Source organism: Cupressus sempervirens, chromosome 6, assembly GCF_028749045.1.
Source record: "Cupressus sempervirens isolate cs-2001-9-10 chromosome 6, ASM2874904v1, whole genome shotgun sequence".
NCBI lineage: Eukaryota > Viridiplantae > Streptophyta > Pinopsida > Cupressales > Cupressaceae > Cupressus > Cupressus sempervirens.
In genome coordinates this window covers 662,276,309-662,348,397 of record NC_143123.1, presented here as the reverse complement: position 1 = coordinate 662,348,397, position 72,089 = coordinate 662,276,309, and the positions used below count along the sequence as shown (strand labels likewise).

At 36.1% G+C, this 72,089-nt stretch overlaps 1 long non-coding RNA gene and 1 pseudogene across 1 annotated transcript; one reads left to right on the top strand and one right to left on the bottom strand.

The window, feature by feature from the left end:
• Positions 1–39,231: 39,231 nt before the first annotated feature.
• LOC149553924 (uncharacterized) lies at positions 39,232–39,947 on the bottom strand. Its single transcript, XR_016353494.1, has 4 exons — positions 39,877–39,947; positions 39,697–39,774; positions 39,414–39,495; positions 39,232–39,308 (listed from the first exon to the last, which is right to left on the bottom strand). It is a non-coding gene; the product is annotated as an uncharacterized LOC149553924 (long non-coding RNA).
• A 13-nt stretch (positions 39,948–39,960) lies between these two features.
• Positions 39,961–44,010, top strand: LOC149553923 (DNA replication licensing factor MCM7-like; annotated as a pseudogene).
• Positions 44,011–72,089: the final 28,079 nt, after the last annotated feature.

The following is a 72,089-nucleotide window of genomic DNA, read 5'->3' as shown; positions in this document are numbered from 1 at the left end:
TGTGTTCATGTTATTTCTTTTGTGCTTGCAAGTAAATTATTGATAATATCTTAAGATCTGCTAAGTAATACACACTCTACATTTACCGAGTTACAATAATTTTTGAATGATTAACGAGTATCAACAATAATCAATTTTATTAGTCTAAATTTTATTTGACATCTAAGGGATCTAGGATTTATTTTAGTAGTAATTGATTCACCCGTCCCCTCTCAGCTACTCCTCTTATATTTCCAACAAAAGTCTCTTATGCCATAACCAAACATCTTCAACTTTAGCAAACATGCATGTACTTATAGTAGGATCTAGGTAATATAAGTTACATCTTATTTATTCTCTAGTTCCAATTAAGTCTCCATCAACATCATAGATTTTCCCCTTTCCATTCTGAAACTCTAACTAGTGATCTATTTTATTCATCTATGCAACACTCAAAATATTTTATTTTAGACCTTGAACCCAATAAGCATCATCACATCTGATCTTATCTTTGAACATCAGTGAACCTCTACCTTTCACAAGACATGGAACTGTTAGCATAAATGTTGATGGTATTCCTATGGGGGAGTATCCTAGCAGTGTTGAAGACATGATTTAGTGATTATATGTTGCATTCATGACCAAGTTTTTCATTGATGTCATCATACTGGTTATTCTATGAAGACTGGCAAAACAACATATAGAGATTGGCTTCAAACGGTTCAAGGATTAAAGATCATCTTATGTGCACTTGGTACTATGCTTTAGAGTATGTCTAGATGCTACAACTAAGAGTTTGTACAAAAATATGAAGTCTGGACAGAGTTATGAGGAATTTGATGAAGTTAACTATCATACAACGTTTCTAAAAAGTAGGTATTGTTGTTTAGATTTGATCTCCTAAAAAAGAGGGAATTTGGTTGAGCGAGCTGTGATAGAGGTTGAAGACATGTTGAACATGCTTTTGTTAAACATAGATAATCAAATAATCAATGAATATGAAGTTATGAAGATTATGAGTAGACATATTTCTTGTAATTATGAAAATATGTAATGTTGTAATGTAACGTGTAATGTAATGTCTTAAGTTGATCCAATAATATTATTGTCAATTGGGAAAGAACCAAGGCTGACTCAATGATTTGTTTTAGGACTTGATATAAAGGAAAAGTCATTTCCTTGGATGAAAAGTGTGATATGGGGTTATATCTATGTTGTGTATTGTGTGAGCTTGAATGCAGATATTTTTTCGATAAGATTAGAGATTGGTGCAGTTGAGGCACAAAAAGCTTACAAGGAAATGTACTTGGAAAGATAAGTTTTTGTTGGATAGTTATTGATGTACATTTTTATTATTTAGTGATGATATTATAGAAGCTATTTGCATAGTGGGTCATTCTATCTTCCTTTGAACTTCTAATAGGGTTGGCAAAACTCCTAATAGGGTTGGAATCTCCTAACATGGACTCATATGTACTAATTGTATTTCATTGAATCCTAATAGGGTCTATCATTTCATAAGGAGCATTTCTATTAGTACATCATTTTGTGGGTACTATCCCCACTAGGTTTTTTCCCCTTATCAAGGGTTTCCCTAGTTAACAAATCTAGTGCTATTGTGTATGATTATCTTTCTATGGTTGTTGGATATATTGTTTATATGTTTAAGAATTAAAGAAGATATTAAGAGTTATTTTAATTGCAAAGCTAATTCATCCCCCACCCTCACGGTTATCTTGGTAGACTTTATTTTCTAATAATTGGTATTTGAATACCAGGTCCTTGAAAGAAAATCTCAACAACTTAAGGGGATCTATGCTACATTTTAGAAAAGAAAGTCTGAAGTTTGATGGAGTTAACTATGATAGTTGGAAATAAAATATGAAGACACATTTGTTATGCATGGGTTCAAATTACTGGTTGATTACTATGAAGAAAAAGGATGTAATTGAATAAAAATACCTTGAGGGTTGTGAAGAAAAAGAGAAAGATATATTCATGTTCAACATGCTTGCTAGAGAGGCACTATTATTAGCTCTTCTTGAAACTAAATTTCTACCTAGTTCACTCGGGTGTCAAAGAGAAGTTTGTAGAAGTTGAGTGTTAAAAAGGAGAGTTGGATGGAACTAGTTTTAACTGAGCTCACTCAATTACCAAAGGAAGTTTGTAAAGATGTAGTTTTAACCAAGTTCACCTTGTTAACATAGAAAAATTATTTATGAGTTAGTGTCTACCGAGAAGGGTCGACTAATGAAGGATTTTCTTGTTTTGGCATATTGAGTTTAATTATTTTGTTTGTTGGTTCTAGCTGACTGAGGAGATGAATATTAGTTATTCTAATTTGTATTCAAGTCAACTTTATAATTGATATGATATAAGTATAAGTTCAAGTGGAGGATTGAATGTGTGTGAGTGTATGGAAGAATAGAAGATGTTAAGAGGAAGCAAATTAGAAGAATACACATAATATCCTTGAGGAGCTGGAAAGATACATTTGATCAAGAAGGATCAAGTATTCAAGCTAGAATTGAGATTTGAAATCGGCAAAAAAATTCCATCAAAAATTAGGTCATCTCATTGTTACTCTCTAGCCAATGTAGCAATGATCTAAATCTCTTAACAAAGTTGGATTAACAGATATTTGTAAATCCTCTAACAAGGTGACATTTCTAGATTGAAGTGTCTAAAAACCTCTAAAAAGGCCACTCCTAATGGGGTGATTAAATCCTCTAACAAGGTCACACCTAACAGTGTGTTTTGCAATCTTTAACAAGGTTGGCTTCTAATAGGGCTCACTTCAAAAGAGTGAAAATCAGTAGCTAGTTGCAATTGGTGGTTTTTCTCAAATTGGGTTTCCATGTTAAATCTTGGTGTCACTTGTGTTCATGATATTTATTTCATGTGTATGAAATTAAGTTAATTAAGTTTAATCATAGATAATATCCTAAGATTTTCATGTTAAACATTTGTCGAGTTACATTTGTTATTTCAGTGGTCACCGAGTTACAATATATTATCAGTATTAACCGAGTGCCTGTGTGTTTATCGAGCTACACTATTTTATAGTTTATGTTATGTGTTGACATCTAAGGGATCTAGGATTTATTTTAGTGGTAACTGATTCACCCCTCCCCTCTTAGTTACTCCTCTTATATTTTCAACATTAAGATCATCACTATATAAAGATTTTCGTAAAAGATTTTTATAGATGATTCCATGTTTTGCCTCTTCATCTTGATCGTCCAACACACAACATAAGGATTGGTGATCCACAACATGTAAATGTTCTAAAACAACCTCTAATAGTATTAAATTTTCTATAAAAACCTCATTAAAACTTAAATATTCCTTCCAAGTTGGATTCTTAATCATTTTGCCTAAAACTTTGTTCCATTCCTGAATTTTATGTAAACTTTGTGTAGCTTGGCCTTTATTATTTTTTGATGCTCAAAATTGTTTTTGTTTGGCTTTCATTGTGCTTAATACATACTAAGTAACTTGGCACATGTATTCTCAAAACTTGCTTGATCGATGATGAGCTCGACTTGCATACAAAAATACTCTATGACCCAAAAACTTACTCGGCTCCTATAGAGCTAGGTATATACTTATGTACATGACTTGGCCTATATAGAGTAGCTCAATCATAGTGATGACCGTCTAACTCTGTCTTGTAAATAACTAAGTGGTTGATACTAATAAATAACAATGGTTAGAGATACCAATAGAAAAATGTCTCTGATATCATACAATACTAGCCTCCTTTGATGTTCTCTTCTCAACTTGGCTTGCTTATCCTTCCTTGCAAATAGTTCACTTAATATTATCATCTACTCCTCACTCAATTTAGATTTATCCCAATTAGGAATAAAAATTTCTTCATCTAGATTGACTAGTTTACCTCTTATGGCTTAAGGTGAATGTTTCACCTTCTTCTTCAACTTTTTGCTCTTGGAATTTGGTGTGTTGGAGCTCAGCATAGTCAATTGAAAAGGTTGATCTTGAACTCCCAGATTCAAATTTTTTGACTTAGTATTCATGTCTTCTTTCTTTGATTCATCTCCTAGCTTCTTCTCTTCTTGACCTTTGTCTAAATCAGACACATCTTAATTATCTTTGACAAAAATAATTATGAATTTATTGGATGTACTTAGCTTACCTATCTCCTTATTTCCCTCAACTTGAGGTCCTGAGACACTTGATCTTACTCCTTTAGTAGATTGGTCTACTTGATCATCATGACTCTTATCATTTTTCTCATTTCCACCTTTTCCCTTAATGGCTTCATTTTTCTATGTAAGCACTTATGTGATTTCTCTTATATTGACTGGTACACTCTATTGCTTGACATCACCAACTTGTACATTACCTTGGCTATCAACTAGACTTAATGTAGTAATAGGAATAGATGAAGGTTCAACCAGTTGATTAGTCACCTATGTCTCAATATTTTGGTAGTCCTTTACTTGTACAAACACAAGATTAGGGTCCATTTAATTATCATGAGCTGGAAATTTCATAGACTCAGTCTAAACTAGACCTACACTTTGCTGCATTGACTCAATCATGGAATTTTTATTTCTAACAGGACTATTTTTTAGCTCATCATCAATAACCACATTCTTTGTCTTCCCTCCACTTAGTTGTGCCAAAATTTTGAATGTATCAACAAGGTTATCTTGACCATCATTAATATCTTTTGTGTTGTCAGTTCCACGTTTACCTATTCATATTTTTCTTCCTCATTCTTTTGTTCATCATCAAATATTAGACCATAAATCTTTCTCCATATTATTTTGGTCTCTTCAACAATATTTTCTATTTTTTTTTTCAAAATAAAGAATGCTCTCCTCTTAGGTACAAACCTATTAGTATAATCTCTTAAAGCTAAATAAATTTGGCCCCTATCCAATTCTAACATAACTTGAGCTAATGTTGCTTCTCTTATTTTCTTTTCATTGGTCAATGCAAATTTCCACTTTCCATTAATATTTTAATACAATTCCTCAAGAATCATTTTACCTAACTCTATAGGTGTATACTTAAAATTCACCATCATATCAATTACCAAATCTTTTACTTTGTTCTTATCCTCTTTACTTTGTTTATCATATTTTATATATTGGATACTAGATAATCCTACACTACTCCTAATATTCTCACATACCTCGTCAATTTTTTGGGATTCTAAATTGACTTCAATCATTTGACTTGGTCCTTTCTGTTTCATCTTCTTCATCACCCTTCTTAATTATCAACCTTCTCCTCAGTTTCTTCTTAGGTTTTCTTGGCTTGGCTTCCTCAGTGGTGGTATTTCTCTTTGTTGAGCTCTTGATTTGAGCAAGCTTGATTATCTTCACAACACCTTTCTTATGAGCCTCAGCACTATAATAGAATTTTCCCTTGTTCTTTGTCTTGTTACCCTTGGTGGTGTAGGTATAGGTTTGTTAACATCATTCTTAATTATTTTCTTCACATTAGACTTAGAAATGACAATTTTCTTTCCTCTTCTAGTATGTGGCTTAGCAACCACCATCTCCTTATCTTTTTCCTTTGTATTTGTTTCCTCATCTTCATCACTACTTGTTCTATCATCTTCTTTTCCTTCTATAATTTGCAAATGCATCTCTTGCTCAGCTCCTTCACCCAAAAAAAATTCCAAGTTCTCAATCATGGCCTTCCTCTTCTTATTTAGCTTAGGTGCATTGATTTGAACAGTGATCTTCACCTTTATTGACTCATACTTACTTAACGGTTCGGTATCGTTGTCCACTTCCTCTACCAATAAAGCTATGATAGTTGTAGTTACTTTATCAATATTTAACCTCATAATGCAAAGGTCTCAACCATAAAACCCTAGGTAGAACTACTTGTGCATAGGTAAAATGAGTGTCTACCAAGAAACTTATATCATCATAATATTTGTCTACTAGGGATTTTGGTATCCTAGACCTATTCTTCATTTTCCTCTTATTCTTCAAAGAAAACATCCATAACAGTTTTAAAATTATCACCCATCTAACCAATAAATTTGTTAATATGTTGGATAACTGGCTTCATCTTATCCCAGACAACATCACCAATGGTGGGAAACATGTTTTTCACATTAAAAAAATGCAAACAATCAAAGAACCAAATTTGCGCATAATATTCTTTGTTTTCCTTACACCTTCCAAATTCTTTGCTAGTTGTGTAAGCTAGAGGTCTGCAAGGTCATAGCTATGATTTTTCCTAACAATATTCCATGCCAAGTCTACTACAATACATATTAGCATGTTATCTATTCATCTTTACTAATTAAATTTGTGGGCGATGACTCTAATAGCTAATTCAATCTTTGCATCCTCAATGGCAGCCAGACAGGACTGTAAAGTGACGTGAAATATCCTGTTACTAGTAACCAAGGCTTATGAATGAAGGATCGTGATACTACATAAGTAGTAACGAGTGGGCGGATAGAGATCCCTCCTGCCTACTTAATTCTTATCCACAACCATGCCGATTAGCTGGACCTTTTTCTCCATCCATCGTTACCACCCGCCTCCCCGATCGAGGAGTAATGTGCCCTACAATTCTATGGGCCTTAGGGCATGTTACCCCACATTATAGGTGGGGAATCTGGCCGGTCAACTAAATGAATTTCGCAGCAGTTTCAGCCGTGCAGATATTAGCATTCCTCTTTTGTTCCATTTAACTAGTGTGTTGGCTTCAATTGCTTCTCTCCCTTGATAGCGAATGGTTTTAACCCTTTCAATGATAGGGTGTCCTATAACATGATGGATAATCTAATTTTTTATGTTTACTAGTTTAATCTCCAACCATAATTTTATATGATGCACATGGCCCTAAACAACTTTGATCCATTCAACCTTTAAATTCCTTGGAAAGTTTTGGGTAGGTGTCAACCCTTTCTTGGAAATAGTCTTATGCTCATCCTTTAATCTTCCATTATCACATAATTTATCATATGCATTCCTTAACTCAAAATCTCCTACTTCACCTATCTTATTAATATATCATGCTCTTACATCATGAACCATTATAACCTTAGGTTGAATTGATGATAAGGCACCCAAGGAAACATCGTTCATGCCATTCTATAGATTAGAGTTTGCTTCACAAATTTTTTACAACTCTATTTTGATGCAACTTCTCATGATTCACTTCAACAGTCAATGACGCACACCAAATCTTCACAATCCTTGCTCAAATGCTCAAACTCAATGAGCTCTTTAGAAAAATTGAATGCAAGGTACATAAAATGACTTATGAAATTCACTAAATAGCCTAGGAATTTCACTTTTGCGGACTCTTTAATGCTTCTTACATGTAGTAGGTAAAATATAGTTGTCTTGTCCATTATAGGGAAACTTAGAAAACATACATCCAAAATCCATTTACTCGATCAATGGCAAAATTTAGTCATAACTAACATTTTAGCTCAGTTACATAACACTTCCAAGACTCCAATGTTGATAATCGGTCATCCCTAACACTTCAATTCAGCACCAAAATACTTTACTCAATTCAAACCTCTTATCTATCCTTATGCATCTAATATCATGTTGATTTGGACTTTCATGCGTATTATCTTAGGAATTGATGTATGATTTATACATTTAGAATATAGTTGCATACACACCTCTTTACTTAGTTTGTGGTGTGGGAATCACCTAATCCATTGGATTGGGTGATCACAACTTCAACATTTGAATTATTTCCTTCTTCAATTTTCTTTCTCTAGGTATGATTCATCTAGGTTCTCACTTCTTCAGTATTAACCTTTGTTTTCTTCATTATTTGATATTGGTGCTCAGTTTATGCAGTCTCTTCTTAGATGACCAGCCTTCTGACAATTTAAATGTACTAGTTCAAAATTCCTCTAGTTTCTTGATCTTCCTCTAAGATGTGTCCTCGCACAATTTGTTTTAATATGTCCATACTTTCTACATAACTAACAATTGACCCAAGTATTGTAGTCCCAACTTATAGTATTGCCTTTCCTAGTTGTTTTGCTTTGACCTTTAGGTATCCAACTATTATGTGCTTTAGATCTAAAATCTTGTGCTCTATGACTGTACTTTTGACATGTGTAATAATAACCTTGAAATATGAATGTAGCTTATGTCTTGATGGTCTTTGATCTACATTTATGTGCTTTATGTTCATGCTTTTTATAATTGAAATAATTAGAATTGAATTTAGGCTTAAGATTTGACTTACCAGTTTTGCTCCTACAAATATTTGCTATGTGGCCTAATTTTTCGTAGTTGTAGCATGTAGGCTTCTTTTTCTTTGTCTTTGCATTCCTCTATTCATTATTCTTTGATGACTCTCCTTTCTTGGTAGATGAAATGAATTTGGTATAACCAAGTTCAGTAGTATCATGAGGTCTTCTTTGTGCTCTCAGTTGTTCATCAAGTTGTCTCATAGCCTCTTTAGATCTGTTCATTATTTCCATGATTTCTTTCTCATCTCTTAACTCAAATTTCAATTGATTGTTCTCATATCTTAGATTTGAAATCTCTTTCACCTTCCTAGAAATCTCATGATTGGTACTTAGTAACTAATTGACCATGTCAAATTGATTGTGAGCCAGCCTTTGTACCTCATTGATTCTCTCATTAAGACTTGTAGTCATTTGAGTTTTTTCTTCTTTAACCTTTTTCTTTTGTTCAGTCACTTCACATAGCCTTATTAACTATATTTCATGTTCTCTTTTTAGTGCTCTTACTTATTCATTTAGGATGTTGTTCTTCTCCAATAGATATTCTATTGTTGTATTAGTTTCACTGAATCTACCATCATCACATAGGTCTTCAATGCTTTCTTCCTTGTATTGGGTGTAATTTTTTTGAATTGTCATCTCCTTCCTTCTCTTGAGGGATTTCTTTAGTTCCTCTTTTTTAGCCTTGAATTTCTTGAATGAAAACTACAAATAAATCTTTTGATTCTCAATAACCTTTCTCAACTTGTAGGCTTCCATTGCCAAGACCTTAGACTCTCAAGTGGCTAGACTTATGCTTAGAAAACTAGGCATTGATGCCAATTGTTGGAAATATAATAAGGATCTTCAAAACTTTTACTACTTCAATCATAAACCATATTCATATATAATTTACCACACACATATATACCTCAACCTAGAAATTTTGTATGCCACATCATATATCAACATGTAATATCATATATAATATCTAATAATATGAATAAAACATGTGAGAAATAAATTAGTATAGGACACAAAGGTTTGGTAATGTAGAAACCCTCCAAGGTGAAGGTAAAACTACAGTGGGGATGACACCCATAAAATCTTCACTATTGCAACAATAAAGTGTGCATGTTAGGGCTACAAAGTTTGATCACTTCTAATGATCTACCCTTTAAGGGGTCTTCCCTGCTAAAAGCTTACAAGACTTACTAAATCTACCTTGATTAAAGGATTTTTACTATACAATTAAGTGAGCACTTTTTTAAGGAATTTTTTATAGGCCTATTAGGACCACTTTGTTAAGAGAATTACCTTGAAACACCTATTAAAATGTATCAGTACCTTGATCCTTTGATATTCACTTTGAATGTTGATGATAGATCACCTCTATAAAATTTGATATCACCTCTCTATGATAGATCTTCAATAACTACTCTATGTATTGTTTAGTTGCCCTACTACTCCTTGATTAACTCCTCGATCTTAAGAACATTCTTATATCTCAGCAAAAATGGTTTACATAATTTTTGTTCCATTCCAAACATTTATACAAAACTATGTTCCATGGCACATATAAATTTCTAACGCTCAGTGCATACTAGTTCTTCATGCTATTATTTAGCTTCAATCGTTCTCAAATTTCACTGAACCGTCTTGCTTCCATAGCACTCAACTCATATGTTGCCTCATATAAAGCTCAAAAACCACTGGATTATTTAGTGACACTTGGTTTTCTAGACATTCACTTCTCCTCAGCAATAATTGAATATTCATACTTCTCCTTTACACAACTCAACCTGTATAGAGTGGCTCTATTGCAATGATGACTGATCAACTCTACCTTGTAAATGACTAAGTGTTTTGCACTAACTGACAATACTAGATTTCCTTTAGGATGAATACCAAGTCCCCATTAAAGATAATGAGGAATAAAATGTTCCTCTCAAACACTTCACAAAAAACCCATAATCTCACCAAATCTTCAAAGAAGATAATTAGATAGGTTGGCACACAAAGCCCCCAAATGTAAACAAGACCATAGTTATTCCTAAAGGGATAGTGAAGAAAATTTAGATATTGGTCACACTCTTTCTAAATCACCCAATAGTTCCTCAGATAATATTTCTCAACAAAGGTTGGCTATAAGAACCATATCCTCATAAATATGAAAAGCAATAGCAATAAACATAACAACTATATCTACACTTGCATAGAATCTATTAGCACAAGAGATATATTGGTTGCCCAAACTACACAACACCACCCTCCAAGTGACTTTGTTCCTAATAGAAATAATATACCTAATTGTATCTAGAGCTATGGGAGTGTCAAAATCCATCAACCTATTGGGGAAGCTAAGTTTGATAGGGGTATCCATAGCACAAGTGACCATAAAACAAAGGGAAAAACATATATATAAAAGGGGAAATATAACCAAGATGAAATACCTACTTCTTGTTGGAAATAGAGATGGAGTAACTGAAAGGGGAGGGGTGAATCAGTTACCACAAAAATAAATCCACAGATCCTTAGATGTCTTAAAATATAGTTGCCGCTGATACTCGGTAACCACACAAATAAATGCTAAAACTTGATAGATGTTTTGTTAACTTATTAAGAATTTAAAATGATTAACATGCATGCATAAAGGAAATAACATAAACACAAGAGACACCATAATTAATGTGGAAACCCAATTTGGAAAAAACCACCAAGTAACTAGTCACCAATTTTCACTCTTTTGAAGTGAGCCCTGTTAGGAGCCAACCCTATTAAAGGTTACAAAACACACTGTTAGGTGTGACCCTGTTAAAGGATTTAATCACCCTATAAGGAGTGGCCTAGTTGGAGGTCTTAAGAACAATTCAATTGAATTGTCACCTTGTTAGAGGATTTACAAAATGGTTGTTAAACCAACTCTGTTAAGATATTTTGAATCACTGTTACAATGATTAGAAAGCAACAATGAAGTGATTTGAAATATATGCAACTTATCTTTATTGAATACAGATCTCTGTTTTGCTTCACTAGATCCTCACTGATCAAATACAACTTTGCAGCTCCATAAGGATATCTAATCCTTCCACAACATTCGCTCATATATTCAATATTCGCTCATATATTCAATATTCGCTCATTCCATTTACATCCATACATTCACACTCTTCCATATTCATGAATTCGCAACTTGACCTTTCATATATACCTTATAGATTGTCAAGTCAGCTCAATTACAAGTTACAACAACTAAAAAACATTAAATCAGTCGGCTGCAAACATTACACAAAACAATTAAACTTAATTCTTTAGAACAATAAAATTCTTTGCTGCCCGACCCAGCTCGGTGACCACTGCTCCATAATGGTTTCCCCAGTGTTAACCAAGTGAAGCTCGGTAAACACTACAAACCTTGCAACTTCCTTCGAAGATCGAGTTAACTCAGTAAACACTAAACTTCCTTCGCTTGCCGAGTGAGCTCGATAAAAACTAACTTTCTCTTCGATGACCGAGTGAACTCAGTAGTCATTGACTTTCCCTTTGTTAACCTTGGGAGCTCGGTTAACATTAACTTTCTGCTACAAAATCCTTTGATGCCCCGAGTGAGCTCGGTAAGAGTTAACTTACTGTGTAATGTTCAGGAATGCTCGGTAGTCACTACAAATTGCTTTGCTAACCATCTGAGCTTGATAGACTCTGTTTGATGGCTGATATGACATTTGTGTAAAATCAAAGACAATACACAATTAACAATTGTATCCAACAATATCCCTCTTTGGCATTGATGGCAACACAACATGTCATAACATAATGAAATTTGAAAACAAGTCTTTTTCTTATATGGAAACACAACATATCAACATAACAATTCTCCCTCTAAGATAGAAAACTCTCCCTCTTACAGTAATCTCCCTCTGTGAAGGAATTACATAGCAAACTCTTTATCTTAAATTTTTTTTAGATAGATATGACAGTAAAACTCTCCCTCTTTGACAACACATGCCAAAGACAACTCAACTCAAATGAATTTTAGTGTACCTTTAGTACTGATTCATATGCAATATTTATTGATTATACTGCATCAATTGATAGATCTTCAACCTGGTATGAGTTGATGCATCACTAAAACTTCATTTTAGTGAACTTCAGATAGGGGAGTGACCACTACCTTACCTCTTAGATACAAGAATGCATCCTTAGGTAATGGTTTTGTGAATATGTCAACAATTTGTTCCTTTGTATGAACATATTCCAATCTGATCTCCTTATCTTGCACCAATTCTCTAACAAAATGATATTTTTTTGCAATGTGCTTGGTTTTGGAATGCATCACTAGATTCTTAGATATGTTGATTGCATTTGTATTATCACAGAACATAACAACTGGTTCTTTGATTTCCACCTTCATGCCTTCCAACAACTGTTTAAATCAAACAATATTAGAACAATTTACTGCTGCAACTGTAGACACCTAAATTTGATTACACCTCTTTAGTAATCCTATTTAGCTATCCTAAATGCATCATTAATTACATTCCTATTTAATTAAACCTTTTCCATCCCCTAGTTGATTAATTTAATTAATCATCTATAGTCCTAATTGATAAATCAAATAACCTATTATTTGTCAATTAATCCTACTCACCTATCTAATTCCAAAAACCTCATTTATTAAATAAATCTATTTGATAAATAAAGCCCTCAAATCTAATGACCCCTAACCTATCATAAATCCTCCATTTAGCCTAATCCACCCCATCCACCCATACTAACCTAGCTTAGCCACTAACTTACCCACCCTCATGAATGCCATCCACTTGCATCCCTCTAACATCCTTAATCTAATCCTAAAACCAAACCTAATCCCCCCAAAACCTTGTCACATTCCCTAAGTGAGCTTAAAACTTTCCTAATCCAAGCAAACTCAACAATCTCAACTCCCTCCAAAATATCCCAACCATAAGCCTTCAATGCTCTTACAAACCATAAATGGCTCTTACATCCTCAACCACTCTCATCAAGCCTTTGACCAACCCTTATCCTATCCTCTCACACCCATCCTCCTTGTGACAAGTGTCACCTCCCTATTGGTGTTAAACAAGCACAATCCATGTGCTCCCCTTTAAGTGCATCCTAGCCCTCCCTCACCATCTTGCCATCCTTGCATCTTAGCCTTCCATCCCTCAAGCCTCTTACCTATAAATTGAACCCTCTCCCTTCACTAAAATCATCCACCTTCCATGCAAAGTTATAATGCTATTTTGAGAGCTCATAAACTACCAAAATACCATTATAATAGCAAAATCACTTCATGAATCCATTGTTAAAACCTTGTTTCACTCACTCCACCCATCCATTTGAAGTTTGAAGCATAACTTGTGAGCATACATTCCTACAATAAAGGGAAAATCCATTGCATCATTGTGATTATACCATTTGGAGCTTACCATTCTTGGTTTGCCTCCATTTTTGGTGATAACAAATTGGTCCTATCATAAGTGTTTACTTGTTTTTAGTATTGAGAATGCTTTTTATACATTAGTGTTCATGTTACTCTACTAAAATAGGTGATACATTTTGGCATGCCCGGTGAGACCTCACATTTGGGTCAATCTAATCATTTTTTTGTTTTTTTTTGATAAACTAACAAAATTAACATTGTTTGCTTACAATTGTTTGTGTTAGGTTTGCTAATTTTGTTGCAGGTACGCAGGTCACTTTTGAGAAAATGAGCTCCCAACCATCTCATCGTTTTCCATTTTTGAGATCTCAAAAAATCAGCTTTTTTGCGAACCTGTGACCTTAGGAACGCATTCCCACGACATGGGAACAAGGCCATTTGCTGGCGGGAACACGAACCCGTGACAGCGAGTTCACAGTTTTTCAACAGATAGCTGCAATGTGACTTAAAAACTTTCTCTACATCCTTGCCGACGAATCCTCCAGCAGGAATGTAGCTCCGAGAAGTCGGGATCGTCATTCTCGCTTGCAGGAATGCGCCCTTATTTTTTTTTAAATTGTCTAAAATTGTATTAAATTTATCTTTCGCGAGATTGTCATTCTCGCGTCGCGGGAACATTGTAAAACCACAAACCAGTGGGATCGCTCTGTTCAAAATAAGCTCCCTAGTTTTTTTATTTTATCTTTTACCAAATTTTTCTCGCATTCTTGCGTCTTGGTAGGCCTGTGGGAATGCATCCCCATGAAGCAAAACACCAGCAGGATCGCGAACTCGCATTGCAAGAACGCTGCCCTCGTAGGAACGCATTTTTTTTGTATTTTCTCTGCGGGACCGCTGTCAGATTTTGTTGGTCAGGTCTAAGTCATTGTCATTTCCCTTTACAAAATTGGAAAAATGAACTTGTATGTCTAACAACCCCACAAATCAAACATTTTGTTTTGGAGCTTCAAAGGAACAACTACAAACTTTCAATTCCACATGCAACTTAAGCTAATTTAATTTTTGAACACTTAGGAAATTTGTTAAGTTAACATAAATCAACAAAAAATCAAATTAAGTGGTTTTCATTTGGACTCACCATTTTTCTAACCACCCATTATTCTAACCATTGGTTGCAATATCAACGCCATGTATGGGGATGGGTCCACTTGAAAAAGGTGTTAAGTGTTCCAACCTGATTCTACTTAATTAGTTTTTTTTGATGATTTATCTTAACTTATAAAATTTCGTGAATGTCCACAAATCTAGATTAGATCGATCACACTTCAAGTTTGGGCCTTAAAATTGAACAAATCTTGATGTAGAGGGCCTCTGGATGCGCGCTTGAAATCAAATTTCACACATCTTTGTTTTGGGCTTAAAATAAACTCACACTCAATCTTGAATACTTTAAAGAAAAAAACCAATCGACACTTGACGTGGAGGGCCTCCAGGCGTGCGAGTTTACTTTTGTTGACCCTAAATCTTCTTGATGTATTCATTCTTCGATTGATTTTACTTTTGGTAATGCTTCAAGTTGGAATTGAACATTTGCATCCTAAACATGTGTGTTTGCAAGGTCTAGATTAGAAAACTTAAATGTTAGTTGGAAAAGAACTCTGTCCTTTAGCCCAAGATCATCCAAGTCTTCTCTCCCCTTCTCGTCTTTCAAGGCCATCTTGGGTGCATAAGATTAGGATCCAAAATCTTGTTTAAATTTTAGGAGGCCTACTTGGGGATTTTATCACCCCTTGGGATGACCTCAACTCTAGCGTTCCGACGGAGTATAAAGATCGCGAGGTGAATCCAAAGACACCTCTCTTGAGATCAAGATTTTGTCACTCGGGCTAAGCCTCAAGGAACTTTATACCCTTGAGAAGTGAAAGAGGAGAAGTGGGTTACTGCTCCTCTCGGCTGTGTGACATCTTTTTGGTTTCATCTACAAATTTGGGCCTCACATACCTTGGGTATATCGAGGACTCCCTAGCTAAACCAACTGTCAGCCTTGTAGACAACCATCTAGGATGTTAATGTGTTTGAAGTGACTGATTGAAACATCTATAAAACATACACACTCCTTGGCGCAAGTATCACATTCTGGGAATCAAAACTTCTATCTGGATGTTCTTAACTATTGCTTGATCTTTTATTTGTTGAATGAATGTTTGCCAAACTTGGTCAATCATAGCATAGGGCATACTTAGCATAGTCACTACCTCCAAAAGAACCCCATAGTTGTGAGTTGTAATCCTCAAAAATATCTCATGTCAAGCCATCCCAAGACTAAGTTTAAGAAAGCTAAGCTTCCTCAAATACCAGCCTACAAAGAAATTGAAGCAGAGCATAAGAAGCATACCCCCAACCCCAGGATTGCCAAATTGGATCAGATTGAGAAAGACGGAGTTGAAGTAGCATTGCAAATAGAATGGGACTACAAAATCCAAAACCTAACCCTTCGACATGGTGTTAATACGAGCCTTATCGACAACTCTACTGTTACTCATTCTAATTAGGTCCTTCCTTTTTTCACACACACTTACGCACTTGTAGGTTTAGTCTCTCATCTAGGAATTGCACTATCCCATCTAAGCATTTGAAGTTAGACCATCTTCTCTCATCTTAGGCTGTTGAAGAAGAATCCTCCACTTGCATTGTTAAAATCTTAGCATTTTTTCCTCACTCATTTAGAAACATTTTTGTATCACATCTCTCATCATCTTGAGCCTTCTCGAAACACAACACTTTGTGTTAGGAATAGGTTGCTTTTGGTGTCCCACATCACCTTGAGCCAAAGGTTAGGGTCCCACCTTTTGCATCACCATCACATTTCTCGCATTCATATTTCAGGAACACACAAGCTTCTTGCACTTAGCATCATATCATTTGGACACCCTTAATATCATCCCTTGGTACATTTAGGAGAAGCATCCTTTCATGCCACCCACCACACGTTTTGGTAGGCACACATGAAAAAAAGACATGGATCCTAGTCTTAGTAGTAACACATCTTGAGCTCAACCGTACCCCGTGTTATCCATGACACCATCAGACCCACCACCACAACTCCCAGAAGAACCAAGATCCTCCATAGATATTGAGGCTTTCATGAATCAACCTGGTCATGCTACTATCATAAATGCCATCATAGATCGCAACAAGGAAACCATCATGGAAAACTTCTTACGAGACAATGTTGGTGCCTTTGAGTTTGGATGTCCACCACCTATCAACATAGCAGATCCTACTCACCCATTGTTTGGATGGCAACCACCTCAGGTAGAACTAGCAGACCCAAATATCCCCTCGACCCAGGTGCCGGTTCCCATTCCACAAAACACTCATCCCACTCTCACTCAACCATTGGTAAATACTACATCTCAACCAACTTCAAGTATACCATTTGCATCCGCTTCCACCACCCATTTTTTTGCTCCACCTAACCCTCTATTTGCACCTAGTAGCAATACCTTTTCATTTCCACCCCATATCACATCTAGTCCATTTTCCACTCAGATACCACCATCAGGGTCCAATACCTCATCCTCCATCCCACCAAACATTACTATCAACCCCTTTGTAACCAGCCAAAGCTCTTCAGCCGCTTTTCCTTTGGGACCTTGGAATTTTGCTGTGACATAGGCACCTATCATTAGTCTTCCCCCTAGCAATACAGTCGCATTTACACCTTCTGCACTATCATTCACTGCTTCACATAGCTATTCGCTCCCACCCCTCACCAACTATTTCTCCATGCCACCTTTAGGCAATAGCTCAAATCCACCACCATTGCAATTCTCTACAGTAAACCCTTTGCTGCATATTAATTACCTTGCGCCTACTCCAAATCAGTCCTACTCCCAAGTAGGCGCACAACCTACATATATTGGGCATGGTATATATTCCCAGAGCATGGCACAAGCATCATCTGCATTACCACAATTCTAGCCGTAGCCTTCACACCAACAGTATACCCAAGTACCCACACAGAACTACCTCATAGGGCAGCAGCCTCATAGTTACGTACTACACCCACCTCCGCAGATGCAACAATATGCACAACCCACATTCTAGCAACCCATGGCATCCACTCCACCGAGGGCACCTAGATCGGGGGCACCTGCTCCTCCACCTATAAAATCTAAATGGGAAGAAATGAAGAATGCCCTCAAAGCCCTCAAGGATGGGACATACGCCAAGAATTTCAAATTTGAAAATGATTGCCCGTATCCTTTTGACAAGACTATCACGTTGACTCCATTTCCTAAACATTTTGAGATCCCCAAGTTTGACAAATTTAGGGGGAAAAGTGATCCAGTCACACATGTTAAGGAATTCTATATGCATTCTCAAGAGGTATCTTATAGCGATGTGTTCCTCATGTGACTCTTTCCCAAAAGCCTAGTAGGACCAGCCTTGGAGTGGTTCTGTCATATCCCTCAAGGTACTATTAAAACTTTTGCAGAACTTTCTAAGGTGTTTGTTGCTCAGTATACCCATCTTGTTAAGATTGAATTATCTGTGGTGGACCTTGTCCACACCAAACAAAAAGGAGGAGAAAGTCTTACAGAGTACCTACAACATTGGCAGATCCTCACAACAAGGATCTCTTGCACCATCCTTGAGTGCCATCTCGTCAAGATGTTCATAAACAACGCACACCCTAGCCTCGCTCATCACATGGTTATGAACTGTTTGCAAACATACAAGGACATCAAAGAAAAAGGAATGGGTCTCGGACAAGGTCTCATTAAGGACGGTGTCATCAGACTGTACAAGGAAAATACCCAGGACCGTTGGTCAAACAATGACAAAACCCGATATTGGAACAAAAACAAGAATATAGTAATAGATGGCGCCACTGACACTCAACAGGTACATATTGTTGGCTACCAATGTTCCCACCACATTTTTCCAACAACAAACTTATCAATAACAACCTCTTGCGTACCAACAACCACCCGTGCAAACTCATCAGCAAATGCAGGTGCCTCATAATCAAACTAATGTTATCACATTGGCGGCAGGTAGTAAACCCCGTGTTCAGAGGCAACCACAGACATATACCCCATTGGGGGAACCTCTTGATACAATCTTTGAAAAATTGGCCAAAGATAACCTTGTTCGATATCCACAAATGCAACCCTTAGAACCCAATTAGTCTAGAGCATCCTGATACAAAGATAATGAATATTGCAAATTCTATCGTGTCAAAGGGCACACTACCCTTAAATGCATGCAGCTGAAGGATTATGTACAGGACCTCATTGACCAAAAGGAGATCACAGTAGGGGCACAACCCTCACCTAATGCAGGATTAATGATGTATCAAAATGCTTTCCCTCCTCATTACACAAACCTGAGAAAGGCACCTGCAAACCCTCTTGTCAACAAACCTAACAAAGCTCCAAGTAAACAAGGTGACAACCGAGACACGTCTTAAAATTATACCTCAGCATATTTAGACTATGGAAGCTTAATTGGTTGCATATCCCAAGTTGAACCATCTGTTAATGTCATCAATATCAAAGGCCCAAACACTCAGTGTGCAATTACTACCCGTCAGACACGACTCAATATAGCTGGTCCATCTGTATCCACACAAGTCAGGCCACCATCAGCATGACCATCTCCATCTCAAGCATCTCCATCATAATCACCTTCACTAGGGCCACAATATAACATCTTGGAACACCTTGGAAACACGCTAGCCCAGATCTTTATCCTGGATCTCTTACGAACAAGCCGACTTTATCAAGAGATCCTCAACAGTACTCTACGTGAGTCACATGTCCCTTCCGACATAAACGCCACTGAGTTTCACAACTTGTTTGGCCATCTTTCGGCCTCCTGTGCCTTATCTTTCAAAACCACTGATATCCCAACAGTTGAACTCGATCACATCCTCCCACTCCGCATAGCTATCATGGTTTTTGACTTTGCAGTTAAGCGTGTCATGATAGATAATGGATCAGCTCTCAACCTATGTACTCTAAAGTTCATCAAGTAGGCAGGATATACTAAAGCAGATATCATCAATGAGGTGATCACCTCAAGGCATATGACAATTTGGAGCGTACTACTGAAGGAACCATCTTGCTCCCTATCAGGGTCGGCCTAACCACTCAAGAAACACTTTGTCATGTAGTTGATCTTAATCTTCCATATAACATCCTCCTCGGTTGCCCATGGATTTATGCCATGAAGGCTGTTCCATCCACATATCATCAGTGTGTCAAATTTTTGCATAATGGCACTGAGATAACCATCCATGCAGATCTTGAACACTTTGCTTATTGCAATGCGGTTGAAGCTTCGTACACAAATCACTGTCCTGGCATCGAAATTGGCACCACCATGGCCAGTTCCTCTGGCACCTGCCACGATTCAGACACTATTTTAGCCTCCACTCTCTCCATGGTTAAGATCAACTACCAAGGTTGTGGTAAGTATAGTATCAGATGCTTTTGCTGTTGGCGCTCTACCACTTGACCCACATACTCAAGGACACCCAATACATCAAGGGCCTATACCAGAAGCTACCTCTTGACTTCACTAGTTTGGCCCTACCACATTTGTCACCAAAGGTATCCTTGATGGAGCATAAAATACACCAGACATTAACACATGGCTATACAAAGAGCCACCTCCTAAAAGTGAAGCACTTCTTGATCACTTTAAACAGAAATATCCCTGGTCACATCGCTTGGCCACGGAGCAATGGGATTATCAAGGAGGTGGTTTAGGCTACTAGGAATCAGGTATGAGACAGCCTATAGAAGCACACCAAGGGCAGAAAACCAAAGGCTTGGGCTATGGACTCCCCGCAACTGGGGGCACTACAACGAAAGGCCACGCCTTTACGAACATCCAAAACACTGTCGTTGAGGTTGAAGACATCCATGAGGAAGTTGAAAAGAAAGCTTACGATGATATTTTCCTTGATGAAATAATCCTTGGAGCCTCTGTGCTCTACCAGTTATCCTTGAACCTCATAGACCTCCCCCTCGCTCACCCCAAACTCATAGATTGGGACCAACCAAGTTTCATTCATGTTGACGAGTTCTCTACCGAGCACGTGCTCCTTAAATTCATGGGGGTAGAAATGCCACATAAACGGCCACCTCCACCATCGGCATATGTCTACAAGCTGGATCCCACAGGTTACTTCAGGGAGGAGGAAATCTCTAGTCGCAAAAATGAAATTCCAAAAGAAACAAAAAAGCAAAAAGATAAAAGAAAAAAATCCCATGATGAAAACTCATCTGGAGCGCCATTGGGTGACTCAAAAAATGAAACAAAAATAAAGGACGTATCCAATGGTGAAAACCTCTTAGAGGCACCTAAGGATGGAGATTTCATCCTCCCCCCACAGGAGCATCGACCTCCTATATCTTCAGTTTTGACAGAAGAAACTCGACCCATAAATATCAGTCTGACAGAGATACTGCATATCACATACATCGTAGCCTCTTTACCTCTGAACAGGCATAGCTTCTTCTTGAAGTCCTCTATGAAAATATAGGCTGCTTTGCATGGTCATATCAAGATATGCCAGGGTTGGACCCCAAACTAGTTGTACAACATCTGGCAGTGGATTCGGGGGCCAAGCCCGTCAAACAAAAACTTCGAAAAATGCACCCCAAGGTAGCTTTATTAGTCAAAGTAGAGCTAGAGAAGCTGTTGGAGGCCAAAATCATTCACCCAATAGATTATTCTGAATGGATTTCTAACATGGTACCTGTTACCAAGCCCTTTGGTGATATTAGCATTTGCACCGATTTTAGGGATCTTAATAAAGCCTGTCCAAAGGATGACTTTCCATTGCCCAATATTGGCATGATTGTGGATCTCACCACAGGTCATGAACTCTTGTCACTAATGGATGGTTTCTTTGGATATAATTAGATTCGTATAATAGAAGAAGATCAACATAAAACAACATTCACTACACCTTGGGGCACATTCTGCTACAATATGATGCCATTTGGGTTAAAGAACGCTGGGGCAACTTATCAACGTGCAATGACGGTCATCTTCCATGACCTAATACATAAGATACTGGAGGATTACGTAGATGACATTCTAGTCAAATCTCTCAATGCTCTGGGTCACTTATCTCACCTCTAGGAAGTGTTTAATTGACTGGCAGAATATCATACCATGCTAAATCCAAGGAAATGTGTCTTCGGTGTTACTTCAGGAAAGCTCATGGGCTTCATTGTGTCACAACATAGTATTGAGATTGACCCTAAGAAGGTCAAAGCCATTATAGATATGGCTCCTCGTAAGACACTCAAGCACCTTCGTTCTTTGCAAGGAAAACTCCAATCGGTCCAATGCTTCATTTCTCAGCTTGCTGATAAGTGTCAACCTTTCAGTCACTTGCTTAAGAAAGATCAGAATTTCAAATGGGACCTAGCTTGCCAATGCAATTTTGAGCTCATCAAGCAATACTTAGCTAATCCACCTATTTTGGTTCCTCCAATTGTAGGGTGCCTGCTCATCCTATACATCATAGCTACTCTCACAGCGTTAGGTGCTCTTGTAGCACAACTTGATGATGCAAGAAAGGAAAGAGCTATTTATTACATCAATCAAACATTAGTAGGCTATGAGCTCAACTACATGCCAATGGAGAAGGCATGCTTAGCAATGGTATTTTCCACCCAAAAGCTGCATCATTACATGTTGAGTCATACTGTGCAACTCATATCAAAGATTGACCCATTGAAATATATGCTCTCTCGCACAGTACTCATCAGATGCCTAGAAAAATGGGTTATGCTTCTCAGTGAGTTTGACATTCAATATATTGACAGAAAGGCCATCAAAGGCCAAGCTATTGTAGATCACTTGGCTGATGCACCCCTAATTGTAGATTACCCACTCATCATGGAATTCCTCGACGAACACCTCTGTTTGATAGAGACACCATCACTCTAGAAGCTATATTTTGATGGCTCCTATACCTCTCATGGCTCCAGCGCGGGCATACTCTTGGTGACACCTCAAGGTGATTATATCCCTAAATCTTTCAAACTACAATTTTGGTGTACCAATAACATTGTAGAGTATGAGGCCCTTGTGGTAGGACTCAAGATCGCCATTGAATGGAATATCACAGAGCTTCAAGTCTATGGTGACTCTTAGCTTATCATCAAACAAGCATTAAATGAATATCAGACAAAGGACGACAAGCTGCTACCCTACAAAGACCTAGTTGACCGACTAAAGGAGCATTTCACTCAGATCCAGTTCATACAGATACCTCGACTCCAGAATAAGGTAGCTGATGCTATGGCCACTATTGGTTCCCTATTAGAAATGCCGCACAAAGCTACACAATATGAATTCTTGGTTGAGCAGCTACATGAACCTGCATATGAGAATGATGAATCAACACGGGTATGTATCTTGGTTGGTCCCCAATCTCCATGGTACCACGAAATTCACACTTACCTACTAAATGGTATCATATCTCCTCACCTCACATGAACCCAGCACCAAAACCTTATTCGTAGAGCTTCCCATTACACTATCATCGCCCAAACCCTATATCGTCGTGGTTATCATGATGCTCTCTCTCGATGTTTAGATCAAAATGAGGCTGCAATGGCTCTCAAAGAGGTACATGCTAGACTTTGTGGTGCTCACACGAGTGGGCTGGTGCTAGCAAAGTAGATCCTTCGAGCTGGATATTATTGGCCTACTCTAGAATAGGATGCATGTGAATTTGTGAAACAATGTTTACCTTGTCAACAACATGCTAATTTAATCTGGGCTCCAGCACAGGACTTACAACCCATTGCACCACCATGGCCTTTTGCCTGCTGGGGATTCGATCTTTTTGGTCTTATTGCGCCACTTTCTTCAGAAGGGCACAAGTGGATAATCACCGCCACTGATTATTTCACTAAGTGGGTCGAAGCAGTTCCCCTTGTTACTACCACGGGAGTTCAGGTGTCCAAGTTTATATTGTATAATATTATATGTCACTTTGGCATCCTTGCTACCATTTTTACAGACCACAGAGGTAATTTTGAAAACCTAAATATGGAGGAATTGTGCACCTCCCTCCGCATACATCACCACTTTTCTAGCCCATATTTCCCACAAGGTAATGGTTAGGCTGAGGCAACTAATAAAACCCTCCTCAGACTCCTCAAAAAAGTTGTCAATGACTCTGGCCGTGATTGGCATTTGGAAATTAATCCTGCCCTATGGGCATATCGCACTTCATTTCGTACAGCCATTGGTACAACTCCATACTCCTTGGTCTATGGTGCTGAAGTAGTCTTGCCTATTGAGGTTGAACTCCCATCACTCTGCATTTCTCTCTGAGGACAGATATCTGATGAGGAATATAGAGTGGCTTGACTTACTCAACTTGATCTACTTGATGAAAGAAGGCAATAGGCCTACGACCATCTCATGGTCTATCAAAGTTTCCTCAAGCACAATTTCAACAGGAAAGTCCATCCGCACAATTTTCAAGGTGTCATGGTCCTTAAAGAGAATATGAAGGTTCAGGCCGATAGAGAAAAGAAGGGCAAGTTCGAGCCCACCTGGCTTGGTCCTTATGTGGTCATGACATCCTTCAACTTAGGAGCCTACCAATTATCTACCCTTGAAGGTGAAGTCCTAAATGATCCTACCAACATTATTCACCTCAAGAAATTCTATGCCTAAGGATAAAATTTGCAAATCAAGGAAAGGAAAAAGGCATAAAATCAAGCGTCCAATGGTGAAAACTTGGCAATTCAAGTACCTTGGATAGGTCCTTGGTGAAAACCTAGTAAATAGGCACCAAGTGTACTACAACTTTTCCATTATCTATTATCGACACACACCCCTTTTACTCACCCTCCATATCCTACCACTCACCCACTTTTCCAAAGGTGTTCCCTATCATTATTCGCCATACTTCGCAAACATCATCCTCTAGCACTTTACATTGTGTAAAAACCCCATCTCATTTATAGTATCCCATGTACCCTACCATTATACTCTCCTAGATCTACCCTATCACATGCCTTTTATCCTTACCATTTGTAGCATTACTACCCATGTAACATGTGTCTCATACCCCCTGCACTAGCCCTTATCTCCCATATACTGTACTTATATGAATATAGTAGTATCCGAACCCCTGTACATAAATTGCGCTTTACATAAACCCACCTCAACAAAACCATGTATTCTGACAACGCTATCTCCTCATCCTGAGCTTTCCCCCATCATGCATTTACCTACTATATTTTGATATCTAGTCTTGAGTTCCCATGTCCTTAACTAGTTTCACTTGAACATGCTATCCAAGTCTTGTTTGCAACCCGTTAGTAGCTTGTCAGTTGATCTCTTTGGCAAATGTTTCCTCTTTCACTTTGTGGAATCTTTTTGTTTCTCCTTTTGGTTGATTGTTTCCACGTACTTTTTGTTGTTTCCTCCTCAAGATCGCCATGATCATTTCATATCATGGTGTGTTTTGACTAGAGCACCTAAGGAGGTTGGTTTCAATCATAGTCTTTCACTGATTGAGAGTCAGTTGATATTATCCTTGCATATTTCAAACATGTTTTTGTCTTTCGATAAAACATGATGCACTTGGGTAATCTTGTTTGTTTGTGGATCATCCAGCATCATTCCAACACTGATCTCTTTGAGACTCACGTGTCACTAATAGATTTGGCATCAATTTGCGACGGCTATGTGTCGCAATTACGACAACAATGTGTCGCCACTACGACAAACATAGACGTCATAGTTATTTAGTCGCAATTTATGACGTCTACCTTTGCCGTCACATTTGTGACGCCTATCCGTCGCTATGCAACCACCTTGTTGTCCCGTCATCCTCGTCACAATTCTTGTGCTTTCCGTCGTAATTGCGACAGGGTTGCCGTCGCACCTATAGCAACCCCATCGCAATTGGAGGGTAGGTGTGATGGCAACCGTGTCACAATTCTTGTGTTTTCTGTCGCAATTGTGACACCAACCCCTCCAATTGCGTCGAGGTTACTGTAGGTGCGACGACAACACTGTTGCAATTGCAACGGTCGAAGGATTAAAACAAAAAAAATATATTTCGTGCTTTAAGCTGTCCTTAAATTGATATTTGGATGCCTTTATTAAGGGTTTATCCAGTAGGACTAGTGCTGCTTCCATAGGCAAGCCATGCATTATGCTAGAAAGGGCTGAGAGTACTTTGTCTCAAAATGAAGCTCTCTTTAGCCTGGAATTGGGTTGCTCAAACTATCTACCAGTGCCATGTTTTGCCTGTGATAGGAAAATGTACAAGATAGAAAATAAAATGTAAAATCCATTGGAACAGGCTGAAGAGATCAATAAGGCAAACTAACTTACCTATACAATTCTGATGATTTATAGATTTTGCTAAAGTTGACACCTAGACGACGCTCTTCTGACATAGAAGTTACTTCCAACATCCACGTAGTTGGATTATAACCTTCCTTGATCTGTGGAACCCCCTCAATGGCCTACATGAATCATTTTCAATTAGCTAAAACATATATGATGATTGCAGCTAGTGCTTGACTCTTAAGCTCAACGTATTGAGAATGTTTGCTAAAAGCTTAGTGGTCAACACTATCCGGCATGACCAATTCCTTGTATATAAAATCAACTTCCTATTGGTTCTAGTACAATAAACTATGACTACTTACAACTCCAAAATTCAAACTGCTCATCAAAAGGTACCAGATTCAGATCTAAATCTCTCAACAGAATAAAATCGTAGTGGATGGCATCTTACCGAAAAATATTTTATAAGTTTGTTAGAATTGTGACCAAGTGGACCTGCATAGATAAGCTGACCTCCTCGCTTCATTAAGAATAGCTGCAACATATTTCATTTAGCTTTAAGAAGATGCCAATTTCAAATGCTTCACAAAGCTATTTTAAGAAAACCAAATCTTTACCTCGTCAAATACCTCGAAGATATCAATACTAGGCTGATGGATTATGCAAAAAATAGTTCTCCCCGTGTCAACTAGATTTATCTTGTTAAAGTCTTTTTATGTAACCTGCAATAGTTATATATTCTACAAGAAAAGTGTGCAAGATATAGTGCAATAATTATATGTTTACTACATTGAAATGTTTGTAAATAATGAGAAAAAAATTGTCATGTGTGAAAGTTATGATGGTGTTACGATGATATTTTTTTTGGAGGATGGGTGTGTTTTCACAAAAAAAATCAAACATGTATTTATGATATGCAGTATTTCAAAATTATGCATGAGGGCAAAGAAATACATTGCATTAGCTCAGAACTAGAATGTATTTAACTTCTAAGTCAAACCCTCAAAATCAATCAAAAACTACAAAAGGTAAATGCCAAGCAACAAAGAAACACTTATCAGATGAGCCAGTAAGGCTGGCTGCTATGATGTACGATCCATGAGGGGGTTGTAGTTTTTAATGAAAAAGTCTAGCTTTGTTTTAACTCCTAATTTGGTTCAGTTGTTCCACATCAAATACATCAGCCATTACAAAGACTCTCAATTAATTATTTTAGCATTAATTGGTGCCATAGAATTATGAGACTGCTAATGTCCCAAAAAATTTCAACCAATTTGTTTTTAGTACAATTTTCCCTATAAAAGCCATGGGACTAGCTGATTTATGAGTCTCCTGAACTTCTTAGTAGTTTAAGTGGCTCCCCTCTCTTCATGGGACTATACCCTAAGTAGTTGCGATTTCTGCATAGGGGTATAAAAACTTGTTTTTGTTTGTTTTTTACAGTATTCACTAAGATGATTTGCCTACAAATGACACAGGAAGCTACAAAAATGATGTTACTTCTATTTTTGAAATGAAAATTGTGTGTGAAAGATCTGCATAGCTTTTTGACAGTTTGTGGTAATTTTTCTCATATATTTGAGTACCTCAAGGAGGCACAAAATGCTCATTAGGCTTCACAAGTTTTTTTTACCATCTTTTATGATTCAGAAGAACCAGTGTTGTGCAATTTGAAAGCTAAATTCATAATAAAGTGCTCTCGATTGATCCATTTCTACTCAGCTTATATAGGCAATGGTGATGTAATAGCAATCACAAACAGTGACATGGAAAGGAGAAATGTTGTGCTTATTGTGACGAGCCAAACAAAATGAATTTCTAGTGATGTATTTGCGTTTGAAAAGAATCACTGTGTTTTTAGATGAAGAGCTTGTGGAGTTCTTGTCAGATTTGGAGGCAAGAAGTCAACAAGTTTGATTTTCCTCCTTACTAGCATAGGGCCTCTTAGAGCACTCTACGATTACAGATCATAATTGCAATTTGTCTATGTTGATGGAGAATTTTATTTTGGTGAAGACAAAGACAATATTCAAGCATTGTTGGTACCAGATGATCGACCTCATACTTAAAACAATAACAGCCACAAAATTGTATATTGGGATGACACATAATGAAATATTCTGGATTTATTTTGTTCTTAGCTCCTCATCTCAAGTCGTAATTTTTGGAGGACATATCGACTTTTATATATCCAATGACTTATATGAATAAAACAAAAATTATATATCTCACAAAGGTAGAAGTATAATGAAGTGTGATACTAATAAGGCACTGAGACTGAAAAGTTAATTATTTTGGGTGACCCATCTGCTAGGTGAACCAAATAAAGGAGCTGTGTGGTGGGACAAATGCCACAAATAAGACCTCATTCAATTAAGAGGACAGTGGCTATGATGTGCCAACACAATGGATAAAATTGCTAATCATTGACACAAATTCTCATTTATAAAATCCTTAAAGTTACCTTGACATAGCAGTAGTGAATATGTAGGGGGAGCAATTACTGTCCTTTGGGGAGCTTCTAATCTGCTTGCAAGGGATTGCATAAGATTGATAAAGCAATATTATATTGTTGACTGAACTGCTGACATCTTTGCATTTACAAGGAGTTGGGAATGAAAATACACATCCATTCATACAAGTACTCTAGGGTTCCCATATCAATATCAATGGGATGGAAATAATTTTAGATTTCAAATATAAATTTTAAAGGCTCTATCTTGGAAAAATATAAGGTGTGGATATGTGTGAATGAGTAAGAGTGCATAGTGTGTGTGAAATAAAAAAGAAGACCAATGGAGCACAACACATGCTAGAATCGCAACATAATATGGGAGTACAAATAGTATATCCAAATTGTTGGACAAATTGGCTTAAGGGAATGTTACCAAGAGATGGGATGCATCGATTGGAGATTAAGGGCATGCATAAATATTTTTGTGAAAGAGAGTGTATGTGATATAAAATAGAATACTACAACAATAACGGATAATATGGCTAATCCAAGATGATTTGATTATGTGGTATTTGTAAAACCCATTAGGAAGAGCCAAACCATCTTATCAAACTATCAATATGGCTAGTCTCTCATTCTACATACTACGACATTAACCCTTCTTGATATGTGTAACCCTTGTACTTATGAAGTCCTTGCATAGCCATTGGAGTTCAAATGTTGTACTATGAATTGATATAAGAGTGGTGATCTCTTATGAAGCATTGGAGTTTATGAGTGTATCACAACCTATATGGAGAATTAACACACATTCGTGTGTTTTGGGGTAGGGTGGTTATTTGAGTATCTTATTGAGCTTCACTTTGTTTCGAGAATAGTTTAATATTCTCTACTAAACAGGGCCAACTACGTGAAGGTGGAAGCTCATTTGGCCCCACCCCCCTCCCCCTAACATCACTCTACATTCCCCATTAACATCTAACATTCATTCATTCTTTCAACCATTAATAAAATGTAATATTCAATCAATATCACATGATAACATTCATTAACACATTAGATTCGTTAACATGCAACATTCATCAATATTCTGCATTAACACATAATTCATGCACATTCATTAGCACATAATTAAATTCACTGAGACATAAAATACAGTCATTATCAATTAAGGTATGTAGTGAAAATCATTTCTTTTTTCTATGTAAGCTCTAAGAGGAGCATCAGTGTCATCATCAATTCCCCCCTCATCAGTTGTTCTGTTCTCTGTTCTTGATGATCTCAAATTCCTATGCTGTTGCAAAGGGGGGTCCTCTGCAATAACAAATAAAAGAGTTAAATTAAAAATAATTTATTATAATTGTTACAAGTATTTAATTATTTTAAATAACATAAATGTGTCTCTTTACCTGATCTGACCACATTATTTTGTCTGGACTCAACGTCAACACGGTCATGAACATCGACCCCTCGATCCTCTACAGTTGCTATACAAAATGTTACGTTAATCCAAACACTAATTGCAATTACATATAAAAAATTGAATAGCAAATGTATACCTCCACCACTGGGATGCACATCATGCGAACCTTTGACATCCACAGATTATGTAGAAGGATTGTCAGGCTACATTCCAACATCCTACGCATTGTTATCATTGCTTGCTTAAAACAGATATACTCACTTTATATTGGAACTTAACATCAAATAGACTAATTGGTAAAGTATTCAATTTGAAATAAATTTCATTTAGCTTATTTACCTGTGGCTGAGATGCATCAGTATTAGAACCTTCCACACTAATTTCAGCTCGTAGCCATTCAGCCACGACTCTATAGCCTTGTTGGAAGCCAATTCTCTTATCATCTTCTGTGAGGCATCTCTTGAACTCTGAGCCTTGAATTTTTGCGTGGTATGGTGAATTTTACTTGCATTGTTTCATCAACCAATGGAGGGTAGTTAAAATATCAACAAAAAATCATCTATATCCATCACAATATAATAGGAGAAAAATCGAGCAGTTTTGATGGAGCAATCTACTATATAAATTTTGCATGTTTGTATGCTTTGCTTGTACCAACATATTTTCTCCAAATTCTTAAGTTGGGTAAGAGTTAGTTCAGCTCTTTGGAAATAAAAATGGTTGCAAGTGCTGCTGCATTCCCTCATTCTTTCAATCACTGCCTTTATTCTCAACTATTGGAGGAAAATTCAGTCAAGGGTGAGATTTTAAATAATGTCATATTAGTGAATCACAAGTTTTGTTCACTAATCTAGATTGCAAAGTCTTGACTTCAATTGTTGAATTGTTTATATTGAATATGAAAATCCACTACTGTTATTATATTCTATTGACCTATTTATAATTGATGAGCTAAATAAGGGAGTCATAGCATTTCCCTTCACATTATATAAAAAATTTGATACAATTTTTCATTTACTAATACTTACAACTCTTGCTTGAAGTTTTGAAAAACCACCAGAGTTGAGCTTGTGTGTCCCGTGCTTTTCTAGTCTTGCCTTTGTTGCCTTTGATGTGTCAGGCAATCTATGAAAAGTTTGAAATATGTTAGATAGTATAAATATGGAGGTTAATTAGTACATAATTAGATTCTCAATAGTATCACATACCTTGCTGTACTCTCCACTGGTGTAATATTATTTTTCTTGTCAGCTTTATACTTTCCATCCAAAATTAGAGCCTGCCACTCAGCCTCAGGAACATAGGGCGGACGCTCGTACCTGGGGTTATCCCGTAAATTTTTTCTGTACTGGTCCCTAATATACTTCAAACATAAACCAGCTTTTTCAAGGAGCTTGTTTCTCTCGAATGCACGAGGTCCAAAGAGTTGGGTCATGCTCTCTATAAGATCATCCTTCAACGGTTTGCATTGGTGATTCCACCTTTTAAGTAAAAAAAAACATGTTAGACTCATAAATGAAGTGAAGCTACCTTTAATATAGTTCAAGAAATGGACAAAAAGGAAAACTATTATAGCAATGATATGAAATCAAAATAGTGGTTTGGAGTTTTAGTTAGGATATGATGTTCCACCAGGTACGCATGGTGGGCCCAAATATTCGCAAACACTCATCACCAAGTTTTCTCCAAAAAAGATCATTCCCTACAAAACAATCATGGGATCATTAGTCGATGAAGAGTGATCAAAAACTAAATTACTATTATATCACTATAGAATAATAATAACTTTAAAGTACCTGAAACTTTGGCTACTTTTAATGGAATGCCTTCATCGTCGCTGACGATCAATGTGACATCCTTCACCGTTCCCGTACTAGGAACATAGGAACATCCAAGAAATGATGTTGCAGGTCCTATTGCAAAATTTCATAAGTTTCATAAGTCTTTGTCATGATCGAAGTATAAAAGAACAAATGATAATTGATGTTATAAAGTTGTAAAAAAGAAACTGTTTGTTGTTGTCATAAGAGAGAAAAAGAGGGATTTGTGTACCAGTAGATGGTGCAACAGTCGATGCATGTAAGCTGTGTGTTGCTGACTCAGCAGTCGGAAAGGGATTTTGTGGTTGTCCTGGATGGAGGCGGCGTCATCATAGGATTCAATTGATGTGAAGTTGAAGAATAAAATTGTTAGAGCATGCATAAATATAGAATGTGTGGACTAGCATGGACAAGATTGTTAGAGCATTAACAAAAAGGATTGTTCGAGCATGTATTGTCAATGATTATGATCATTCCTATATGTATTCAGTGGAAAACAGAAGTGGGGAATGGAACATGCGATCTACCTGAACCACCTGCATCACCCTCATCATGGTAACGAGGCTCAAAATCAAGCAAAAAACTCTATAAAGACAATGCATCCATATTTTAATTAATGCCATAAAAGAGGATAACATAAAAACCATTATTGAACTCTTGTTATAATTAAAAATTTCATTAATACTTACTTTTAAGGACTCAGAGGTGTGCAACAATTCAGATGCCCTATCTTTTATTTGTTGAGTCATAGGCTTTATGGTTTCCAAACGTAGAATTTCTTTGCTAATTTTCTTTAAATTAATTTTAATCGAACCGATCGGGTCATCGGTCTCTGCTAAATCGATATAAAAAGGGTCCTCCTTAGGGGGGGCCTGCTGAGGGACTACAGGTTCCTTTCCCTCCCTCCGACCACTAGCCCTCTGTGACAACAATAGTATTAGTATTATCAAAATTACTCCAAAACAATAAAGAAAACAACATTAAAAAAATAACATTTTGTTTCTATCTAGTTTGCACCATTACAAATGAGTTTTAACTGCTCATGTGTAGATGAGCCGGGAGCATCATCAGCATCCCCTCCGGGTGGTTGCTCCATATTGTGCCCCTGTGTCAAAGATGAAGTATAAAAATGTTAGCCAAAAATTTATTGACTAAATGGTATGTTGGAGTCATTGATTAGAAGTTGGTTTAATAGTATGTACTACCCCCATGATAGTAGCCTCGTTTGTATCTATGTGGTTCAAATTGTAATCACTATGAAGCTCTTCCCCTGCACGTATCAATTTTATCACACAGATGAATACACGATTTCCCTCGCGCGCCTCAAATATGCAATTGGGTTGCTTTATAGTTGACCCAGGTCGTGTACTATTTATAAAACTTGAAATATTCCCTGTTGCTTTTGGCCTTCCATCAATGTATATAGCCACACTTTTACTTTGATTATTGTCTTGCTATTGTATATAATTTGCCGAGAGGGCATACCTACGCATACTTTTTTTATATTTAACAATATGCATCCAACTTTTGTAATCGTAACGTGGTCCAACATACTCCATCAATTCAAAAACTTTGTTGTAAGAAACCTTTATGCCGTCCATAGAAAATAGGCCCAAACCATGTAGTGATGATGGTGCTATGCAATATATCCTCTCGTTAACACAAAAATCAGTGTTTATTGGAGGAAGTTCCTTGGGTACCCAATGTTTCTGTAGATGTTGGTACCTCAAGGGCACCTCGATGTCGCCTTCCATCTCATCATCATAAGAACATGACCCCCCTTGAGCAAGGAAAAATTTCATGCGTTTATTGAATTTCCTTCTAGTCCTTTGACCTCTAGTTAATCTCCCTGTTCTAGATAAACTGCATGTCTCACTTTCCTCTTCTATTCCTATATTTCCCTCACTCGAGGAAGACACTTCTAACAAATACCTATTCGCTGGTACCTACAAATGGGAGAGATCTTAGAAGACATCAATCTTACTATTGATAAGTGTATTAAATAGGCTGTCTATAAGGAGTATTGACTTATACTTGTTGATCCATGAGACTGTGCAAGATGCTCCTGAAAGGGGTTCAATTTCTTGCAAATGTAATTCAATTATCGTGAGCATAATCACATCATAATAATAATCACATCCATCATTAGCATCACATAAAAATTAAAAACATTAAAAGGTACACAATAAAACACTTAAATCAGGCTCACATTATAAGCCTACTAGGGAAGTAGGCCTAGTGAAGGGCTAAAACTGGGTTTTTGTATCAGCGGATGAGTTGAGGGCTTAGTCACCTTGGGGACATGCTATTTGAAGTTGTTTGATGTGTGTGGAGGTGGAGGAAACACCTAGACTAAAGCCACTTGCATAACATTTTGAAATTCAGTTAGATATTTTATATTAATTAAGATAACTGTAATTTCTTCCAAAACCTGTTATAATAATTTTAAAATGGATTACTGGTTTCTTTTTACTTACCGTGTAAATCCCATAGATCCAAATAGATGTACTAAAATAAGTTTTCTAGTTTTAGTCTGTAAATCGACACACTGATACAATGTTATTCCTATTCTAAAATGAAATGTTAGAGATACTTGAATTATTAACCAACAAATTGGGTAAGCACTTATATTATGTTTTCCCTATGAATTTTATTCTAGGTACAACTCCCTTTTATAGATATTTAATGAATTCCCTTTTCTAAACTAAACACTTACAAATGCTTTTGACCTGAAAGAAAACAAGGCTCAATACATTCACGCATCAATATGTGTTTTAAATAGTTTTATTTAATTAATTTATATTAATAGTTAATTTAGATTAGCAGTATTCTATTTGTAGTTGAAACTTGTAGCTTTTAAATAGATAATGAATAAACTATGTAACCATATATATAAGACAAATATATTTCTATCAAGAAATGAATATTAAATAGATTAAGGATTGATGGCATACCTCTAAATTCCATCATCATCATCCTCGTTGTCATCATCATCATCATCATCATCATCATCATCCTTGTCATCATCATCGTCGTCATCATCATCATCCTCCTCGCCATCATCGTCGTCGTCGTCGTCATCATCAACATCATCATCAACATCAACATCATCTTCATCATCATCAATAGCAACATCATCGTCATCATCTCCTTCTTCTTCTTCATGAAAATTTGTGTCAGGAACATCATCCAATAACTGTCGATCATGATCACCATCTACATCATCTTCTACTTCTTCGGTATCTTCTTCTTCCATCGCATTATACTTTATTGGCCTTCCTCTCGGTTCATGTCTAACAACAAATGACCAACCCGGTTTATGTGGAACCTCTGAGTAAAATACCCGCTCACATTGGCTTGGAAGAACATAAGGCTCATCCCCAACTGGCTCAAACGACCTTGTATTAACCATTGTAAATCCATTATCATGTTCAATAACAGTTCTATCAGGATCATTTGGATTAAGTCATAGCCTGTACCATTTGACAACGAAGAGTACTAATTTGAAGGAACTAAAGTTAGACTCAATTATCTCATCCAAAATGCCATAGTATCAATTTTCAGACTCTTGAGGATCTAAGTCGTTTCTAGATGAAATATTAGTCACTTGAAAGACTGCAGTTATTCCTGAATCACAAGTTTTCTTCGTGTCATCCAACACTTTGACGCAAAATTTCTGACCATTACAGAACATAGCCTTGTGGTGTTTAACCTGCAATAATATGTGAAACATATCAAAATTATTGTATCGTGAGTTGATAAACATACGGGTGATTAATAAATTTGTACGTACCTAGAAATCTCTTGAACCACGTGCTAAATCTATTTACCTTTGCGTAACATTGGAATCTCCATTACGATGAGCTTCTTTAACCAATGAAGATACACCTTCCCATGTTAATGTGTGACCAGAATGTTGACATCATTCAATCCATACCGTCATCCAATCAAGATTGTTTGCAATATACAAATGTAGTGCATCCCACTCTCGAGCACCTGTACAAAAAAAAAATAGACAACTTACAACCGATTTATTTTGAAGACTAAGAAATAATTTATTACAATAACATCTTATAATTTATTACCTCTCACTTTCCTCAATGTACCTTTCCCCATCAAGTAGTCCCCTTCTAATTTTTTAAAAGGCTCGAGATCCCAAATGCGATCTACATGGATATTTGATGCAAACTTAGGAAGATATTCAGTAATGTACACCATAGTCTGGTATACCATATATCCCTCTACCATAGAACCCTTAGAATGCGCTCTTTGTCGAACCAAAGCCTTCAAATATTTTAGATGCCTCTCAACCATCCACATTGACCTAGTGTGTACAGGTCTACACAATTCAATCTCCTCAACTAGGTGTATGAGGTAGTGTTCCTGTGCATTGAAAAAAGTTGGAGGTAGACACTTTTGCATTTCACACAGTAAATGAGGAATTCTTCTCTTCCAATAGTTTATATCTTCTTTATGGATTTCTTTATATGAAAACCACCTACATTAAGAGATTCAAGTCACAAAAAATATATAGATATGAGACTTTGCAAAATAATATACAATAGATTACATAGCAAGAAAAACAAATCACAAATATAATAAATATATACAACAAATTGAACAGATATTACTGCTTACCTCATATATTTTCCAAGATCGTATATCACTTGTTTGATGTTATTGTTGAAGTGCTCTAGGAGAGATAGAGGAAGCACGCACTGCAGTAATTATAAACCAATCATTTCATTGTTTTCTAACATAACATAACGAACAATTCACGTAGTTTATGAATATATTGTAAATACAGAAGAACATAACTTACCTTGACGAAACTATGCCAATCATGCATTTTGAGCCCTGGCCCAAATTCACTTTTTTTTGATATGAGATTGTTTATGTTCGCAACAAATCCTGTGGGAAATCGAATTTTTCGTATGACTTCTTTTATGGCATCACTTTGCTGCTCTGTTAATAACCATGGAAGGGCACTTATATTAATCTGATCTCTGTTGCTATTTGAGTGAATGAAATTTTTCAATGCATGATTAGATTCATGTATGTCATTACAAATTTTGACAATTTTTTCTTTGTCATGCCTTCCATCCAATATTTTCCACAATGTCTCTGTTATATTCTTTCCAATATGCATAGTATCAAACAAATGCACAATTTGTAAGTGCTCGTAGTAGGGCAACCTACTAAATTGTCTGGGATAGCTTTTTAGTCCCTTTGGAAGGTTGTCAGTATTGCCTTGACGACCTTCACGATCATCAATTACACAATTAGTCAACAAAATCCACAATAGAAATATATAAATTACAAACATAAACCATTAGGTGGAACGACATTACCTCGACGATTAATTCTATTATATTCCAACTTCCATAGGCGAGGTGTCATTCTTCGTGGCTTTGATGTAGTCTCTTCTTTCCCATTGAAAAGATGTTTTTCCATACTTCGATACTTATGATTCCTGTGGAGGAAGTGTCCACACTCATCAAACACCTGCTTTCCTAAACTTTTTGAATGACGAGATTTCATCTTTGGACCACAAACTGGATATGAAAATTTTCCTTTTGTTTGAAGACCTACAAGATAATGATGTAATTGGATTATTAAATATGTTGATTTTTATAATTAGAATTATTGTGCGCAACTTGAATTCACTATAACATACCACAAAAATGTGTTAGCCCTGGGGCATCATGTATTGTCCATGCAAGTATTGCATGGAATTGAAATTGTCTTTGTTGTATTGGTCTAGACACGTCATACATAGTGACACCATTCCATAACTCCACCAACTCGTCGATAAGAGGCTCAATATATACATTCATATCTTTTACTTGATATTTACCTACTTGAATGAACAGTAACATTACATAGTTATTGTGACCGTTTTACTGCAAGATTTGTAAGTGCGTGTAAATTAATAACTATCAAATGATAAGATACCTAGAACAATCATTTCCAACATAATGTTCTCCCTCTTTATTGACATCCATGGAGGAATGTTATTTTTGATAACAAAAATAGGCCACACCGAGTAAACAGATCTCATCTCTCCAAATGGATTGACACTGTCTGCTGCCAATGAAAGCCTGAGATTACGAGGTTCTTCTTTGAAGTGTTGCCACTTTTCCTCTATGTGCATAAATGCCAAACCATCCACAGGGATTTGAATAATGTCATCTCGACTTCTATTACGTGCATGATAATTCATAAATTGAGCCAAGCTACTACACCTGAATAATTGTCGCATCCGTGGAATAATGGGGATGTAACGAAGAACCTTTTGAGGCACCTTTTTTTTTAGTCGATCTGTTCGATATCTACTCATATGAAATATAGGGAATTGTGTTGAAAATTCATGTTCTTTATAATATATAATATGATAATTGGGACAAGCATGTATTGCTTCATACTCCATTCCAATATCTTTCATAACAGCAGTTAATTCTCGATATGAGCAAGGTAGAATATTTGATGATGGTAACATAAACTCACCTATCAATCTACAAAAAAAAATATAAGTTGTTAATATAAACAATATTAGTGGTACATTATTCACCCTTTGTTAACTATAAAGACATATATGACATACCTTAACATACGTGACATTGTTATGTTGGATAAACCATTCATAACCTTCAAGTTCAACAACAACAATACAACAAAGAGAAGAGTTGTTTGGGAGTCTTTATATAGGGGCTCGTATGCCTTCTAAAGTAGAGGTACATCGAGGCTATCATCATCATCATGATCAGATACGCTTGGACTAGATGTGTCATGGATGAATGTATTTATACCATCCTCTTCAATTGTGTTTTCTGGCGCATGATCGTCATCTTCCATGGGATCATTATCTCCACTTTGGATATTTGCACCTCCATGTTCCTCCACTTCGAAAACCATATTCTTTGGATTGTTGTGGTTCATATCATGTACTTCCTTGGGAATATCAACCTATATAAAATTGATTAACATAAATAAACCATGATCATCAACTCATCATCAAGTGATTTCATATGTATATAAATTGTTAAAATGATATAATGAATGACTTACCAGTGGATGATAGTCATGCCCCCCTTCAATGTGACCATTCTCCCTACAATGTCTCTTAACTGTTTTGATTAGCAGTCTTCTACAGTTTAAGCCCTTACAAATATTGCAAGGACAATAACATTTTCCATCACCTTTTCTTTTCAAGTTAGACCACAATCTAGTGATTGTCTCCCTGTTTTGTTCTTCACTTATATTATTTGACATGATCGTTCTTTGCAGGAAGCAAAAATCGGGCTATGAAAACTTCGATCTACTGCAACTTTCAAAAACTAAGCAAAATTGTCGAAAGTACACAAATCTTCTTAGACCTAGCTAAATACTTTAATATTTTAAAAATACTTTCTTTGACTTTATTCCTAAGATTATTTGTAAAACTTTGACCAACCGCCTGAAGGTCTTATTTCAAGAGACCTTACAACATTAAGCCACTAAAAGCAATTTCAAAACATATAAGCTAAAAGTCTAGTTAAAATATACATTAGAATAAAAAAAAAACAATTTTCATACCTGAGTGTGCGGCTATAACTCATGCAACGGCCTTCTTGCTTAGCTGTAGAAGCTCTCCAGCAATCAAATTATACAAACTACAAGGCCTAACAAAAATTTCAAAACATATAAGCTACAAGTCTAGTTAAAATATACATTAGATTAGATTCAACAATAGCAAGCAATGTTATTTAGAATTAGATTCAACAAACCTTAGCAGTGTAAATAGCCATCTCCTCTAAACTGGACTCCAAACACGAGGGGGCATTCACATACTCTTCCCCTAAAGGTATCCTGAAGAACAAAAGCCACTATTCTTGAGTTTGTGAATTGCACCTCAAGATGAATGAAGCTTAAAAGGAATGATCATTGTTTTCATACATTTAAATCAGGATGTAATATTTATTCATAAGTATATACCTTGCAAGCACTTAAAATTTTTGTTATATGTGTTGCGGGAAAAGAAGAAGTTTATACTTATGTGTACAGACGCACTTCCTGTATGCGATCCAAAGCTCGAATGTTATCAAGTGTGTCCAATGATGGGGAGAGACCTCCGTGCAAGCAGAAGATCTGCAATGAAACAAAAGAAAAGAAAATTTTCTTATAGTAAGAACAAGTTTGCTGTGCTACACAGGGTACCAACAAAATAGTGTATAATATCTTTTTCTTTACCTGGCTTTCAATTCAGCATGAGAGCCTTTAATAGAAAAGTCAAGTTGATAACATATATATAATTTTTCCATAACTAGATTTTATTTTGACCAGGTTGGGCCAGGTGATCTTGTGGAGATCTCTAGAATATTTCTTCCTATGCCTTACATAGGCTTTCGAGCCATGCGAGCAGGTTTGGTGGCTGATACATACCTGGAAACGATGTCAATTACTCATTTCAAGAAAAGATACGAGGAGTGAGTTTTAGCTTTTTGTATGTCATTAAATTTTCTCTTTCTTGTTTTGTAAGGACTTCTATTTTTCTAGACATGATCCTCATTTCATATAAGAAATACCATCGGTGAAGCTATATCACACTTTATGCTAGGACCAATAGGGGAATAGTAAAAATAGATTTGATCAAATGTCAAAATCTTTCCTAATAGAAAAAGTGATTACATTTTTAGGCAGCAGGATGGTTTAACTACTATATTCATTAATAACTAAAAAATTGTTTACAAGGCTTGTATATGAGCTAACCTTGGTTATTGACACATTAACATCAGCTATAATGACATTAAGCAGTATTTTTGAATTACTTAAACTTCTCTTGGCCTGGTATTTTGGTGGCCTGGTATTTTGGTGGAAATATTTGCTTGCTGATTTGAAGGCTAATAGGTCTATTAGTATGGCAGCTTAAACTTGCATGGACTAATTCAGTTGTCTTGATAGGGTTCAAACTTAGATATTGATCTTATTGTTTTCGCATGTTGCAAATTTTGATAATAAGCTCGTGACATTGAAAAGTCTCAAACTTGATCCAAATTTTGATAATAAGCTCGTGACATTGAAAAGTCTCAAACTTGATATGAGACTGGTTCTGACAGATCTCAACTTTTCATAATGAGCTTGTTATTTTGATAAATCTCAATCAGGGACTAGTTTTTCCCATTGCTGCAATTTGAAAAAATGACCAAACATCATTATCTAGTATGAGTAGCCAGCATGATTCTAGAGTAACTCTGTATTCTCAGTGAAGAAAATATCAAAAATCACAAATTGGGTACAATCAGTATGTTATGGAGGGACATGTCTCCAGTTAAATTTGCCACACAAGTTATCTAAATAGCCTTAAATAATTGGAGTAAATTAACAAGAACCAACATCATCATATTGTAACAGGTCAAAAAATCAGTTTGATTAACTCCTTCCCTATCTGGTAAATGGAAGCATATTAAAAGTTCCTTCTTCCTCAATTCTCCCGTCCTTTCTTGTCCCCACTTTTCTTCCTCCTGCCCTTCTGCACCCTGCAACCACTTCTTAGGTTTGCCCATGTAAAACCTCTCCTCATCCATGCTCTGTTATAAGCTCTATTTATCTTTACGCTCTACTATTGAAGAACAATCAGGTTTGACACTTTTAAAAATGTCTCTGCCCCTACCAAGACCATTGTGGGTTTGTGATCCATGTCCTGCTGCTCTTCAACTACTTCCTTGCACTCAAGCTTCTTGGGCATTTCAGTAACTATTTTTTTTCCCCACCAAATAAAGATGAGGGAAAGCCTTCCTCTGTGAAGTTGCTTGTTTTTGTTTTCTCTTCCTGGCACAATCTGTAGCCACGTGCTCTGTTTGAAAACATTTTCTGCCGTTTCGTCATAATCCAACAGTTGCACCAAATGCCTTTTGCAATTTTCAAATATTGATCTGCTGGATGAGCTTTTTCCATATCCATCTCAACCAGAATGCAAGCATAAATGGTATGAAGGATGCCTAAAGAGTCTTTGTCCATGTCTAAAAATCTAGCCAGGGTGTTAGATGCCAAAAAGCCTCAAAAGAGGAAGCTAAACTAGTATTGTAGGGAGTGAGTTAGAAGTCTAACCAGATATCTTGTCGAAGGATTCAGTGAGAAGGTTAAAAGGTGGATACCAAGGATTCAACAATAACAGATGCTTATCCTCTTAGCTCCATTGATGCTCACACAAAAATTTCTTCCCGTCTCACATATCCACCTCAAAAATCTCTCATGTCCAAAGGTAAAGTTGCATATCTCCTTCCAGAAAGGAGCTCCAACTCCAATATCTATTTGTTCAGTTCAGCAAGGCCTGGCCAAAAACCTTTGAATCTCACTATCAATTCCATCTCTATAAAAAGATTTTTGCAATTTAACCAAAAACATTTGCCAAACCATTGAGATTTAGTACTTGCATAAGCAATCAATCTGTATTTGGACTAGGTCTATGATTCCAAGAACTATAATTGTACTTTTTTTGATAAGATGGAGCCTGTGAATTGCTGCCGAGCACACAAGTCAATAGTCACGTGGCCTTTCATTGGAAAATTTTGGTAGATATTAATTGGTAATAAGATTTTGTGATTTATGTAACTGTAATCTTGTGTTATATCTTACCAATTTACCTTTTTTTTAAAAATATTGTTTATTCCTTTGCAGTCTAGGTATGTTCTGCAAGGTGATGAACAAGAACAAATCGAAAGGCTAGCTGAGGATGGGGACATTTACAACAAGCTTGCACGTTCTTTGGCTCCAGAAATATTTGGTCATGAGGATGTTAAGAAAGCTCTATTGCTTCTACTTGTGGGTGCTCCCACTAAGAAACTGAAGGATGGTATGAAGGTATGATTGATGAATTTCAAATGGTAGCATCCCTGTAAGTTAAGATTATGAACTGTTCATTATTACAACTGATGGATTTCTATTATATTTCATGTATTCTTGGCTGGATAAGTTACCCTTATTTTTGATGCAGTAGGTGTGACCTTAATAGTACAACTGGTTGTAGCTAGAGCCAAATATCTATCGACTCACATCAATTCCAATTGTTTCTACTCAAGGAACTGTATAGCTAATTTTCATTGAATTCATAGATTAGGGCCGATTTGCATGTCTGTTTGATGGGAGATCCTGGAGTAGCAAAAAGTCAGCTGTTGAAACACATGGTCAGTGTGGCACCTCCTGGAGTTTACACCATTGGGCAAGGAAGCAGCGGTGTAGGTCTCACAGCTGCTGTTCAAAGGGACCCAGTTACAAATGAGATGGTTCTTGAGGGTGGTGCCCTGGTATGAGTAATTCAATGTATTGACCTGTTAATGGCATTGTAATTGTGGGTTGGGATGTTAGTCAAATGTTCTGTAAGGCTGATCGTGGAAGGCGTAGCTAATATCTGTATTTGGTACATATAGAGCTGCTGAAGTAACATTTCAATTTTTTGTGGGATGAATCAGGTTCTTGCAGATATGGGTATATGTGCTATTGATGAATTTGACAAAATGGATGAGACAGACCATACTACTATTCATGAAGTGATGGAGCAGCAAACTGTGAGTATTGCAAAGGCAGGCATAACAACCTCTTTAAATGCAAGAACTACAGTTCTAGCTGCTGCTAATCTTGCCTGGTATGAATTGAATCATTGATCTCTAATCTGGTTTAATGTCAAAATGAATTGTTAAATCTTAGATTCTTGAAACCTTCAGGCTAGTGTGAAGGGTATTTATGCTCAAATTCTATAAGAACGAGGGATTATTAATTTGAACTCCTAAATACATTTCATACCATTTCCAAATTAGCAGCATATTGAGTGACAAATTTGTTACAGTTTTTCCCCTTTTGATTGCTTCAATTTTGTTTCTTGTGATCTAACACTTGTAACTGCGACAGGGGTCGGTATGATCTTCGGAGAACTCCTGTAGAAAATATCAATCTTCCTCTGGCACTGCTTTCCCATTTTGACTTAATGTGGTTGATACTTGACAAAGCTAACATGGATAGTAATTTGGAAATGGCTAGACACATCTTATATGTGCACCAAAAGTGCAAGCCACCTCCTTTGGGTTTTGCTCCTGTTGATTCATCCATACTGAGGTGAGTAATTGACTGATCCTTAGATTCTAATTCTTCAACTTACATACTATAATTTTGACTGCATTAATTACATTCTCACGAGTTATTTTCACCAAGGCATATATAGCAGCTGCAAGAAGAACGGTGCCTTCTGTACCCAAAGATTTAACAGAGTACATTGCCAGTGCATATGCTACCATGAGGCAAGAGGAAGCACAGAGTGATGCGCCACATTCTTACACCACAGCAAGAACACTTTTAAGCATTCTTCGAATCTTAATGGTACTAAGATTCTAATAAATAGTACATTTGTGTAACCATATCACTTTTAAGCATTCTTCGAATCTCAATGGTACTAAGATTCTAATAAATAGTACATTTGTGTAACCATTTACAGTCTCTAAGATGACATTGTTTTTTTAATTTATGTTCATATACTTAAATAAGTTAATGTTTGGGTTTGTACATCATGACCTTTTTCCAAGACAAGAAGATTATGAAAGAAAATTGAAAGAGTGAGCTTATACAAGTTATCTACCTATCCAGATTTTTTGGTCTTCCCGTATCTATTCATCTCTAGCTCATTCTTGCAATTTTCTACCATTATCTTCATATTCTAACTTTCATTGTGTATGTTACTAAATTATATTGATTTTTGAAAGATTTCAACAGTTCCATAAAATATATTAATAGGTCAAATATCCTTGATGATTATTACGCATCTAAGATCTTTGACTATACCATTATTATAACATCATATTGAATCCAGTTGTATGAAGGTAAGCTCTATGCATACGAAGGAGGATAAATGCATTTTTCGTAGAAAAAGACGAGTCACTAAAAATAAGTGATAGTTTTCATAAAGGTCTATATTGGTTGTAGGAAATAGGAACAAATAGAAAGAATGTGTATATGCATGAATTTTCAATGTATTAAGGAGCTTTACCTTTGCTACTTACATTTTCCATGTATATGCATGAATTTTCAATGCCTCGGCCCTCTCAATGCTGCCGAAGTGATCTCCCGCGCGCGCGCCTTTCCTTTCACAAGAACCCTGTGTCGCGCGATTTCATGCAAATGAGGGTTTTTCACTTTTTTTTTTCTCTTATATCCTGCTAGCATCGCAATTGTGATGCCTGTCGTCGCAATTGCAACGGAATCGGGCTAAAATTAAAAAAAAAAAGCCAAAAACACATTACCTTTTCTTGCCGTTGCAAATTAACATCGCAAATTGAGGTCTAATGTATTAGTGTGTGATGCTGGGGCAATCCTTGTGTGCATGTTTGAGTCAGTCCTATGGAATTTTGGGGAAAAGGCCTTGACATTCTTAGTAACCTTGGCAGATCCCTAACAAATCCTATATCAAATTAAGTGTTTACACTACATAGTGGTACTTCCTCATGAAGTACCCCACGCTCAAAGTTTCCCCTACATCTCATTTTTTTAGAAACCCCGGTATCCTCCTCCTTGTCATCACCCCTCTCCCTTGAACTATCACTTTTTAAATCCTCAGAATAATTTGATTCAAAGCCTCACGCATGCAATCTTATCTCATGATGTGATCCCTATCATAAATTACTATCCTAGCTCCTAGCTCTGAAATCTCTGCTATCCTCCTGGCTGTGAGTTTGTTGGTTACTCTTTTTCCAACATTATTCTCCTTAAAGTCAGTATCTCCTATGATCTCTTTCCATATCATAGAATGCTATCATAAGTCAAAACATTGTTTATCTTATACCACCATCATTATTTGTCTTGCATCTCTCAAACAATCTCGTATGTTATCTTATCATCACTTGTATCCTTTATCATATCACAACATATCATTATGCTCGATCTTTTTATGCTATTCTCGTAGGATTATCATAAATCTTAGATGTACCTTTTAGTCTGTGTTCTTTAGCGTATCATAAATTCACTGGTAGGGTTCATTTTAGAATAGTCATTCATCATTAGATTATGATTCATTTTAGCATAGTTGTTCATCATTAGATTGTGCTTCATTTTTTTAGCATTATCATCCTTTCTCATTAGGTTAGGTTTCATTTTAGCATTAACGAGTTGTCATTCATTTTGTGTATTTTCATTTTATTTCATCAATTTATTTGTTTTTATCTTTGATCCATTTTTAGTTTGTGTTAACATATCCTCAGTGTCATAACATTATTTTCATTTTTGATATCATAAATTTGTTGTTTATCCTTTAGTTGGTGATTCATTTTACATTTATAGTTTGTATTTATCATCATACAACATCATATCAAATACTCTCCAAAGCAATCAAATTCTCGAGATCACATCACATCTATCATAGAGCAACATCACCTCATCAACATCATATCAAAAACCTATCATACTATAGGAAATCTCATCATCATCACATCTACAACATCATAAAGAAAATCATGTCATCAAGGATCACATCACATCTGCGATATCATAGATTAAAAACACATCATATCTACACTATCATAGCTAAAATCACATCACAATCAATTTATATCCTGTACACAATTGTCATTAAAAATCACATCTTGCATCACAAACTATCAGCATAATCATAAGCAATATAGCATATATCATCCTGCATCACCAATCGTCAACAATATCCGCAAAACATCACTATCTATCCAGCATGTATCAAAACACTATACGTAACATCACTAGTCCATAACACATATAACATCAAAATCATCATATCTATATATCAATGAAAGAATGAAAGAATAACAGTCCATCAGTGTCCAACTGTCCATATCATACAAACGGGTCTGAGCCCACACAAAAATCTCCATATATCCCAAAAAAAAAAAATGGCCACTCTGCACAAAATACTCATCATATGACAAAAATCCAACCTATCACTGGTCACTGCTCTGCCTCCCTCTTTGCCCCTAGCGCTGGTGGTGGTGGAGGTGGTGGCCTCATCAATCCCCCTCTTGTCTCAGAGCTCTCTGCCTCATCCCTCCCCATCCCTGTGTCTCGCCTCTAGCTATGTCCTATCCTGTGACTATGCCCTGTGTGCTGAGACCCGCCTATCCTCTATGAGCCCCCAGTGCTCCATCCACTGTCCCCTCCACCTTGCATCCTTGTATGTGTCCTTGCTGTACTTGACCGAGTTGGTCGCCTGTAATGCTCAATTTGGGATGCTAGCATTGTTGCATGATACCTGCCTCGATAAAATCCAACCCTCTCACTCAGATCCTCCACCTCGGCCCACAGTCTCCTCAGCTCATCCAAGCCCCCTCCCACTACTACCTGCGCTCTCAGCGTCGCCACTAGTGCATCCAACCTCCCCTGCGCTGACTGCCTCTCCAGACTCACCACCTCTAGCCTACCCTTCATCCACCCTAGCTCCATCTACAATCTGCCCACCTCAAGCCCTGCCCTATCCACCTGCCCCTGCGCTACATCTCGCTCCTGTCTGAATTGATCACGCTCTATCTGGAGCTGATCTTGCTCCTGCTATGTATCTCGGAGCAACTGGCTAACGACCTCATGAGCCTGCTGTAAGGAGGCATAATGCCCCACCAATCCATCATCTCCTCCTTGGGCAGACGATCCCCCTACATCTCCTCCTACTAGCCTCTGCGACCCCTACTCCTCTGCCCCCTGCTCTCCTCCTCTCTTCGACACCTCCTATCGCTCCCTTGCTCTCCTCTCTGGCTGGGCTCCCCCCTCCTCAACCCTCCTCCTCTGCCGAGCTGGCTCCTCCTCTTGGACAACTGCTACCATAATCCTCTGGCCACATACTGCCCTTGTCAGGCTGCCCGGGCTAACTCGCCCACCATCGCCGCCACCCTCGTCCCCTATGCTCTCCCTACTGGCCTCGGCCACACCCATGTGTCCCGATACTCCTGAGTAGAGTTCGCATCTACTAACCCCCCAAACCACACCCACTACTGTGGCTCCAACTCTATCCATGCTCTCAGTAGGTCGTTGTGTTGTAGGGATGGCCTGTACACCGACACTGGCTCAAGTGTAACCTGCTGATACCAATGTGGTTCTCCTAGAGCCACCTGCTACCACCCAAACTGTCAGAGTGCCTTGTCTAGCCTATATTGCTCTGCTAAATACTCCCACCATCCAAACACAAAACACGGTGATATGGTGTATGACAACTGCTCTCCCTCCTCTGCCCACATTCCTAGGCTCATATATGGCCTCCACACCAGTACTGCTATCTCATCAATGAACACCCTCCAGTAATCTACTAAATCTGTATGATGGTATGTCAGGGGCTCAGCCCAACTATATGCCATTGGATCCTCTGCCTATCTGTCTCTCTGCCCCAATGGCCTTAGCACGACAATGCGCTCCCAAGCCCACACTTGTAACAATGTTGGGAACCCAATGCTCCTCCCTTGTCGGCCACCACCCTGGTACACTATCTGGTGGAGGTCTTAGTATAGCTCGGCCAACATCAAAGAACCCCACGATGCTACTATCTACATCACCACTGGAATCAATGCCAGTGTCACTCCTGTACCACCTGCATCTGGGGCAATGTACCCCAAAACCAGCCCTAACACATAAAAATAGATCCTCCTCTCTGTTTCCACCCGATCTAAATGCTCGTCTAGTGCAAACTGTCACCACTAGATCCTGTACTCAACTCTTGGCCCCATCAGTCTCTGAACGGTTGCATCCGCTGTCATCTCTCTCGTCGCCATGATTGGTGTCCCTCGTACTAACAATCTATATATTTGATACACATCCTCCAATGTCACTGTCATCTCCCCCATCGGCAGATGGAATGTCGCCATCTCACTATGCCATCTCTCGCACAGTGCTGTGACCATCGCCATATAAGTCTGAGTATGAGGCAACCTCACTAGGTACCCTAGTCCGGTCACCTCAATCCTCGCCCAGTCTGCCGATGTCAGCATCCCTCCCGCACGCAACACTACCGCTCACCGCTCCCATGATACTAACGCATCCAGTGACCACAACCACAAAACTAGTCAGATATTAGTCTTTCTATATCAGTTTTTCATCTTCCATCCCTCCCTTTACCCATCCCAATCTTTTTTTCAGCCTTTTGTTTCCTCGGTCACATTCCCACAAACCCACGTTCCCGCCGACTTATCTTCCCACGGGTTCACTTCCTTCCCTTTCCTCATTTTCTTGTTTAAGTCAGCGACCCTACAGTAGCGTTCTTGTAGCCACAAACTCACGTTCCCACCAGATTATCTCCTCGCGAGATCACACCTTTTTGACCCTTCTCCCCTCCCTTATGACTTGTGTTCTTGCGAATGCTTCCCTGCCAAACTCCCATTTGGCGTTCCCACTAAATATATTCTGGTGAAAACACGCCTTTGCTTGTTGTCCCCTCTTCTCATCCCTAGCTGGCGGGAACGCATTCCCGCTCCTTAACTCGTGTTCCTTTTCGCGGGAACGTGATCCCGCTTGTATTCCCACGCTCCCACAGAAACTCCTACCCCAGGATTGCGATCTTGCTCAAAATGTTTTCTACCTCTCTTAGATTTCCATGGCCAAGGTACTATCGTAGGATCACGATCTTGCTGATCCTGCTCACGTTCCCGTCGGACCCGTGCCTGCAGGATCACATTTTCACTTTCGCGCGAATGCAATAAAATTTACACAAAGCAAAAGCAAGATAAAGTTTTTGGCCCTACCGATCGATCTTGTGTCCCCCGTACTCGTACCCGTCGCATAATGTTCGTTTGGTGCTCTGGTCGCCCATGACCTGCCATCATAATCTCTAATGCAAAGCTCCTCACAATAATATCTCCTTGTCCGTCTAAGCACAAATGAATTTTCCTGGCTACCTTCTGACCCCTTATAGCCCCCCTTGATGCCCTAACTACCCCTCTTGGTCCCCCCCCTTCCAAAACATTCCCATTTCCTTGTTCCTCTTTTGTTTGTTTTTTCTTTTTTGCTTATGGGTTACCCAATATCGCTTCCACATTGCTTCCTCTGGGATTCCTATGCGATGCTAGGGCACTCCTTGCGTATTTGTTTTATTTCTGTCCATCAATCCTCTGGACAGTTGGTGAAAATGCTTTGATGTTCTTGGTAACCTTGGCAATTAACCCACCGTCCTATAGCAAATGCTCAACTACGTGGTGGTCTTCTCTTTGACGTATCCCCTCGCTCAACCTGCTTCAATGGATTCTCTCCATCCCCCTAATCCCCTCATTCTTCTCCCTCTCCTTGATTCCTTTTATAGCACTCCACTCCTTCATTCCCCCCCACTCCTAAAACTTCTTAAGCTTGCTTCCTTTCTGTGCATTTGCTTCTCCTTTATCATTCTCCCATCGTGAGAGTTTGAGCTAATTCAACCCTTTCTCTTTGCCAATCTACGTCTCCTTGCTTCTCCCAAATTCTTGTATTTTTCAAGAAGTCGTCGAGCCTCTTCTTCTCTCTCCACCACCTTCTTGAGGGGGCATCTCTAAGTCTAATCTCTCCTCTTTCTATCTGAGACTGGGGCAACCTTATTGCTAAAACATCTTCCTCGTGTCATCTCGGTTCGAACTTCTTTGAAATAGTGTTATCTCAACACTATGTCAAAGAGGGGAAAAATGTAGACACCTAAATTTGATTACACCGCTTTAGTAATCCTATTTAGCTATCTCTAAAGGCATCATTAATTAAATTCCTATTTAATTAAACCTTTGCAATCCCCTAGCTGATTAATTTAATTAATCATCTATAGTCCTAATTGATAAATCAAATAAATTATTATTTGTCAATTAATTCTATTCTCCTATCTAATTCCAAAAACCTCATTTATTAAATAAATCTATTTGATAAATAAAGCCCTCAAATCTAATGACCTCTAACCTATCCTAAATCCTCCATTTAGCTTAATCCACCCCATCCACCCATACTAACCTAGCTTAGCCACTAACTTACCCACCCTCATGAATGCCATCCACTTGCATCCCTCTAACATCCTTAATCTAATCCTAAAACCAAACCTAATCCCCCCCTAACCTTGTCACATTCCCTAAGTGAGCTTAAGACTTTCCTAATTCAAGCAAAGTCAACAATCTCAACTCCCTCCAAAATATCCCAACCATAAGCCTTCAATGCTCTTACAAAGCCATAAATGGCTCTTACATCCTTAACCACTCTCATCAAGCCTTTGACCAACCCTTATCCTATCCTCTCACACCCATCCTCCTTGTGACAAATGTCACCTCCTTATTGGTGCTAAACAAGCACAATCCATGTGCTCCCCTTTAAGTACATCCTAGCCCTCCCTCACCATCTTGCCATCCTTGCATCTTAGCCATCCATCCCTCAAGCCTCTTACCTATAAATTGAATTCTCTCCCTTCACTAAAATCATCCACCTTCCATGCAAAGTTATAATGCTATTTTGAGAGCTCATAAACTACCAAAATACCATTATAATGGAAAAATCACTTCATGACTCCATTGTTGAAACCTTGTTTCACTCACTCCACCCATCCATTTGAAATTTGAAGTATAACTTGTGACCATGCATTCCCACAATCAAGGGCAAATCCATTGCATCATTGTGATTATACCATTTGGAGTTTACCATTCTTGCTTTGCCTCCATTTTTGGTGATAAAAAATTGGTCCTATTATAAGTGTTTACTTGTTTTTCGTATTGAGAATGCTTTTTATACATTAGTGTTCATGTTACCCTACTAAAATAGGTGATACAACAACAACATACTTTGCTTCTGCTGTAGATTGGGATATACAATTCTACTTTTTGCTTGTCCAAGAAACCAACCTCTTTTCAAGAAAAAATGCACCTCCACTTGTACTTTTTCTGTCATCAAGGTTTCCTGCCCAATCAGCATTAGTAAACACTTTCAAATCCAAATTACCTCCAAATTTGTGCCATAAACCATAATCCTTAGTTCCTTTCAAATATCTCATTATTCTTTTGATTGCCATCATGTGATTTTATCTTGGTTTTGCTGAAAATCTTGCTACAATACCAATTGCAAGGGCAATATCTGGCCTAGTATGAACTACATACTGCAACTTTTCAATCATCGATCTATACAATGTTTGATCTACTTCTTTTGATTCATCTTCCTTGGTAAGTTGTAATCTAGTACACATAGGAGTCCCAACTGGTTTACAATCTTCCATTCCAAAATTTTTCAATATCTCCTTAATGTATTTTGATTGAGTGATGTAGATACCATTTTTATTCTGTTGAATTTGAAGACCAACAAAGAATTTGATCTCTCAAAACATAGACATTTCAAATTCCTTGTTCACTTGTTCTGAGAATTCTTTGCAAAGATCATCATTCCCTGTGAAAACAGTATCATCTACAAATATTTCTACCAAGACAATATTATTATTTGGTCCTTCCTTTATATACAAGCTACTGTTATCATTAGTTTTTTGAAAACCAATTTGAATAAGATAGTTATGCAATCTTTCATACCATGCTCTATGGGCTTGTTTCAGATCGTACAATGCCTTGTGTAATTTGCAGACCATGTTCTTCTTATCTAGATCAACAAAACCTTCAGATTGTTCAATGTAAACCTCTTCATCCAATATACCATTGAGGAATGCTGACTTGACATCCATCTGATAAACTTTGAATCCTTTGTGAGTAGCATATGCTAGTAAAGTTCTGACTCCTTCCAATCTTGCAATAGGAGCAAAAGTTTTTTCATAGTCTATTCCTTCTTCTTGAGCATATCCTTTGCATACTAGTCTAGCTTTGTTTCTTGATACCTTACCATCTTCATACAACTTGTTTCTAAATACCCAGTTAGTTTCAATCACATTTTTGTCTTTAGTTCTAGGTATAAGAGTCCATGTCTTGTTTTTTTCTATCTGTTCTATCTCTTCATTCATAGCTTCAATCCAACTATCATTTTCCAATGCATCTTTGATATTTCTAGGTTCAAAATTAGCAAGTAAACAAGTACCTTTCAACTTATTTCTTGTCATGGTTCCTTCAGATTTATCTCCAATGATCTGATCTGCTAAATGTTGTCTCTTGACATACTTAACTAATATAGGTTCCTTGCCTTTTGAATGAATTTCATTATTATCCTCTTGTATTTCAACTTCAGGTTCTATCTGTTCTGGCTCGGTAAACATTTGCTTCATAGATTTGGCTCGGGTCCTTCAGACTCAGTAGACACTGAATTTAACTTGGTTTGCTGTGGCTCGGTTTGAACTCCCTATAACTCGATTACAGATGACTCGGGAGTAGAAGATTCTTGATTCTCTAATGTAACTGGTACTGTATCAGGTTCAATGAAGACAAACCTTTTATAATCTTCTGGTTCCCTTTTGCTTTCTTCTTCAGTCCTTTCTGCAAACTCATCAACTTTCACATGTGCACTTTCTATGACTTTGTGAGTAGACAAGTTCAAACATCTATATGCCTTACTTTTGCATGAGTATCCAAAGAATATACCTTCATCATCTTTCACATCAAATTTTCCTTTTCTAGATTCTTTCAAAATGTAACATTTACTTCCAAATACTTTAAGGTAACTTACATTAGGTTTATAGCCATACCATAACTCATAGGGGGTTTTGAATGAGTCTTTTTTCAGCTGTACTTGGTCTAGGATATGAACTGTAGTGCTGATAGCTTCATTCCAGTATTTGATAGCAATGCTCTTTTCAATCATTAAAGTTTTTGCACAATCCATGATGGATCTATTCCTTCTTTAAGCTATTCCATTTTGTTGGGGTGTTCCAGGGGCTGATACTTGTCTTTTGATTCCTCTTTCAATGCAAAAGTTATTAAACTCATGTGAAATGAATTCTCCACCTTTGTCTGACCTCAAGCATTTTAATCTTTTCCTTGTTTCCTTTTGTACTCTGGCCAAATACCATTTGAACTTTTCAAATGCTTCTGATTTATTTCTTAGATACATGACTGTCATCATTCTTGAGTAATCATCAACAAAAAGAATGAAGAACTTTTCTCTAGTATAGCTTTCAATTCCAATGGGTCCACATAAATCAGTATGCACAATTTCTAATATATCTTCAGACTGATAGTTTTTACTTTTAAAACTAGTCTTTCCCATTTTACCAATTTGACAATTTTTGCATAGATCGACCTCAGGTTTCTTGATGTTAGGAATGCCTCTTACTTTTTTGAATTTGCTTATCTTTACCAAATTATCAAAATTTACATGACACAACCTTTTATGCCATAACCAACTTTCTTCAACTTGAGCAATGAAACATGAACATTCACCTAGTTCAAGATAGAATAAGTTACCTTTAGTTTGAGTACCTGATCCAATCAGTTTTTCTTTGCCATCCAACAGTCTTGCTTTACCATGCATGAATTCTACTTTGAATCCATTATTGAGTAGCTGTGCCACACTTAACAAATTATGCTTTAGTCCTTCTATCTAATAGGCATTATCACATATAAGTTCTTTGGTTAGAGAGATTCTCCCTCTTCCTTTTATACAACAAGGTTCATTGTTACCAAATCTTACACTGCCACCATCGTAGTCTTCAAAATATTCAAACTTAGTTTTGTCGCCAGTCATGTGATGACAACAACCACTATCTATGATCCATGTATCATTTTTGCTCATATGAGAAATGAGTGCCATTTCCTCATCATTATCAGACTCATCTTTCACAGAAATGTAGACAATTTCATCTTCTTCTTCATCAATAGAATCATTAGAATCTTTAGCCATAAAAGATGTTTTCTTACCTTTATCCTTGAATGATCTGAAATCTTTCTTGCCATTGAACTTTTATCCTTTCTTCTCATCTTTATTCTGCTTGTTTGGACACCTAGCAGCAATATGACCAACTTCTTCACATGAAAAATAGATTAGAGGTACTTTACCTTTGTATTTTCCTCTACCTCTAGAATATATCCTTGCTAGAAGGGCTTCTATTACTTCAAGATCATTGTCTGAACTTTGGTCTGATTCATCTTCACTTTCTGATTGAGATTCCTTTTTCTTTTTGCCTTTCTCCTTGAGTGAAAGCTTGGCTTCAAATGCTGATTCAATGTTCTTGAAAGCTAAAACATAGTTGTCAAAGTTGTCTAGTTCAAATGCAATTAATCTTCCAACTATGGCCTCTAGGTTTATCTTATGATTTGCTTCACATCTTCTTTCTTGAATTGCAAAAACTCTGATTGCATAAATGGGAAGTAGAGTTCTAAGAACTTTACTTATAACTGTCTCTTCCTTGATATCTCCTCCAGATGATTTGATTGCACTGACACATGTTTTGACTGTTTCAACATATTTTGCAATGTTTTCATCTTCTCTCATTCTCATTTGATCAAATTGTCCTCTCAGACTTTCTACTTTGGCTCTTCTAACATTATCATCTCCTCCATAGATCTCTTTTAGCTTTTCCCACATTTCAAAAGAATATTTGCAGTCCTTGATATCATCAAATTTTTCATAATTAAGAGCAGATGCTATATCTATCATCACAATGTTGTGGGTCTTCTTTTCAACAATATCATTGACAGATAGTGTACCAACTGGTTCTGCATATTTTTCATCGAGGTATTTTAGTCCTGTGTCTCCAACAGAAGCTAGATGAAGTCTCATCAACCCTTGCCATGCTGAGAAGTTGTTCCTATTAAGTCTTGGAATTCCCCTTTTATAAGACATCCTGATCTTTGGCTTAGATCCTTGAAATCTTATCCTGCAAGCACCAAAAGCTCTGATACCAATTGTTGGAAATAGAGATGGAGTAACTGAGAGGGGAGGGGTGAATCAGTTATCACAAAAATAAATCCACAAATCCTTAGATGTCTTAAAATATAGTTGCTGCTAATACTCGGTAACCACACAAATAAATGCTGAAACTTGATAGATGTTCTGTTAACTTATTAAGCATTTAAAATGATTAATATGCATGTATAAAGGAAATAACATGAACACAAGAGACACCAGAATTAATGTGGAAACCCAATTTGGAAAAAACCACCAAGTAACCAGTCACCAATTTTCACTCTTCTGAAGTGAGCCCTATTAGGAGCCAACCCTATTTAAGGTTGCAAAACACACTATTAGGTGTGACCCTGTTAGAGGATTTAATCACCCTGTAAGGAGTGGCTTGGTTGGAGGTCTTAAGAACAATTCAACTGAATTATCACCTTGTTAGAGGATTTACAAAATGGCTATTAAACCAACTCTATTAAGAGATTTTGAATCATTGTTACAATGATTAGAAAGCAATAATGAAGTGATCTGAAATAAATGCAACTTATCTTTGCTGAAGACATATCTCTATTCTGCTTCACTATATCCTCACTGATTGAATACAACTTTGGAGCTCCATAAGGATATCTAATCCTTCCACAAAATTTTCTCATATATTCAATATTTTCTCATTCCATTTACATCCATACATTTACACTCTTCCATTTTTATGAATTCACAACTTGACCTTTCATATATACCTTACAGATTGTCAAGTCGGCTCAATTACAAGTTACAACAACTGAAAAATATTAAATCAGTCGACTGCAAACATTGCACAAAATAATTAAACTTAATTATTTAAAACAATAAAATTCTTTGCTGCCCGACCTAGCTCGGTGACCACTGCTCCAGAATGGTTTCTCCAGTGTTAACCAAGTGAAGCTCAGTAAACACTGCAAACCTTGCAACTTCCTTCGGAGACCGAGTTAACTCGGTAAACACTGACCTTCCTTTGCTTATCGAGTGAGCTCGGTAAAAGCTAACTTTCTCTTCGATGATTGAGTGAACTTGATAGTCATTGACTTTCCCTTTGTTAACCTTGGGAGCTCGGTTAACATTAACTTTCTGCTACAAAATCCTTTGATGCCCGAGTGAGCTCGGTAAGAGTTAACTTACTGTGTAATGTTCAAGAATGCTCAGTAGTCACTATAAATTGCTTTGCTAACCATCTGAGCTCGGTAGACTCTGTCTGATGGCTGATATGACATTTGTGTAACATCAAAGACAATACACAATTAAAAATTGTATCCAACACTTCCAGGAGATAATACATGCTAATTCAAATGACAAGAGAATGGAAGGACATAATTTAGCATATCAAGGATAGCTCAAGTGTGGGGAAAGGATGAAAAAGTTAAAAAAATATACAAAATCTATTAGCATTAAATAAAATAGAAGGATGCTAAATAAATGATAAAAAAAGAAAGATAGCATTGTCATATCACTATAAATTACTATGAAAAAAGCACTAATTTAACAAGAATGTCACATTAATAACATATGCCACATCATTTACCAAATTATCCTTTAAACTATTACTCTCTCTATATATATGATTAATTGTTATCTATTTTAATGCGTTGGAGACTTCCAATGATTTAGTAAGTAATATCCCCAATTTCCAATTAGGCATTATCTACTTAAAAAGGCATTGATAATGATAGAAAAATCTCCCTATACTTCCAATTTATTAATTTTTTATTTTGAACTTAACCATGGTCCTTCTATGAGAGCTCTTATCTCAACCTCATTATTAGATGCAAACCTAATAGCTTTAGAGGATTTTTCTAGAATGTCACCTACATGGTTCCTTATACAACAACCAATGTCAGCAACTCCTACATTAGCTCTTGAAGCCCATCAAAATTAATTTTAAACCATTATACTAGAGGTGGATGCCTTTTTACACTCAATTCTAGTCCTTCTGCCATCACCTGAGTAGGGGAAAGTATGAGTCTTGGCCAATTATTTCTCATATTGCCATCCCAAGAGGTCATAGGATGAGAGTATATATTGTTCTTGAATAATTTAATATTCAAGGTTTCTATAATTAATGCTTCAATTTTTAAGGCAAGTTGTTCATAGCTCATCTTTGTATTTTTAAAAATCGTCCTATTTATTTCCTTCCATAACTCTTATAATATAATGAATGGGGAAAATATCCAAATCCCTTTGAAGAAGCTATTAGAATTCATTCTTGGCCATGATTGAAATAAATATAAGATAGAATTGGGTAGAGCTAACTTAATATTTATTTATTTTTAAATTCAAACTCAGCATAAGTGTGCATAATCACAATTGAGGAGGATACTGTTTGTAACTTCTTGAGCATTTTCACATATTGGATATTTACTAGGCCCTTCAAATCCCATCCTTTTGAATTTTTTAGACATTAAGATTTTCTTTTGTAAGTCTAACCATGAGAAGGCTCCTGCCTTAGGGATATAAAGAGCATCCCAACATTGTTTTTCTGGGATAGAAATCTTAGGATTATTCCTAAGACTGCTTAAGTATTTATAACCATCTGTGGGGTTATATTCTCTAGACTTGGACCCATCCTAGACTAGAACATCCTCCTATTGAGTAAAGTAAATCCTTCTTTCTATTAAAATATTTTATAGGATAGATAATTCATTAGGAGGAATGTTAAAGTTGTTCAAGGATTTATATTTTCATCCTTTAGGGATTTTTATGTCAAATACTCCATAATCTTTAACATAGATCCCAATGTTATTTTCTAAAATATTTTTGGAAACATTTAGATTTTCCATTTTTATGATAACTTGATAGTCTTCCTAGGAATCTGACTAGCATCTGACTAGAGTACCATTACCAATTCGCCATGCAATCTCATCCTAAATTAAAAATCTATTTTCAAGCATGAAATTCCATATCCTGGATCCTCTTGGAAGATTTCGAGTTCTTAAAAGACACTCTAGGTCTAGATTCTTTAGGTACTTATCATATAAAATTTTAGCCCACTTCAATTGGGGTATTTAAAATTTCTCCAAATTCATTTAGCCCCAAGGGATATTTCTTGGTCCTTCAAATTCCTTAGACCAAAGCCTCCTTCATCGTTAGGCCTACAAATTTTATCCCAAGCCATCATAGAAATATTTTTCTTATTTTCAAAGCCTTTTCTAGAAGAAGTCCTTGAAAATATTATTTAAAACATCTCTCTTTTGCATAGGGAGACCAATAATTGACATTTGATAAATAGGGATACTAGATAGGACTCACTTAAGAAGGGTTTTTTTTTCGATTGAAGATAATCATTACCCTTCCAAGTATTTATCCTAAGTTTAATATTCTCCAAAAGGCTATCCCAATCCATAGAGTTCCTTTTACCTAGGTCAAGAGGAATACTAAATATTTAAAGGGGAAGGAGCCAATTTTGATTTTTAGAATCTTATAAATATCTAATTGAGTATATCAGCCTGAACTGATAATATTGTCAATGTATATGAAATGTTCATATTAGTTGTTACGTTGTCATTGATGTCAAGCCTTAATTGGTTAGACATTATGATAATTCAGTAAGAGTGTTATATCATTTGATTGATGAAGAGGATTCAAGAAACTATAATGATGATATAAGTGATGATAAGTGTATGGATTTTAATGGGAACTTGATGATTTAGACACCGAAATTATAATGTTGGTTTAATTGTTTTACATAATTTCATTAAGTATTGAGATCATGTATAAGCAAGATAGTTTGGTTAGTGAAAGAAGAACCTTATTACTAATAGAGCTACTATAGTTGTCACAAAGCACATGTTAATGAAGTAAAGGAGGATTTAGTCTTAACCAACCATAGTAGTGAATGAGTGAATGTAGTATTAATCGAGTAAGGAAAAGAGGAACAATTTGGAGATATTTATTTGAAGACCAATATTTGATTAAAAAAAAAAAGATTATTCAAGAAGTTCAAAGATAAGGATGAAGTTAGTTATTAGATCTATGACTGGAGAAATTCAAAGAAGATCTCATGAAGGAGATTTTATGATTTTAATTAAAGTATAAAGTTCAAGGTGAAGGCATGATACTTGAGTGTCTAGATTTAATGAATCTTAACTAGATGGAGATCAAATGATTCTGATTAAGTGGCAAAACATGGAAGAATCTAGTAAAGTGGGAAAAAAGTTTCTATTTAAGGGATGAATGCATTGTTCATTATTGTTGATCAAGTTGAAGAAGAAATTTTATAGCTAGAGGATAATTGAGCATAACTACATTATGAAGATCAAGCAAGAGAAGTGTTATATTGATGTGTATGTGAGTGGATCATCCAGAAGGAAGAAAAGGGAAGAAAGAGGATGAACAAAGGAAAGAGGATGAGTGAAATAGAGACCTGACTATGCAAAGGTAGTTTTATTCTAAATAGATCATTTTATTTAAACTCTCTTACCATTGTAGCATAAAATCTCTTAACCGAGTGGACCTAACAAGTCTTATTTGTAAATCCATTATATGTGACATTTTGTTGAATATTTTTTAAGTCCTTTAGAGTAGGTCACTCTAGTTATTTCAGGAGTGATAATGTCTAGATGATATTTGGTGAAAATCCTCTAATAAGGTCATGGTAATAATGTGTATTTAACCTTTAGCAAGGTTGGCTCCTAACAGGTCTCACTTCAGAAGAGTGAAATTTTTGATTGCCAGTCCTAGGTGTTTCTTCCCTTGATAGAGTTTCCATGTTAAAATACTTGTGTCAAATTATGTGGATGCTTATTGTGTTGCATGCTATTTCATTTTTAATTATTTCTTTTGTAACTTGGTTTACATAGAAATTTTACTCTGATACATGGTATATGAGTTTAACAATTTAGTGGAAAGATTAAGTTAAAAGTTATTGTGAGGATTGATCAGTTCATAGAGCTAGTGATCTGAAAATTTAAATTGCTAATTTTGTGAAAATTGTTTAAGGACCTATAGAATAAATAGTTATAATTTATCTATCCCCCTATCATTTATCTAACTATTGGTATTAGAGCTAAGTTCTTGAAGGAGAAAGTTTGAAGGAACTTAAGCTAAAGATCTAAGGATGTATAAGAGAGAGGTACCTAAGTTGAATAAGGAGAACTTTTCATCATGAAAATGTATCATAATATTATATCTATCAGGGATTGGATACTATGCACTGTACTATCTGGAAAACTAGTGTCAGTCACCACCACTTGGCCATATGATAGTGGATCAGATGAAACAAAAGTAAGAACAAAACAACCTGATGATAGAGATTAATTCTTCTCAAAATGACATTGAATTTGATGATGTCAAAGATTGCACTAATGCTAAAGAGATGTGGGATAAGATAATACTTGTGCATGGAGGAGATTAGAGTGTTTTGAGAGCTAAAGTTGAAAGTCTAAGAGGATATTATGATTACATGAATAAAAGAAGGAGAGAACATTGCCTAGTATAGTAACTAAATCAAGGAAGTTGTTAGTGCCATCAAAGTTATTGGAGGATTCATAACTGATAAAGAATTTGTAAGTAAAGTACTAAGAACCTTGTTTTCTATTTATGTTATTAGAGTATCATCTATTTAATAATTCAGAACTATGTATGTTAATGCCCTTACTCTTGATACTTTGGTTGGTAGATTAACTGAATTTGAGTTGAGTAACTTTGATAATAGTGTACCTAAAGTTGAAAATTCTTTCAAGACATCACTAGCTATTGGAATTTCAAAGAAAGATAAGTGTGGAAAGGATGATAGTGATTCAAATTCAGATGACAAGGAGATGGATGAGCTTAAAGCACTATTGTCTAGGAGGATATTAAGAGGAAAAGGAAAGTTCAAAGGTAAACTACCTCTAATATGTTTCAAATGTAATCAAGTCAGACATATTTCATCTAGATGTCTTAACAAGAGTGACAAGAATGACAAGAAGAAGAATAAATACTACAAAGATAAAGGAAATAATTCATGTTACATTGTTAAGGAAGTAGTGTATGTTGTTGTTAAAGAAAATTTAGAGGAGGAAAGGTATGAAGAAGAAAAGCCCTTATTTCTCATGTTAGTAAAAATGATACATGGATTATTGATAGTGTATGTTCACATCACATGACTGGTGATATAGATAATTTTGATAAGTTAGAAAAATATGATGGAGGATTTGTTAAGCTTGGAAATGATGTTCCTGTTAGAAAGTAATGTCCACTCAAGATAATTTGGGGGGGGTTCTGAATTGAATATGTAATTAAAACAAATCTTAATATCTTCTTTAATTCTGAAATATATAAATAGTATATGCAAAAACCATAGAAAGATAACCATATCATAATAAAACTAGATTTGTTAATTAGGGAAACCCTTGATCATAGGGAAAACCCTAGTGGAGATGGTACACACAAAATGGTGTACTAATATAAATAATACTTGTGAATGTATGGACCCTAGTAGGATTCAATGAAATGCAACCAGTACATATGAGTCCATGTTATGAGATTTTTAATCCATGTGAGGAGATTCCAACCCTATTAGGAGTTAAAAGGAAGATAGAGGGACCCATTGTCCAAAAAACTTTAAGTATTATCCTCACTAAATAATAAAAGTGTGCATCAAAAATTGTCCAATAGTAACTTATCTTTCAAAATATAGTTCCTTGTAATCTCATTGTGCTTCAACTACACAAATCTTTGCTCTGATCCAAAAGATATTTGCATTCAAGTTCGCACAATACATAACATAGATATGACTACATGTCACACTTTTCATCTAAGGAAATAAAATTTCCTTTATACCAAGTCCTCAAAAAAATTATTAAGTCAGTCTTTAGGCTTTCCTAATTTACAATAATAATATAGGATCAACCTAAGATATTACATTACACAAAACATTACATCTTTTCACAATTATACGCAATTTGTCAGCTCGCAGTCTTCATAACTTCAGATTTATTGATCATTAAATTATTCATGTTTTTAAATAAAAAAATTAACATATCTTCAACCTATGTCTTAGCTCACTCAACCAAATTCCATCTCTTTTAAGAGATAAAATCCAAACAACAATACTTTCTTTCTATAAATATTGTCTAAAAGTTGTCTTTGCCAAATTCCTCATAACTTTATCTAGAATTCATTTTTTCATATGTGCTCTTTTTTGTAGCATCTAGACATACTCTAGAATATAATCCCAAGTGTACATAAGTTGGTCTTGAATCCTCAAACCACGCAAAGCCAATATCTATCTATTGCTATGCTAGTCTTCATAGAATAACCAATATGTTGGCATCAATGACAAACTCTGTTGTGAAAGCAACATATAACTATTGAATCATGTCTTCAACACTAATAGGATACTGCCTCATAGGAACACCATCAAAATTCATGCTAATAATCTCCCCCTTTGGAATTGATGGCAACAAAGATGAAAAACATCTAAGATACATGAATACCAAATGTATCTATGTTGCAACTACTTTCCTATTTATGTTGTCCATGAATGTAACCATGAACAAGGAAGGTGTTAATCTCCCATAAATCATCATGTTTTTAAACTCTCTTCATCAATCAATATGAAGCTCTCCCTTAAGCACATCTCTCCCCCCATAGAATAATCTTTCATGTGATGTTTTTCATGTGCTACTCTCTCCTCCATTGACATCAATGACAAAAGGTATCATTATGTCAATTATGTAAGTATAATCTGAAATAACCTCAAGTATCCAAAGACACTATTAAATACCAGTACCAATAGTCCTTCATGACGTATCTCAAATAGAGATACTCCCCCATAGGAGAAGCATCAAGCATCTAGTTCAAATAAAGAAATAGTGCCCTGCTACTACTGAACTAATGCAATCTCTGCATCAACTACTCAAAAGTAGGTTGGGGCATAACCTCAAGCATACCTCTCAAGTACTCAAATGTGTCCTTCACCAAAGGTTTTGTAAATATGCTTGCTATCTACTCCTTTGTGCTAACATACTCCAATGTAATCTCTTTCTCTACAACTTTTTCTCTTAAAAAGTGATACTTAATAGATATATGCTTTATCTTTGAATGTAAAATTGGATTCTTTGACATACTCATTGTACTTGTGTTATCACAATGTATGATAGCAAGCTCTATAAAATCAATTCCAATATCTTTCAACATTTGCTTCATCCAAATAATATGATTACAACTATTTGTTGTTGCTACATAATCTTCTTATGTCATACTATGTGAAATACAATCCTATTTATTTCTTATCCAAGAAACCAATCTTCCTCCCAAGAAGAATGCTTCACCACTAGTGTTTTATTATCTACACTTCCTACCCAATCTTCATTAGTGTATGCACATAAATTAAAATCATTTGATCTATCATAGCATAATCCATAATCAAGTGTGTCTGTCAAACATCTTAAAATTCTTCTTACTGTTGCATAATGTTTCTCTTTAGGATATTCCTAAAATCTTACCACAATTTCAACTACATTGGTTATATCAAGTCTAGTGTGTGTCAAATATTGCAATCCACCAATCATAGATCTATATTTTTTTCTATTCTACAATAGGGTATTCATCTTTGCTAGACAATTTACATCCAATTACATAGGAGTTCCAATAGGTTTATAACTTTCCAAATCAAATCTCTTTACTAACTCTAAGATACTTAGCTTGTGATATGAAAATGTCATCTTTGTTATGTACAATATGTAATCCCAAGAGTACTTCATCTGACCAATCATACTCATTTCAAATTCTTTCTTCATCTCCTCTAAAAATTCCTCACTTACATCATCATTTCCTCCAAAAATTATGTCATCCACAAATACTACAAAATCAGTAATCCTTGGTCATCTTTTCTCATACATAAGTTACTATCAGCATTACGTTTCACAAATCCCAATTTTGTCAAGTGTTTATCCAATCTTGTGTTCCAAACTCTAGGTGCTTGTTTTAGTCCATATAATGCCTTTTTCAATTTGCAAACCATATCATCTTTGTATTTTTGGAAGTCTTATTGGGAAATAAGATACTGAGGGGAGGGTGAATCAGGATCTATAAAACTTTTCATTGTTTAAACAATATATTAGATTAATTGTATTCATCCTAATCCATCTCATATCTTGTATCATATAATCATAAATGGTAATGCTGAAATGAAATCTATCTAAGCATAACATCCATGAAAATACATAAAACATTACACAAAGATTTTGGTAACCCAAAAACCCTCCAAGGTGAAGATAAAAATGGGGTGGGGATGAAACCCACAAATCTTTATTACTACTACAACAAATTTTTCCTGTTAGGGCTACAATTTGATCACTTATGATGATCCACCCTATGAGGGGTCTTCTCTGTTAAAAGCTTTACAAGACTATTAGGTCTCACCTTGATTAAAGTATTTTGCACTTACAATGAAGTAAGGAATTTGTTAGGAGATCTAAATAAGGTCTATTAAAACCACTCTATTGAGAAATTTGTCTTGAATCAATCTTTCAAAATTGATTTAGTACCTGATCCTTTGGTTTTCTCTAAAAATTGTTTATGGATCTCCTCTCTTCAATATCTAAATCTAATCTCCTTATCTAATATGTTATGATTTATCCTTCATTGCTAGGTTGCTCTATTTAATCTTCTCTCTGACTTAGCCTCCCTCACTCTATTCTAAGCTTAATCACTCCTTCATGCTTTCATGTCACTTTCATCCACACCATTATTTTTTAGGGTTATAACCCTTCTTAAATAGATAGTTGTGGAAATTTCTAGATCTTAATCAACAATCTATATTTCATCCATTTGTCATTTTACCCTTCTGATTTCATGATTGGTTAATATGTTTTTCTTGAGATTAGTATCTTTTGTAAAAATGTGTTATTTTCTCCTTAATTGTCTCTATAATCTTTAAATGTTATGTAGAAATTAGTTAAAATGATTTACATAGCTGTTTGTATCATTACAAACTCATATGTCAAAATTGGTTTACTTGACAATTGAATCTTCTAACACTCGGTCATAACTAACATTCATTTTGTCTCTTAGCTTCTATGGGATCAACATATACTGACTCACTCGACATTAATTAACTTTACATTGCTCAGTCTCCACTATTTTACTCGGCATGTATGCTTGCTCAGTCTCTACTAGGGTGCTCATCAACCTTTGACTTGTTCAACATGTAATGAAGCATAAACAAGTTCTTTGTAGCTCAACATGCTTTGGATGGCTTGGTCATAGTGATGACTAACCAATAGTGCCTTGGAAATGACTAATTGTTGGACACTATAGGCAACTTGGGCTTAGAGATAAACAATCTCCCCCTTTGACATTAGTGGAAAATACACTTTGTCATGACTAAGCAATCAAAAATATAAAAAATGTAGCAACCCCCCTGAGATTTTGTTTCAGTTTTCAAAATGATAACTCTGCTTATACAATATAGACATGTTTGTGAACTCTGATGCTAAATCATCTAACAACTCATTTTTTGATCTGATCTTATTTCCTTTAAGTATACACATTCGTATATTTCCCTCTTATTTATTTAAACATTTCCCCCTTTACTTTATTTATGTCATGAGAACATTTCCCCCTTATTTTAGTCACTTTATGGCTTGAGGCTTTTAGGGGTCAGCTTATGTTTATCAACTTTTTTTTCTAAGATGCCAAAATCTCTTAAAGTCCTTTATTCCATGACTTGTATTTGAATCTCTAGTTGAGTAGCTAGACCAATCAAGCTCTCTATTGTTGAAAGATGGGGATCTTTCCTTATTAAATCTTGTGCCACTAATGATTCCTTCTGAATTATCTCCAAATGGTGTAATAACATAAATTAAATTGAAATTAATGTTTTCCTTATTGTCTCTATCCATCAATTTGAATAATCTCCCCTAATAATATGTCATTCTATTATAAGAATATGAGCTTGAACTTGCATTCTTGCTCAATAAAATTGTACAAGCCTTCATATATGACTGTATCTTATCAATAGCATGTTGATTCTCCAATGTGAAGAAATCAACATCACAAAGTTTCATATACAAAGAATGAATGATTGACAAAATTCTTTCCACACTCATTACAAGATTAGAAATCTCAACCTACCTAATTACAAGTTCATTTGAGACTTTCCCCAAAACTTTGTGCTCAAATTTATTTTCAAACCATCTCATCAATTTCTCATTGGTTGCTATATCTTTTGTTTGAACTTTTTCAACTATATACACTTGTTGATCCAAAATTTATGTTTCTCATTAATATCATGAATACCAAAAGCATCAACATTACTATGCTTGATATTATGTAATACATGTTTCTTCTTGTGTTCTCTCCTCAACTGTTCTTGCAACTCAACAAAGTTTAGAAATGTTGCATTTGTTCTAGAGTCATATTATTCAGGTCATACATGTGTGCTAAAATGTTGACACACTTTCATGAGTCATTATATCTAAGATTTCTCAAGAATGAGATCTCAAATAGTGACTCATAGCTCTATATACATGGAGTACAAGGGTTTGTAATGGAGGCCTTCAGTTTGGCCTAGTTTGTGCCCATGCAAGTACACCATAAAATGAGAGATTCAAAGAGGAAAAGCAAGAGTGCTAGTCTCCATGATCATCAAATATGCATGTAAATGAATATGCAAGCTAATCTAAATGATAACAATGCAAAGCAATGCAATAAAGGAAATATATCTATGAAAGAAAATATGACTTTAAGTTGATATGAAAATGCAAGGATGACAAATGATGATGGAAGCCATGGATGCATGAGAGAAGTTGCAATGAAGCTCCAATATCCAAACCTTAATGCTCAAACTCCTTCTCCAAAATTGCTCTCCAAACCAGCAACATAACAATGCTATAGCAACTAACATCTATCCAAATGAGAAGGAGAGGGCACCTTATAAAGGAAAGTGTGGAGGTGGGAGGCTTCTCACAAGAGCAATGTGGGATAAATCCCTAAAAAGGCAAGTAAGAGGAAAAAGCCCACCACTTAGAGATATGTGCAAAAAAAAGGAATCTTTATAAGATTTTATTTGATTTATTTATTTTTTTCATCAAAGAGAGATCTTCAAGTGGGGATTTATTTATTTAATTAAAAGAGAGATTTAAAAAAAAAAAATTGTTTTTTTTTTCTTTTTCTCTTTTTTTTTTGTTGGGGGGGTGGGGGGGGGGGGGGTAAGTGCTTTTTATGAATGGAGCAATCAACCAATGGGGTCACATTAATGGGGACCCTATCTCAAAGAATTTGTGGTTGCTGAGGCATTGATGCCTCCTAGAGACTTTTGTATTTATAACACCTTACTACACACCTTATCTCTCCAAGACTATGTGGTTGTCGAGGCAATGGTGCCTCCTAGATACACCTATATTTCTAATGCCATTATGCTCTCCTTATCTCTCCATGCCTAAACCACCTTATGCCTCCCTCCTCATATGCCACCGACAACTCCTTATCTCTTCATATCTTTGCTAGAGAGTGCCAACGACCATCAAACCATCCAACATGCATCGAGCTAGGAATTGTTAGGGGGGGCCATCACCAAATGCCATAAATTGTATGCTGCTAGCATAGGCACCAACCACCAAACACATGCAACATCTAGCAGGTCAAAGTCTGCGGCAAGTCCTACATTTTGAAACCCCCCTATCAACAAGGGTTCACAACCATCATTGTGCTATGAGCACATGCTCAAATTAAAAGAGAGATTTTAATTAAACAAGATAAAATTATTTAATTAAAAGAGAGATTTTCTTTTAATTAACTAAGATAATTTTATTTATTTAAAAGGGATGTTTTCTTTTAATTAAATAAGATAAGATTATTTAATTAAAAGAGAGATTTTAATTAAATAAGATAAGATTATTTAATTAAAAGAGAGATTTTTATTAAATAAGAAAAAAATTTATAATTAAAAGAGAGATTTTCTTTTAATTAACTAAAATTATTTTATTATTTCAAAAGAGGTGTTTTCTTTTAATTAAATAAGATTATTGATGAAATGATCAAACCTTAGGAAATATTGAAATAAATTAATAGCAATTTGATCAAGGAAAATTATTTGAATTGATTCAATAAAATATTGTGATGCATTGATTCAAGAAATTTATAAATTGAAGAATGGAGGCCCATAGTCTAGGTGGCCATTTTAGGGTGCATACATTTGCCTCTCTTTGACTAATGTGTGATCATTTCAGGAACACATATAGTTAAAGAATGTAGTTGAAGTGTGAGGTCAATTTGGGATCACAAAACAACATAGATGTGTGGTCAACTTAGGAACACATCAAGACAAAGAATACAATTTTTTATAACAATTTTGTCTTGACAAAGACAAGGTTGTCCTAGGCAAAACAAAGATTGAAAAAGATGAACCAAGGATTGAAGTTTGATAGGTACTGCCCCCTCATGATCAAAATTGAAATGAAATAGAGGAGAAACCAAAAATTGATAAATTTGATCAAATTGAACCAAAGATAAGGTTCTTGATGTAAAATGAAAAATATAAGGATCACAGAACCAAGGTAGATAATCAAGCATGAAAGATTATGCCCCAAAGTTGAATTAGAAGAAAAGAAGTGGGGTGAAAGAAAATGGAAGTTAGAAGTTGGAAGAGGTGGAAAGAAATGGAAAGAAGAAAGAGAATTTGCCTCAAGAAAGAGAATGCCTCAAAATCAATCAACTATTTAAGATAGAAAATTTTGATTGAGGTCATGAAAGAAGATAAGGAAATGAGGATCAAGACATGACCACAGTTGATTAAAAATCCAAAAGAAAGATGAAGGAAAACCCGTCTCAAACTCATAATGCAGCCTAAAAATGCAAAGTAACATGAAGTCTAATAATGCAAGCTACATGAAAATGCAAAGGTGTACTTGCAATAGAGCAACTATAACATAGGATTTTGTGTTCGTAATTCATTAGAGAAAGTTAAGGAACTTATTTTCATCATTTGGTCATTCTTAACAAACATTGGAAAATCACAATCATCACTAGACATAAGCGCAACTATGAAGATATGAATGTGATTTATATTGGATTGAAATGTAGAAAGATTCTAACATAAGCATCAAAGACATAAAGGTCAAGCTAACTTTGATGTTAGCTTACCCAATTTAATGTAGCAAAACCATGCTCACATCAAGGCATAAATGTTGGGAGGACCATAAGAACTGTTGTGCAAAATAGGTCAAGGATGATACCTCAAACCTCCTAAGTGTTTCAAGGGGACAACAAGAGACACTTTAGAGTTTTAAGACCACACCCATAAGCAGAAAGAAAAGAAAAATATGCCCCATGCCCCAAGTCCTCTAGCTATACATATTGGAGAGACTTGGAGAGACTTATTAGACAATGACACTCAGCAAAAATTAATAACAGTTAGCACATAAATAAAGTATCATGACATAGTTCAAGCATATTTAAGTATTTGTGTTTTAAAAATTTAAGTGTGTTAACTGATACTGAGCTCTGAGGATAAGGATCAAATGCTTGCAAGTAGGTAAGATCGCATGACAAAACTGAGTAACACCAAACCAATAAGTGTTGAAAAACACTCCATGTCAGGGGTTGTATTGAAAAATATAGTTGGGGTGGTTTTGAAAAACATCGTTTGTGAGGTGTCCTAAAGACTAATGCATCCAAGAGACCAAAGCTAACATAGTTATGTCCCCTACACAAAGATAAAGACCAATTACAAACCAAGGAAACAAGGATGAGGAATGATGGAGAAAGGCTAAGTGTCAAGGACACACGCTAAGAAATAGGGATGCAAAGGCCTCAAGTAGCACCCATTTCCAAGTTTTCACCACTTGGATCTTATTGCAATTTTTTCTTTTTTCCTTTTTTTGAATTTTTGAATTTTTAATTTTTTTTGTATTTTGGAATATATAAATTTTTTTGGAGATATATCAAAGTTCCTATTGCTAGTTTTTCACTAAGATGATCATTTTTTCAGGACATTTTCCGATTTTTAGAATTTTTGACAATATATCATTTTTTTTGGATTTTTTGAAATATATCATTTTGGGGGGGATTTTTGAAAGATCAATAAGTATATATAAATGATGCCCCTAGACAGAATGGGCATCAAACTCCCAAGCAAGATCACATCATGTAGTTCCAATATCTACCAAGGTAGAGGACAAGAGGGATTAACAAGCTAGTGGAAGAGATGGAAGACAAGAGAATGAAGGAGAATGAAGAGAAGAAATCCTCAAGGGAAAACTCCTCAAGAGTACCAAACCTAGGGAAAAATTGGCATGCAAAGCACATTTGGACAAGCAATGAAAGGCCAACATAGGATAAGTCATGAAAGCATATACAAAAGTAGGAAAGGATGCAGTCTAAAGGAGTAGAAATGTCAAGAGGCTTCATAGCATTGTGTTTTACTCTTTTTTATTAGATGAAGACCAAATGAGAAAAGGATAGCAAAATAAAAGAATGAATGAAGGAAAATAGATGTAAAGGTTAAACATGAAAGGAATGAAATCAAGATCATCGTAAGATAGCTCGTGCAAGATAGTAAAATGTTTGTGTATAGGTCAACATTGTCAAGGTCAAAGAGAGATTACAAAATGTATGAAAGATGTAGAAGAACTATGCATGATGTTTGATTGACAGGTTTTCATCATGGTACTTATCCAAGGAGCCACAAAGGAGTGTTTTTTACCATAGGACAAATTTATTTCTCTTTAATTTTTCTACCAAGGCACCTGTTTTTAGGTTTTCACCAAGGCACACTTTCAATTTTTTCTTCTTTTTTCCCTCTTCTTTTTTTTGAATTTTTTGGAAGAAGGCAAGATTTTTAGATAATTCTCCTTGAAAAAATAAACCATGATATGCCAAGGATTCAAAATGATATGCTCAAAGATGTTGATAGGGAAAGGAAGATGGAAGAGGAAAATGGAAGATAAGGTTTTATACAAAGTGAGTGAGGTTGGAAGATACGAAGAATAGGAAAATGAGGAAAAAGGATAGAAGGTAGAAGGTAGAAGGATAGTGAATGGAAAGATTGTGAAAGGGTAGATGAAAAGGAAGGCAAGCTCAACATCAACACACACCTTGGAGGGTGGCGAGAGGATGGAGGAAACATAAATGAAGGAATATGGTGAATGGATAGAGGAGGTTGTAGTTTAGGCACATGGAATGGAAGAATGCTTTTGGAAGAAGATGAAGTGGAAGTCTTTGGAAGCTTGAATGTCAACTTCACTTGTTTCTCAAGATTAGACTCTTTCAAGAGAGACTTTGGAATCCATATAGTCATAGGATTTTCATTTCTTTTTGATGATTTAAAGAGAATATCTTCAATAATGAATTTTGGAACCCATACTTGCTTTGTAGTTCTCTTCTTAGATATCTCTTTTGACTTTACGCCTCTATGTCGATTAGAGGAGACATGGTGATATTATTTTTTAGATGGATTCTTTTATTTCATTATTTTCTTGTATTGAACATTCAAGTTGCTTCCAAAAGACTTGGGAGTTGTGGAAGAAGGAGGATATGATTGCTTTAGATGGGTGGGTGGATGAAAAGGATTCAAGGATATGCATCTACATTGATCTTGTGGAAATATAGGATATGGAGGGACGTAAGGACCCAAGATGGATGAGGAATTAGGAGAGTTAGGAGGGGAAAATGAAGGGACATAAGGACCCAAGATGGAAGGAATACATGAAACCTATGGTATTGATGGAGGAAGTCCAAGGATGGACATGGAAGATGAGAAAGGA